General features: G+C 45.3%; 2 long non-coding RNA genes across 17 annotated transcripts; one reads left to right on the top strand and one right to left on the bottom strand.

Annotated features, from left to right (window-relative positions):
- Positions 1-51,677: 51,677 nt before the first annotated feature.
- LOC123188552 (uncharacterized) lies at positions 51,678-59,132 on the bottom strand. The gene is made up of 2 exons (XR_006494803.1): positions 59,035-59,132; positions 51,678-51,921 (listed from the first exon to the last, which is right to left on the bottom strand). It is a non-coding gene; the product is annotated as an uncharacterized lncRNA (long non-coding RNA).
- LOC123188551 (uncharacterized) lies at positions 54,011-60,776 on the top strand. Of its 16 annotated transcripts, none has more exons than XR_006494801.1 (11): positions 54,011-54,716; positions 54,807-54,873; positions 54,969-55,133; positions 55,424-55,633; positions 55,782-55,822; positions 55,914-56,039; positions 56,727-57,546; positions 57,945-58,199; positions 58,394-59,630; positions 60,214-60,346; positions 60,454-60,776. It is a non-coding gene; the product is annotated as an uncharacterized lncRNA (long non-coding RNA). The 16 variants fall into 16 exon arrangements; XR_006494793.1 differs by having other exon boundaries at positions 55,914-56,075; XR_006494799.1 differs by lacking the exon at positions 55,782-55,822 and having other exon boundaries at positions 54,012-54,716; positions 55,914-56,075; positions 56,727-57,347; positions 57,435-57,546.
- The last annotated feature ends 11,313 nt before the right edge of the window (positions 60,777-72,089 follow it).

Below are 72,089 nucleotides of genomic sequence, written 5' to 3'. Positions count from 1 at the left end.
TACTTTCTCCTTTCTTGACGATCTCATCTGAGTCTTCTCTACTTCGTTCCCCTTGATTTAGGCCCCCGCTCACTCTTGAGAAGTCGGCCGCCGCCTCCATCATGGGGTCGGTGGAGACCTCCACCACCACCCGGTGGATCGATCTGGCCGCCGACCTCCGGGAGGCGACGGAGCGGAATGTGCGGGAGGCGCGCAAGGATGCCGCCCGCCTGGAGAAGGCGGAGGCGGACAGGGTGGAGGCCGCCTCCCTGAGGAAGCTGGCGGAGGCCGAGGCCGCTGATGCGGTGAAGAAGCGGGCTGAGGAAGCCGCGCGCCGTTAGTCGGCGATGTTCGTCCTCCCCCTGAACTCTGCGCCGCCGCCACCGGAGTTCGTGGCGCAGACTGGGGAAACCGGCAGCGAGCACCCTACCATGGAGAGGGAGGGCGGCGACGCCGCCATTCCGGATGTGATCGTGCCCTCGCCACCACCTTCTGAGGAGGCGCGAGATAAGCAGCAGGCCGACCCAACGGTGCCGCCGGCCGGAAATGAGATGGTGACGGGCCCGACTCCCGAGGCCCACACACCCTTCCGCCGACGGCCTGCGAAGGCGGCCTCGGCGCCACGCCCACTGGAGGTCGGCGCCGCGAGCTCCTCCATCCTGGACACCGAGGCGACCAACGCCGCGCCCGCTGGATGGGCGCGGGGAGGCGGGAAGACCCACCTGAACAAGGCGGTCCTGGAGGTCCAAGCCAAACTCCTGGAGTCACGAGGCCATCCGGGTATACCTCTTGCTCCTTTATTTTCAATTTTTGTATTGCTTCGTGGGGGCGCGCCAGCGCAGCCACTGGGTGTAGTCCCCGAGTTCAGGGCCGGCTGCTGAGCAGGCGGCCCAGAACTCTAACTAGCAAGCTCCGAGTACTAACATATTTGCTGCAGGACTATCATAACCTCCGCGCGGCCGCCTTCAACTCCAGAGTCCAGGAGCTGGATCAACGCGCCGCCGACTTGTCGGAGAGCCGGAGTAAGTCCTCTTCTTTCTGTGGGGGCGCGCTGGCGCACCTGCGGGCTATATTCCCCAAGATCCGGGCCGACTGCTGAGCAGTCGGGCTGGATCTTCCTGGCGCTACATCTTTCTTTGCTGATTGTTGTCGTTTCCTTCTTTTTCTGATTTTGCAGAGGCCAACGCCATCCTTCAGCGGCAACTTGGCGAAGCCAACGCCGCGCTGCATGCCAAAGAGGCGGACTGCAGCAAGCTGGCCGAAGAACGTGACCAGCTGGCCATGCAGCTCGCGGAGCAGGCAGAGCTTCTCCAAAAGGCCCAGAAGGAGGCGGAGGACAAGGAGGCGGGTCTTCTCATCGAGTTCGATATTGAATGTTCCGCCTGGACCGACAAGGCGGCAATGTTGACGGCCGTCTTTGGTGAAATCGAGAATATGATTGACGGTAGGCGTCCTTCTTTACTTTTCTTTTAAGTCGCCGGCCTCTAGCCAAGCTGGCCTCCTTCTCTTTTTGTTTTTATTCTTTTGCTTAGTGCTGGCAGACTTCTTTCTAGGCCACTCTGGTGCTGCCAACCAGGCTATCGAGGCCGACCGTGAAGAATGAAGGGCGGAAGGCGAGAGGATCGTCGCCAATGCCCCTCGCACCCTTCGCGAGCAGCTTCTCAGCATCCAGGCCCGTCTTCGGCCAACTCATCGGATGATGCGCCGCCTTCAGTGTGTCGGCGCCAGGGCAATCGCCGCCTTGTGGCCCGACAGGCCAGCCCCACGCACCCCCAGCCGGACTGCCGACTAGCTGGAGGTGGCGGCTGGCCGCCTTGAGGCATGGAAGGGCTCCTCGGCCTGGGCCGGAGCACGCTGGGCCTTGGAGTTCATCAAGGCATGGTACCCTGGGCTAGATCTAGCCCAGTTGACCACGTTCCGACAGGAGGCCCAGGAGGAGTTGGTGGCAGTGGAGGGAGAACTCATCAAGCGGGCGGCGGCCATCGCCGAGTACACCGACACCAGATTCTTCATCCCGGAGTCGGCTGAGGACGGCACCGAGGCGCCGCCAGAGTGCTTTGGGCTGAACCCGGAGGATGGCGAGGACTCGGCTGAGGTGATCGACTCTAGTGACGAGGGAGAATACGAGGAGGAGGAGGAGGAAGACGAAGAGGAGGCGCCAGAGGTCGGAGCGGATGGCCAGCCCCAACTCGGCCGCGCCTCCAGCAACGAGCCGCACTCGAATGAGCCGGCTGCCGCTGGAGGGACCAAGCAGGGACCAACCAGCCGACTGCTCGACCAGTCGGCGCCACCGACTCCACCACTCCGCCGAACCCGTCCGCCGATCCCTAGGCTTTTCATTTCTCCTTGTTTATTAGTCTCAACGAACTTTGTTAGCTTCACACAATTCCGCCCGTGGGGTGTATTTGGAACTTATGTTGGATGTCGACCAAGGGCCTTTGATGTGTAAATATTTTATCTGAGTTCTACCTTTCCTTGCCTTCTACTCTTTTGGCCTTTTTCCTTTGCCACCTTCCCTTGGTTGCCGTCTTGCCAGCTGAACAGCCGCTCTGCGGACTGTGGCTGGGTCAAGTACTTAGCCATATTTAGGAAGGCAAGTACTTGGACGGCTAGAGTTTTCTTGGCAAGTTAAGTAGAAGCCGGTCGGCCGGTTGCTCGGTAACCGGTTGGTGAGGCGAGAAGCCGGCTTGGACTATGTAAATGCCTTCAGTCCTTAGCCATTTTTCATGCAGGCGCCCTTTTCGCCTTGACTCCTACCGACCGAACAGCTATTCTGTAGGCTGCGGCCTCTGGCAGGAGAAAGCTAGGGTGCCAACACACTACTTGTCCGGCTGCAGGAAGCATCTCATAGTATAAGGCGGCAAGTCCCCGGGTCGACTGGTCGAACCCGGTGCCATACAGATTAATGAAATGACATAAATGATAGACGTAATACTTGTTTTATAGATAAAGAAGGGCAGTCCCCGAGCTCTACTCAGGGAACCCGGAGTCTTTGTACTTAATACAAAAGTCAGCGTGGTACATACTGCTTTTAAACTGTAAAACCTTCGAAGGAGATTCTCATTCCACGGACGCTCCGTCTCCCTGCCGGAGTCGTCTCTTTTGCATGCTCGAGGATTCTAATCGTCAATGAGGTAGTAGGAGTCGTTAACCAACACCTTGCTGATGATGAAGGGGCCTTCCCAAGGTGCCGAGAGCTTGTGCTGGCCGGCTATTCGCTGGATCATCCGGAGCACAAGGTCTCCTTCTTGGAAGGATCTTGGCTTGACTTTTCGGTTGTAGTATCGGCGCAGGCTCTGCTGGTAGATGGTGGACCGGCTGAGTACCAACAGTCGGCCCTCTTCCAGCAGATCGACGCCGTCTTGTCGTGCTTCTTCTGCCTCCTCTTCTGAGTACATGGTGACTCGAGGGGAGTCGAATTCTATGTCTGTCGAGATGACGGCTTCGGCACCATAGACGAGAAAGAAAGGCGTAAAGCCGGTTGACTTTTTCGGAGTTGTGTGCAAGCTCCAGAGGACGGCCGGAAGCTCGTCGAACCAACAGCCGGCAGACCGCTCTAGCGGATCGACCAGTCTAGGCTTGATGCCGGATAAAATGAGGCCGTTTGCTCGCTCCACCTGGCCATTTGACTACGGATGGGCAACGGACGCTAGGTCCAGTCGGATGCCCTGCGTCGTGCAGAAACGGGCCAAGGCACCTTTGGCGAAGTTTGTGCCATTGTCGGTGATGATGCTATGTGGTATGCCGTACAGGATGGTGATGTCGGAGATGAAAGTCACAGTAGTCGGACCATTCTACTTCTTGATTGGTTTTGCTTCTATCCACTTGGTGAACTTGTCCACCGCGACCAGCAGATGAGTCAAGCCACCTCTTGCTGTCTTGAATGGTCCCACCATATCCAGGCCCCAGATGGCAAAGCGCCAGGCGATGGGAATAGTCTTGAGTGCAGAAGCCGGCTGGTGAGGCTTTGAACAAAACTTCTGGCACCCTTTGCATTTCTGGACCAAGTCCTTGGCATCTTCAAAAACTATGGCGGAAAGCCTTGGCCACCAGAGCCCTTGAGGCCGCGTGGTGACCACACTCGCCCTGATGGATATCTTTGAGGATTGTCTGGCCTTGCTCAGGCTCGACGCAGCACTGGTAAACACTAGTGATACTGCGCCTTACAAGCTCTCTGTTGACTATGGTATATGCTGCCGCCCGGCGTTGCACTTGCCGGGCCGAGATCTCGTCCATTGGCAACTCTTTTTTCACCAAAAAACTGAGGATGGGCTGGGCCCATGAAGGTGCTGCAATTTCTTTGACTGCCAGGACTGCCACTTGTACGAGGGAGGCTGGGCTGGGAGGTGGTGGGTTGGAGTCGGCCGCCGCTTGCTGAGTTGATGAAGTCCCCGGGCCGACTGCTGCAGTCCCCGGGTTGTCCGCCAAAGTTCCCGTGACGGCTGGTGGGGCTCTCAAGTTGGTTCCGACTGCTTCAGGAGGAGCCAGCACAAATATGGAATCTGACTCTGGTGATGGCTTGACGGACGGCTTGAGGAGTCGTTGCAAGGCAACGTCGGTTGGTATTGCTTGCCGGGTGGAGCCGATTAGTGCCAAGGCGTCGGCTTGCTCATTGTCATTTCTTGGCACATGAAGGAACTCGCACCCTTCGAAGTATCCACTGAGTTGCTGTACGAGAAAGCGGTAGCTGGCCATATTTGCATCCTTGGCGTCCCAGTCGCCTGATGACTGCTGGACCACCAAATCGGAGTCTCCGTAACACAGGATCTGGCGAATGCCGAGTTCCTTGGCAAGCCGGAGCCCGTGAATTTGTGCTTCGTATTCAGCAACATTGTTGGAGGCGGCAAAGTGAATTTGCAGCGCATATCTGAGCTTGTCGCCCTTGGGGGAGGTGAGAATGACGCCGGCTCCCAAACCGGTGCGCATTTTTGAACCATGAAAATGCATCCGCCAATGGGTGGAATCTGGCGCTGGCGGCAAGTACTGGGTCTCGGCCCAGTCGATGAGGAAGTCGGCCAGTGCTTGTGACTTGATGGCGGTGCGAGGCTGGTATTAGATGGTGTAGGGGGCCAAATCTATGGCCCACTTGGCCACTCGGCCCAAGGCATCTCGACTTCCAATAATCTCAGCAAGCGGAGCTGTGCAGACCATAGTGATTGGGTGCTCTTGGAAGTATGGCTTCATTCTCTTGGCAGCAAAGTGCACACCATAACACATCTTCTGACAGTGGGGGTAGTTCTGCTTGGAGGCGGACAGTACTTCACTTAGGTAATACATCGGGCCTCTGGATTGGTAGGGATTTCCCTTCTTCTTTCTGTTCCATCACTATGACTGTGCTAACCACCCGACTGGTAGCGGCAATGTAGAGGAGCATTGGTTCCTTAGGAGTCGGGGCCGCCAAGACAGGCGGGTTGGTCTTCTTCCGCCTTGTCATTCCACTCGAAAAAGGTGGTCTTCTTCATGAGCTGGTACAGGGGAACAGCCTTCTCGCCCAGCCAACTAATGAAACGGCTAATAGACGCCAAGCAGCCGGTAAATTTTTTCACATCCAGCAGTCGGGTGGGTACTTCCATCCTTTCGATGGCCTTGATCTTCACGGGGTTGCACTCTATGCCGCGCTCTGAGACCAGAAAGCCAAGAAGCTGGCCGACTGGTACCCCAAAGACACACTTCTTCGGGTTGAGCTTGATCTCAAATCGGCGCAAGTTCTCTCGAGTCTCCCTGAGATCCTCCAGTAGCGTCCCACGCTTGTCTGTCTTCACCACCACATCGTCCACATAGACATGAGCGTTTCTGCCGAGTTGTTTGAGGAGACACTTCTGCATGCAACACTAAAAGGTGGCGCCAGCATTACTCAAGACGAACGTCATGGTCAGGTAGCAGAAGGCTCCAAATGGCGTGATGAATGCGGTCTTCATCCTGTCGGCCGGGACCAACTTGATCTGGTGATACCCGGAGTATGCATCCAAAAAAACTCAACAACTCGCATCTGGCTACAGAGTCGATCACTTGGTCGATTCTGGGCAGAGCAAATGGATCTTTGGGGCATGCTTTGTTGAGGCTGGGATAATCAATGCACATGCACCACTCCTTGTTCTTGTTCAGCACTAGGACTAGATTGGCTAACCATTTTGGAAAGAACACCTCCATGATGAAGCCGGCTACCAGGAGCCGGGCTATCTCTTCTCCAACAACTCTTCTTTTCGCTTCTGATAGGCGGCGCAAGGCTGCCGGACTGGCTTGGCATCAGATCGGACGTGTAACTTGTGCTCGGTGAAATCCATCGGTACACCTGGCATGTCTTTGGGGGACCATGCGAAGATGTCTCGATTCTCACGGAGGAAATTAACGAGCTCGCCTTCCTATTTGCTGCCAAGGTTTGCGCCAATGACAGCATACCTCTCCGGGTGCTCCGGGTCCAAAGGTATCTTCTTTGTTTCTTTAGCCGGCTTAAATGAGCCCTCGGCTTCCGACTCCTTGGGGTCAGGTGACATTTTCGGCTGCTTGCCTGCCATTGCCACAACCCGGTCAAGGAGCCGTTTCTCTGCTACGATCACGAGGGACTCGGCTAACTGGATGCTCTCTGCCACGCAGGCGGACGACTTCTTGTAGTCTCCTGCTACGGTCAGGATTCCCTTAGAGCTTGGCATCTTCATCTTTAGGTAAGCATAGTGGGGGACCACCATGAACTTGGCCAAGGCAGGCCAGCCAAGCAGTGCGTGATAAGGGCTCTCAAGGTCCACCACCTCAAACCAGACTGGCTCTCATCCGAAATGAGTTTTGTCCCTGAAGAGGACATCTATCTGAGTCTTGCCGATTGGTGAGCAGGAAAGCCCAGGAACTATGCCATGGAAGACGGTCCGACTGGGCTGAAGGTGTCTCTACTTGATTCCCAATTTCTCCATGGTATCCTTGTACACAATGTTGATGCTGCTGCCGCCATCTATTAGGACTCAGGAAAAACTGGCAGCCCGCCTCTCTGTGGTAAACATGGCGTCCAGCACCAAGGCATAGGAGCCGGGGCTTGGCATCACTTCCGGGTGGTCAGCTCTGCTCTAGCTAATGCGTTTCTCTGACCAATGCATGAACTCGGGGGTCTCTGATGCTACTCCATTCACTTCCAACCACTGTTGCCACCTGTTGCGCTTATTGTCGGCCATGCTGGTGAACACGACATAGGCCCCATGCTCCTCGGGATAATCATCTTGCACGGCGCCGACTGGCCGAGCCGCCGGCTGCGGCGGGGGAGGAGGCGGCGGGCCGACAGGGGGAGCGGGCTGGAGTCTGTTACCCTTGGCAATCCTGGTGAGCCAATGGCACTTTCCAGTGGTTTGATTGGATGGCTTCGCACCGCTGTGGAACTTGCAGGGGGCATCAAGAGTCTGCTCGTACGAGAAGGCGGGCAGCCAGTTCGGCTTGCCGCCCTTCTGTCGCTTGGGATGAGGCTGCCCTTCTGGTTGTCGATCTTCAACTACCGCCAACTGTCGGCTTGTGGAAGCCGGCTGCGCGGCCTTGTGCTTGCTATCGTTCGGCTGCTGTCACCGACTGGCGTCGCTAGCCGGGGTCCGAGGGGCTTGGGGAGCCACCTTGCCCGCCGCGTTGACTTGAATTTCCGCCTTCATGGAGGAGTCGGCTATGGCATACTTGTCTGCTATGATTAGCAGCTCATCAAGGGTCGCTGGCTCATTGCAGAGGAGCCGGTACTTGAGGAGGGTGCCCTCTCGGCACCCGGCAGTGAAGTACTCGATGTCCTGCACCTCGTGCACGCCCTCGCAAGAGTTGCGCAGCTCGGCCCAGCGTGTGAGATAGTCGCGGGTCGACTCATTGGGGCCTTGGACGCACAGGGAGAGCTGGCGAGGCTTGGGCGGCCGCTTGTATGTGCTGGTGAAGTTGCGGATGAATGCTTCAGTAAAGTCAACCCAGCTGTTGACGCTGCGGGGCTTCAGGCTGTTCAGCCATGTCTGGGCCATGCCCTGGAGCATGAGGGGGACGTACTTCATGGGAACGCGCTTGTTGCCGTTGGCGATGCTGACGGCTATGGAGTAGTCGACCAGCCAGTCCTCCGGCTTCACAGAGCCGGTGTACTTGGGGGTATCTCTTGGGAGAGTGAACCCTTTGTGAAAGGGCTCATCTCAGATGCGAGGGCCAAAACAAGGCGGACCCAGCTCGTCTTTGATAACCCACAAGTATAGGGGGTCGCAACAGTTTTCGATAAGTAAGAGTGTCGAACCCAACGAGGAGCTAAAGGTAGAACAAATATTCCCTCAAGTTCTATCGACCACCGATACAACTCTACGCACGCTTGACATTCGCTTTACCTAGAACAAGTATGAAACTAGAAGTACTTTGTAGGTGTTGTTGGATAGGTTTGCAAGATAATAAAGAGCAAGTAAATAAAAGGTAGGGGCTGTTTAGATAAAGAAACAATAAAGTAAATATAGCGAGTGTGGAAAAGTGGTGGTAGGAGTTGCGAAATTGTCCCTTAAGCAATTGACTACTTTACTAGACCGATAGCAAGTATTATGTGGGAGAGGCCACTGCTAGCATGTCATCCCTTACTTGGAATTCTATGCACTTATGATTGGAACTATTAGCAAGCATCCGCAACTACTAATGTTCATTAAGGTAAAACCCAACCATAGCATTAAGATATATTGGTCCCCCTTCAATCCCGTATGCATCAATTTCTATGCTAGGTTGAAGCTTCTGTCACTCTTGCCCTCCAATACATAGTCCTATCAACATACAACTAACCCTATGGTGTGATCCACACGCGCGCTCATATGATGGGCACCAAAGGACAGCAACATAACCACAAGCAAATTAAATCAATCATAGCAATTCATCAACCACCGATAGGACAACGAAAATCTACTCAGACATCATAGGATGGCAACACATCATTGGATAATAATATGAAGCATAAAGCACCATGTTCAAGTAGAGGGTACAGCGGGTTGCGGGAGAGTGGACCGCTGTAGATAGAGGGGGAAAGGTGATGCAGATGTTGGTGAAGATGGCAAAGGTGTTGGTGAAGATCGCGGTGATGATGATGATGGCCACGGCGGTGTTCTGGCGCCACAGGAGGAGAGGGGGAGAGGGGCCCCCTTCTTCCTCTTCTTCCTTGACCTCCTACCTAGATGTGAGAAGGGTTTCCCCTTTGGTCCTTGGCCTCCATGGCATGGGAGGGGCGAGAGCCCCTCTGAGATTGGATCTATCTCTCTGTTTCTCTCTGGTTCTGCGTTCTGTTCTGGATCTGTTTCACCGTTTCCTATATATACGGAGATCCGTAACTCCGATTGGTCTGAAACCTTCGCCGTGATTTTTTCCGAATATTAGCTTTCTTGCGGGAAAGAAGAGCGTAAACGCCTTATGGTGGGCTCACGAGGGTAGGCGGCGCCCCCTAAGGGGGGCGCCCCCCTGCCTCGTGACCACCTCGGGCACTGGTTCACGTTGATTTTCCTTCCAAATTTTCCAAAAATAAGCTCCGTCCGTTTTTATCCCGTTTGGACTCTGTTTGATATGGATATTCTGCGAAACCAAAAACATGCAACAGACAGGAACTGGCACTGGGCACTGGATCAATATGTTAGTTACAAAAATAATATAAAAAGTTGCCAAAAAGTATATGAAAGTTGAATAGTATTGGCATGGAACAATCAAAAATTATAGATACGACGGAGATGTATCAGCATCCCCAAGCTTAATTCCTGCTCGTCCTCGAGTAGGTAAATGATAAAAAAGATAATTTTTGATGTGGAATGCTACCTAGCATAATCTTGATCATATGTCTAATCATGGCATGAATATTAAGACACGAGTGATTCAAAGCAATAATCTATCCTTTGACATAAAGACAATGATATTTCAAGCATACCAACCAAGCAATTATGTCTTTTCAAAATAACATGGCCAAAGAAAGTTATCCCTACAAAATCATATAGTTTGGCTATGCTCCATCTTCACCACACAAAATATTCACATCATGCACAACCCCGATGACAAGCCAAGAAATTGTTTCATACTTTTGACGTTCTCAAACCTTTTCAACTTTCACGCAATACATGAGCGTGAGCCATGGACATAGCACTATAGGTGGAATAGAATGGTTGTTGTGGAGAAGACAAAAAGGAGAAGATAGTCTCACATCAACTAGGCATATCAACGGGCTATGGAGATGCCCATCAATAGATATCAATGTGAGTGAGTAGGGATTGCCATGCAACGAATGCACTAGAGCTATAAGTGTATGAAAGCTCCAACTGAAACTAAGTGGGTGTGCATCCAACTTGATTGCTCATGAAGACCTCGGGAATTTGAGGAAGCCCATCATCGAAATATACAAGCCAAGTTCTATAATGAAAATTCCCACTAGTATATGAAAGTGATAACTCAAGAGACTCTCTATATGAAGAACATGGTGCTACTTTGAAGCGCAAGTGTGGTAAAAGGATAGTAACATTTCCCCTTCTCTCTTTTTCTCTCATTTTTTGTTTTGTTTTTTTGGGCCTTCTCCTTTTTTGGCCTTTCTATTTTTTTATATATTTTCTTATTTTTTATTTTTTCGTCCGGAGTCTCATCCCGACTTGTGGGGGAATCATAGTCTCCATCATCCTTTCCTCACTAGGGCAATGTCCTAATAATGATGATCATCACACTTTTATTTACTTACAACTCAATATTACAACTCGATATCTAGAACAAATATATGACTCTATATGAATGCCTCCGGCGGTGTACCGGGATGTGCAATGATCTAGCATAGCAATGACATCAAAAAAACGGACAAGCCATCAAAACATCATGCTAGCTATCTTACGATCATGCAAGGCAATATGACAATGAATGCTCAAGTCATGTATATGATGATGATGGAAGTTGCATGGAAATATATCTCAGAATGGCTATGGAAATGCCATAATAGGTAGGTATGGTGGCTGTTTTGAGGAAGGTATATGGTGGGTTTATGGTACCGGCGAAAGTTGTGCGGTACTAGAGAGGCTAGCAATGGTGGAAGGGTGAGAGTGCGTATAATCCATGGACTCAACATTAGTCATAAAGAACTCACATACTTATTGCAAAAATTTATTAGTCATCGAAACAAAGTACTATGCGCATGCTCCTAGGGGGGTATATTGGTAGGAAAAGACCATCGCTCGTCCCCGACCGCCACTCATAAGGAAGACAATCAATAAATAAATCATGCTCCGACTTCATCACATAACGGTTCACCATACGTGCATGCTACGGGAATCACAAACTTCAACACAAGTATTTCTACAATCCACAACTACTCACTAGCATGTCTCTAATATCACCATCTTTATATCGCAAAACTATTGGAAGGAATCAAACATATCATATTCAGCGATCTACAAGTTTTATGTAGGATTTTATGACTAACCATGTGAATGACCAGTTCCTGTCATCTCTCTAAATAGATATAAGTGAAGCAAGAGAGTTTAATTCTTTCTAGAAAAGATATGCCCATGCTCTAACAAATATAAGTGAAGCAAAAGAGCATTCTGCAAATGGCGGTTGTCTAAGTAAAGAGAAACAGTCAATCCAAACTTCAAATGATATAAGTGAAGCACATGAAGCATTCTATAAAGCCATACTCAAAAGATATAAGTGAAGTGCAAAGAGCATTATATAAATCAACCAAGGAATATCTCATACATGCATGGTGCATAAAAGAAAAATAAAAACCTAAATGCAAAAGACGCTCCAAGACTTGCATATATCGCATGAACGAAACGAATCCGAAAACATACCGACATATGTTGAAGAAAGAGGAGATGTCTCCCCAGCATCCCCAAGCTTAGACGCATGAGTCTCCTTGAATATTTACTTGGGTTGCCTCGGGCATCCCCAATCTTGAGCTCTTGCCTCTCTTCCTTCTTCTCACATCGAGACCTTCTCAATCATCGAACACTTCATCCACACAAAACTTCAACAGAAAACTCGGTAAGATCCGTTAGTATAATAAAGCAAATCACTACTCTAAGTACTGTTTAAAACCAATTCATATTTTGTTTTTGCATTGTGTCTACTGTAATATAATTTTTTCGTGGCTTAATCCACTAATATAAATTGATAGTTTCATCAAAACAAGCAAACTATGCATCAAAAACAGAATCTGTCTAAAACAGAACAGTCTGTAACAATCTGAACATTCACCATATTACTTATACTTGAAAAATTCTGCCAAAATTAGGAAAAATAAAAAATTTGTATAGGAAGACAGTGCAAAAAGAATTAGAACCATTTAATTTTCCTGCTAAAAATGTAAAATCGCGCACTACAGCCAAAGTTTCTGTCCTGCACCGTACAAACCATCAAGCAAATGTAAACATCCTAAAGGCAAACCTTGGAACATTATTTTTATAATAAAATGGAATTATACAAGGGGATAATTATTTTTGTTGAAAAGTTTCTGTAATCAAGATTCACAAAGTTGTTGTGAGCATGAACAAAGTTCAAGGAGCTCTCCCACTTCAACAGTGCTTGTCTTTCTCACTTTCACTTTCCTTTTTGAAAAGTTTTGGGTTCCCCTCTTTATTTTTGTTGTTTTTAAACTATATGAAAGCACTCAACAGAAATAAATGACTCTCTAAAACTTCCTGGTTGTCTCGCTGGCAGCGCTTTCTTTAAAGCCATTAAGCTAGGCATATAGTGCTCAAGTAGTGAATCCACCCGGATCCCAAGGTATATCAAAGCCAATTTTAATTAACAATGATTTGTAATTTAGTAGTGAGCACAAATCAACATATATCAAGCAATGACGAAGTCTAACTCTCTTCCTATGCATCGGCATGTCATAAAAGAACAATTCATGCACACCTAGTAAAGGCCAATGAATAGTATAAATAGTTTCTTACAATTTTATCATATTGGAAACATAGAGAGGTGGAGATATAGTTCCTCTCTCATAATAATTGCAAGTAGGAGCAGCAAGCACATGCATATTATATCTATCAAAATCATCATGTGCAACGGTAAAAGGCAACCCATCAATGTAATCCTTAATAAGTGCAAACTTCTCCGATATAGTATAATCGGGAGAATTCAAAAAGATAATAGGACTATCATGCCTGGGTGCAATAGCAACAATTTCATGTTTAACATAAGGAACTATAGCAAGTTCATCTCCATAAGCATAATTCATATTGGCATCTTGGCCATAAGCATAGCAAGCATCATCAAAAAGGGATATTTCAAAAGAATCGATGGGATCATAGCAATTATCATAGTATTCATCCTTCGGTAAGCATGAAGGGGAATTAAACAATGTATGAGTTGAAGAGTTACTCTCATTAGAAGGTGGGCACGGGTGATCAATCCGCTCTTCCTCCTTTTGTTCTTCACTCTCCTCCTCATCTTTTTCATCCAATGAGCTCACAGTGTCATCCAAAATATTATTCTCTTCTTGGACAGCGGAGTATTCCTCAATATATTTTTAACATAGGTATTAGAAGCATAATTATCATAGCAATATTTAAGTATAGCAAAATTTTAAGATTTGTGAAAAGTAGCATCATACTTTTCAACCAAAGAAGCAATTTCATAAGCACCCTCAAACGCAACAAATTCTTCAATTTGTTGAACATCATAGTAACTATAAACACCTTTAGCATAAGAATATAAGATTCCATTATCAATAAACTCACATTGGTAGGCAAGGTGTTTCTTAGGGTTTTCAGAACAACAAGTAAAATCATATAATTCACATAAATTCCAAACATAGCATTGCAAACGTTGAATTTGACTCCATAATAATTTCCCTTTTTCAGATATATGGTGTCGCACATAACAAGCATGCTCATCTTAACATTTTCCCTCAACTAAGCTAGTTGGGGTTTCAGCACGAGCACATAGGGATCGAAGATGATCCAAGCAATAAGCTTCAATAGTGTGATAGATTTTGATTGGTTCTTCAACCATTGGTTCAGTAGGTACAACTAAATTTTTTGGTATTTTGCGTTTCCTACCCATAACTGAAGATAGGAAACAACTAAGAATAGCAAATAAAAATTACTTAGTGATAAAGCAAACAAGCACACACGAGAATATTCACCCCACGCTATTGCTCCCCGGCAACGGCACCAGAAAAAGGTCTTGATAACCCACAAGTATAGGGGATCGCAACAGTTTTTGATAAGTAAGAGTGTCGAACCCAACGAGGAGCTAAAGGTAGAACAAATATTCCCTCAAGTTCTATCGACCACCGATACAACTCTACGCATGCTTGACGTTCGCTTTACCTAGAACAAGTATGAACTAGAAGTACTTTGTAGGTGTTGTTGGATAGGTTTGCAAGATAATAAAGAGCAAATAAATAAAAGGTAGGGGCTCTTTAGATAAAGAAACAATAAAGTAAATATAGCGAGTCTAGAAAAGTGGTGGTAGGAGTTGTGAAATTGTCCCTTAAGCAATTGACCGATAGCAAGTACTATGTGGGAGAGGCCACTGCTAGCATGTCATCCCTTACTTGGAATTCTATGCACTTATGATTGGAACTATTAGCAAGCATCCGCAACTACTAATGTTCATTAAGGTAAAACCCAACCATAGCATTAAGATATATTGGTCCCCCTTCAATCCTGTATGCATCAATTTCTATGCTAGGTTGAAGCTTCTGTCACTCTTGCCCTCCAATACATAGTCCTATCAACGTACAACTAACCCTATGGTGTGATCCACGCGCGCGCTCATATGATGGGCACCAAAGGACAGCAACATAACCACAAGCAAATTAAATCAATCATAGCAATTCATCAACCACCGATAGGACAACGAAAATCTACTCAGACATCATAGGATGGCAACACATCATTGGATAATAATATGAAGCATAAAGCACCATGTTCAAGTAGAGGGTACAGCGGGTTGCGGGAGAGTGGACCGCTGTAGATAGAGGGGGGGAAGGTGATGGAGATGTTGGTGAAGATGGCGGAGGTGTTGGTGAAGATCGCGGTGATGATGATGATGATGATGGCCACGGCGGTGTTCCGGCGCCACCGGAGGAGAGGGGGAGAGGGGCCCCCTTCTTCCTCTTCTTACTTGACCTCCTCCCTAGATGGGAGAAGGGTTTCCCCTCTGGTCCTTGGCCTCCATGGCATGGGAGGGGCGAGAGCCCCTCCGAGATTGGATCTATCTCTCTGTTTCTCTCTGGTTCTGCGTTCTATTCTGGCTCTGTTTCACCGTTTCGTATATATATGGAGATCCGTAACTCCGATTGGCCTGAAACCTTCAACGTGATTTTTTCCGAATATTAGCTTTCTTGCGGCAAAAGAAGAGCGTCAACCGCCTTACGGTGGGCTCACGAGGGTAGGGGCGCGCCCTAAGGAGAGGGGCCCTGCCTCGTGACCACCTCGGGCACTGGTTCGCGTTGATTTTTCTTCCAAATTTTCCATATTTTCCAAAAATAAGCTTCGTACGTTTTTATACCGTTTGGACTCCGTTTGATATGGATATTCTGCGAAACCAAAAACATGCAACAGACAGGAACTGGCACTGGGCACTGGATCAATATGTTAGTCCCAAAAATAATATAAAAAGTTGCCAAAAAGTATATGAAATTGGAATAGTATTGGCATGGAACAATCAAAAATTATAGATATGACGGAGACGTATCAGTCTTCCTCTTCTAGCGCCAGGGACCGATTAAGGCGGTCAATCCGGTGGCAGGCATCGTTTTCTCCGATTCCTTCTCGGCGGCCAAGGCGATCGCCGAGTGATGGGTGGTCAACAGGCGGCGGGGAGATGCGCCTCCCCCTACAGGGAGGAGGTGGCGGGCAGTCGTCTCGCCGTCGCACTGCCCTTGGGCGGCCGTCTTGGTCATGCTCGATGGTGATGTGAGTCCGGGTGCGGCTGGCAGCCGGCTCCTTGTCTCTTATATCATGGACGCCACCAGTCGGCGTCCGGGATGTCGTGCCTTGGTCTCGGCAAGGTGGTGGGTCGTCTCGCCGGTTGGGCGCTTCAGTGCGGCACCCGGCATCTTGCTGCTTAGCAGCCGCGTCAAGGAGCTGCTGAACTTGCTCCGTCATGTGGCGACGCTCGTCGCCCTCGAGCTTGTCTAGCTCGTCTGCTGCCGCCTGGGCAGCTCGTATGTTCTCTACAGGCGTGGCATAGACGGGACGGTCTGTCCCGAACATGCTAGCGATGGCCGCGCCATGCTGCCTGATCAAGCCAACGCGGCTAGGCCCACCAGGAGCCGGAGTGCCGCCTACAACACGGTCCATCTCCCGCTGGTAGGCCTCCGAAAGGCGTCTCATGCTGGCCAGACGGCTGGCTCTCTCGACGAGCTGGACGCGGCGCGCTTCCAGCATCTCAGCGTCGGCATCTTCCGGGATTGGCGCAGCCAAGTCTTGCATTGCCATCTGCAACGGGTCCTTACCGCCCCCGCTAGAGTGCTCGTCGTGGCTGATCACGAGCACCTCCATGACGGTGCTGCCACCGCTGTCCGCGCAAGGAAGCGGCTCATCATAGACCACCAAATTGGAGGGGGACGTGTCGAGCGAAGCCGTGTCGGAGTCGACCAACATCGGGTCAGTGGAGCCAACCGACTCCAAGTCAGCAGCAGGCTCGCTGGCGACATGGAGCTGATCGAGGAGGCCCACAAGGCGGCCTTCGGGGCCATTGGTGCCCGCGTCGGACGCGGGCTCATCGGAGAGGCGAATCTCGCCAACAAGATCGGTGAGGCAGCTTGCTGTGCAGGCGATCTCCGCACCGTGCAGTGCCTCGGCACAGACGCCGTCCGGCGTGCCGGGCTAGCTGTGCTCGCTAGGAAGGAACAGGGTTCCTGTCCAGAACAGGTCTCCGGGAGACGGTGCACCTCGCCCCACGGTGGGCGCCAAATGTCGGGGGTTGGGTGCGACATATGCCAAAGGATGGCTTATCATGGTGGGAGCGAGTAGAACGTCACCGGTGCCTGGAAGCGGGATGAGGCATAGACACAAACGCCGGCGTACTTTACCCAGGTCCGAGGCTCTCCTAGGAGATAACACCCTTAGTCCTGCTCTGCGGGGTCTCCGCATGATCACTAATGTGTAATGATACAATGGTGCTCCTCTAGCTGTTTGCTAGAGGTGGAAGAAGGCGGGCTCGCTCTCTCCTCCTCTAGGTACGAGTCTAGTCCTGACAGGGCTGAAACCTTTGCATGGGTGCCCTGGGGGGTTATATAAGCCTACCCCCAGGGGTATAATGGTAATCTGGCCGGGCGTAGGGCCCGGTTGTCATTCTCTCTAGTCGCCGGCCTCTTTGCTGACAGTTGGGGCCCGCCGCCTGGTGGGCCCCGCTGTCTAGTCTGGTACGGAGCCGACAAGCCGCTCCCGCCGCTTGCGGGTCTTGCCGGCTGCTGATCACTGTAGCCATAACGCTAATGACGCGGGCTTGGTCGGGGAAGCGTGGCTACAGTTCCGCCGCCTGGTGGGCAATCACTGTTGCCACTCCATGTCTCATCTGGTTGATGGCGTATGGGGCCCGAGGGAGGGATTGGCCTCTTGCTGGTAGCTGGCTACTCCGAGGTCCGGCTGCCCCAGCCTCCTCCGTCTTCAGGGCTTTGGCTGCCAAGTAGGGCCCACCGTCTGCAAGCCGTACCTGACAGGCCTTCGTGGGAACAGGACTTCGCCTGTCAGGTGTGACGTATGGGGGGAGAGGCAACAGTGTTGTGTCATACGAAGATCTCCGCCTGTACGGGGCACTGTGGCCACGCCCGTCGCTGGATTCAAGGGGAAGGCCTGCAGTGTAGCCGTACCCCGTCTTGTTTCTTTGATGAGGGCGTAGACTTTGAGGGTGCGACGGGCCGACTGCTAAGAGCCGGCCTCTCTGGAGGCCGCTCTCTAGGAGTGGGCCCATCGGGATGCCGCCCTCCGAAATTCGGCAACCTTCGACCAGTCGGTCGCTTGGCCAACCGGCCGCCAGAAGGCGGAGTCTTTATCTTGACGTCTTTGAGGGGCACAACCGGCCCCTTGTCTTGAAAGGCTCGGAGGCTCGGCTTAGGCTACCCGTGGCCCATTACTCCGACAGTTCTCCTAATGGTTCCATAACCTTGGTTTCATATCTGAGTGAAATACCTACCGCCGCTGTGCTGCATCATCCCTTCCTCTTTGGGTAAATACCGACATAGCTTCAAGCGACATCAAAAGGAATTTCTGGCGCCGTTGTTGGGGAGGATCTTCAACATATACTAGGTTCCTAATCACAAATCTCATCTCCTAGCAATTTACATTATTCCCATTTGCCTCTCGTTTTCCTCTCCCCCACTTCACAAAAAAATTCCATTTTATTCGCCCCTTCTTTTCCGCTCAACGTTTTCTTGCCGGATTAGTTTTTGAGTGCAATCTTGTTGTGTAGTCATCATGACTCAAGAGAACACCAAGTTGTGTGATTTCTAAAATACCAACAACAATGATTTTATCAGCACTCCGCTTGCTCCTCCCACCACTAGAGCGGAGTCTTGTGATATTAATACTGCTTTGTTGAATCTTGTTATGAACAATCAATTTTCAGGTAATACTAATGAGGATGCCGCGTCCCATCTTAATTCCTTCATGGAATTATGTGATATGCAATAGAAAAATGATGTGAACAATGATGTTGTGAAGATGAAATTATTTTTTTTTCCTTGCGTGATTCTGCAAAAAATTGGTTCTCTTCTTCGGGTCGCAATAGTATCGATTATTGGTATAAGTGCAAAGATGCTTTTATCACTAAGTATTTTCTACCCACAAAAATTAATTCCCTTAGAACCCAGATCATGATTTTCAAGCAACTTGAACATGAGCATATTGCACAATCTTGTGAAAGGATGAAAATGATGCTAAGGAATTACCCAATTCATGGGTTAAATCTTTGGATGACCATACAAAAAATTTATGCGGGATTGAATTTTGTTTCTTGTAATCTTTTAGATTCCTCCGCGGGTGGTACTTTTATGGAAATTACTTTGGGTGAAGCCGCCGAATTGCTTGATAATATCATGGAAATTTATTCACAATGGCATACCGAAAGAGCTCCTGCTAGTAAAAATGTTAATTAGGTCGAAGAAATTTCTTCTTTGAGTGAAAAAGTTGATGCTCTTATGAAATTGGTTGCTAGTAAAAGTGCTACTATTAATTTTAATGATATGCCTTTGCCTACTTTGATTGAGAAAACTAGTGATGCCATAGAATTGAATTTTATCTCTCAAAATAATTTTAACAACAATGCTTATAGAGGTAATTTTAATCCTAGGCCTTTTCCTAGTAATTCCTCTAATAATTATGGTAATTCATATGGAAATCCTTCTTATTATAATAATAGGAACACCTCTCCTCTTGAGAATAATATTAAAGAATGTATCAACACGCAAAAAGTTTTCAACACTACCATAGAAGAAAAGTTTAATAAGATTGATGATTTGTCTGGAAGTGTTGATAGAATTTATCATGATGTGGAAAGTCTCAATATGAAATTTTTTGTGCCTATGGTAGAAGAATAAATTAAATCTCTTTATGTTTCCATGTATGAAAGTAAGAAAAGAACCGCTATGCTTAGAGCTAAAAGAGAATTTGTAGAAAAAGCGTTTTCTACTGATTACTTTCGCAAAAGTGATGAAGATCTTAAAATGATTGGTGTTTCTTCTATTGATTCCTTGTTTAGTAAAGTTAAGATTGATGAAAAAGGGACTGGAGATGAGTCAAGTTTAGTTAGAAGGCGTCCGGATGATTCGGAGGGTGAAAATTCTTGTTGAGAAAATTGATAAAAGTGGGTTTGAAGAGGTCAAAACTTTAGCTAGTGATGTGCCCACTTTTTGGATTACAAAGACTTTAATTATGATAGTTGCTCTTTCATTGATTGTATTTCTTTGTTGCAACCCATGATAAATTCACCCCATGCTTATGAACAAAATAAAGCTTTTACTAAACATATTGTTGATGCTATGATGAAAGCTTTAGAAGAAAAGTTGGAATTGGAAGTTTCAATTCCTAGAAAATTGCATGATGAATGGGAACCTACTATGAAAGTCAAGATTAAAAATTATGAGTGTTTTTCTTTCTGTGACTTTGGTTCTAGTGTTTCTACAATTCTGAAATCTTTATTTGATGTGCTTGGTCTTACCGATATTGAATCATGTTCTTTAAATTTGCACTTGGTGGATTCTACTATTAGAAAGCCTATGGGAAGAATTAATGATGTTCTTATTCTTGCAAATAGGAATTATGTGCCCATAGATTTTATTGTTCTTGATATTGATTGCAATCTGTCTTGTCTAATTATTATTGGTAGACCGTTTTTATGCACTATCAGTGCCGTGATTGATATGAAAGAAGGCAATATCAAGTACCAATTTCCTTTGAGGAAGGGTATGGAACACTTCCCTTGAACAAGAATTAGGCCACCATATGAATCGATCATGAGGGCATCCTATGGATCTCGAAACAAAGATGACAAAACTTAGGTTCTTGTTTTATGCCTAGCTAAGGGCGTAAAACTATAGCGCTTGTTGGGAGGCACCAAATGAATAAAATTTATTTTTGCTTTTTTGCTTCCTATTCTTGAGTGTTTACACAATTATGCTACTGTTATGATTGTGTTTTTTATATTTTAATTACTGTTTGTGCCAAGTAAAGCCTTTAGGATCTTCTTGGATGATAGTTGTTTGATCTTGCTGAAAAAACAGAAACTTTTGCACTCGCAAAAATAATTCTAATTTTTAACCAGAGAGCGATAAAATACCTATTATTTTTGCAGTACATCAATATAGAAATTGCTCAGGTCATCCTAATTTTTCAGAGTTTTTGGAGTTATAGAAGTATTCGAAATACCCATATTGCTACAGACTGTTCTGTTTTGACTGATTCTGTTTTCTTTGCGTTGTGTGCTTCTTTTGATGACTCTATGTTTTTCTTTGATGAGTTTTTGCCATAGAAAATTTGCAATACAGTAGATACAATGCAAGAACAAAATATGAATTGGTTTACTACATCACTTATAGTATTGATTCGTTTTCTTACACTAACGGATCTCACGAAAGCTTTTCTTGAGTTTTGTGTGATTGAAGTTTTCAAGTTTTAGGTTATCTTACGATGGATGAAGGAATAAGGAGTAAGAAGATCCTAAGCTTGGGTATGCCCCGCCATCCCATGCTATTATCCAAAGGAGAGCAAGCAACTAAGCTCGGGGATGCCTCGAGTGGCATCCCCTCTTTCTTCTAACGACCATCGGTATTTTACTCGAAGATATATTTTTATTCGTCACATACTATGTGTTTTGCTTGGAGCGTCGTGTATGATATGAGTCATTTCTTGTTTTACTTTGTGTTTTTAGTCTTGATTCCTTGCTGGACACACCTGTTTGAGAGAGCCAAAATTATGTCATGACTTGTTAGAATTGCTCTCTATGCTTCACTTAAATTTTTATGAGCTATGGAATTGCTCTATAGCTTCACTTATTTCTTTTTTAGCACGGTGTGCTTTAGTATTTTTGAAGATATGCTCTCTTGCTTCACTTAGATTTATTTGAGAGTTAGTAAATTTTGTAAGAAATTCTCTCTTGCTTCACTTAAATTAATTTGAGAGAAAGAAATTTTATGGTCATGATCTTCACTTATATTTGTTTGAGCTTATGAAAAGCAACATATGAAAATTAGTTCCCAAGTGATAGATATCCAAGAAGGATATAATAAAAACTTTCATGAAGATCATTGGACAAAATAAACTTGATTCTCAGTAATTATGCTTTAGTAAGAATATTGGTGTTAAGGTTTGTGGTTCCCTATGCAAGCACGAAAGTCAATAATTATGAAATGAAATTATATCCTACTTGTGGTGCATTATTCGGTGTTAATTATGCTTAATGCCTGCTTATGAGATTATTCATTTCTTGGTTGGTCGCTTCTCATTCTTTTGCTAGCTTTCATTTTGCACTAAGTATGATCACTTGTGCATCCAAAAACCTTTAAACTAGTTTTGCCACATGAGTCCACTATATCTACCAACATGCGGTATTCTTTTGCCGTGCTAAGCAAATTTGTATGTGCCATCTCTAATTTTCAAAATAAACTTCTCTTTTCTGTGTTTGTTTCGCTCACGGAGCGGCGAGGGGTGGCTAATATTTTCCATGCTAGATGTGCTATTCTCATGATGAGTGTTTATTCGCTTGTCATTGCACGAGAGTACGGCAAAGGTATTAGGGATGCCCAGTACCAAAATGAAAAATGAATTTACTTTATGTTGTCAAATAATAAATTCCCTGGAAAGTGTTAGTACGGAAGGCACCTGTGGATACGGTTAGCCATGCAAAGTGAAAGTATGGTGGAAAAAGGAAAACAAGCTTTATTTTCTGTTTGGGAACCTCCTATGATATATCTAGCATGGAAAGCTTCATTTTCCCAAAAAAAATTATCTCTTAATTTTTTTTCTTTGAGCTCTGACACCTCTACAAATCCCTACTTCCCTCTGTGAACAGCCTTTCATTTAGTTTATGCAATTTTTATTTTTGAATTTGAGTCTCCATCTTCTCTTATAAAAGCACCAACTAGGGGCACTATGTTCGTACTTGAGCATTGGGTGTAGTTAATATGCGAGTGTGTTTCATGACTGGATCAATGATTAAGCATCATGGGATAGGGATAGCTTTCTTTAGCATTGATATTTTGAAAGATATGGTTGCTTGTTGATATGCTTGAGTATTTAAGTTATATGTCAAAACTAGACTATTGCTTTGAACAATATAAAACTCCAAATGTACATGCTATAAAGAAAAGAAATATGATATGACATGATAGCAAGCATTCCACATCAAAAATTCTGTTTTTATCACTTACCTACTCTAGGACAAGTAGGAGTTAAGCTTGGGGATGCTAATACGTCTCCAACGTATCTATAATTTTTTTTGTTCCATGATGTTCTATTATCAATCTTGGATGTTTTATAATCATTTTATATCATTTTTTGGTACTAACCTATTGTCATAGTGCCAAGTGCCAGTTGTTGTTTTTTGCATGTTTTTTACGTTGCAGAAAATCAATACCAAATGGAGTCCAAATGCAACGAATCTTTATGAAGATTTCTTATGGACAAGAAGACACCTAATGGGCCAAGGCTGCACCTGGGGTGCTCCGAGGAGAGCACAACCCATCAGGGCGAGCCAGGAGGCCCAGGCGCGCCCTGGTGGGTTGTGCCCACCTCGGGTGTCCCCCGGACCGCCTCTTTTCTCTATAAACACCCAATATTCTAGAAACCCTAGGGGAGTCGACGAAAATCAATTCCAGCCGCCGTAGAGTCCAGAACTGTCACATCCCTAGTTCTAGTATGCACTAGGCTAGCCCTTCTTGTGTACATCATGTTCAAATTTCTCAGAAACTTGAAATGGGGATGTTGAAACCCTAGCACTAAATGAATTCAACTATGTTCAAATAAACAATATTTCCAATGAACCCAAAATGCCCTTTGAAAATGTTCATGATTTTTGATAAAGGTGAAAACCTCTACCAAAAATGATGCCAGTATTTTTAGGCCATTCTGGATTTTTGAATAACCCATATTGTATTTGAATTAGGGCATTTAAATACTATTAATAATTTTAAATGCTCCAACAATTCTGAAAATAGTTAAGGGCCTATGTAATAATTCATTTACTATGTAATATATTAGGGAACCACCTATTACCCTAGCCATGTGTTGTATCCCCAGTGTGATAATTCTGGCCATTATTCTCAAAAGCATCCCGTGATGCCATTTAGTTAGTAGGCATTCTATTTCTGGGTTTTCGAGCCCAAGATTCACTCTACTTACCTCTTGTTCATAGTGTTGCTCGTACCTTTAGGGTATTAGTAACCTTTGCGATAGTCCTTGAGGTTCGTGGTATTTCCTTCTTCCAAATACCATGAACTACTTATGGCAGAAGTTCCTCATTGAACCGAACGATCACAACCAGAGTGCTCTTGATGAGTTCTCAATTCTATATTGTGAATCTGCTAGTTCAACCTTTCTGCATGGGTTATCCGGAAGAAATGTTGAGCTTTGCTCGACATACTAAGCTACGCATCCACAACTCAGAAAGATATATGTCCCTTTGAGTTATCCCCTCTTAGCTGTTAACTGACCTTCGTCTGCCAATTGTTGGTCAAGGTAGTTGTCCATTCATGTTATCGATGCCTATTACTCATGTGGTCCGTCAAGCCATTCTATTTTAGAATGATTAGGAGAAACAAACTCCAGTACCTCATCCATATCCAGGATTGGGTCAAAGTAGTTGTGTTCCGCAGATTAAGAATGCCAGTCTAGCTTCTAGTTTGTTCCATCCTGGAGTATTACCCCCTTATGTCAGGAATATTATAGGAATTGCACAACCTTTTATGGATTCTTGCCGTAGTGATACTTCTCGCCATCATTATTCATTCCTCGGTTCTGTGATGTTGTAACTGGAATGCCGACAAGTGAATTGTGGTGTGTGAAATCAATACTCCGAGCAACTCGTTGCTTTGTAGTAAATGGATAATACTCTCATTCTTAGCGTGCTGGTTGTTGAATCATCATCCTAAGATTGATCGTGCTACCTAGTCCATATTTCAGGTGCACTCTTCGATCAATGAGTTATGATTGTGTCAATCCCTCGCTCTTTTGATCATATCGTCTTGCCTTGAAAAACAAGATTGTTCTTGAGCTTAGTAACATATCGGTGGTTCGTGATTTTCCAGATATCTTCACAGAAGTATCACCAGGTTGTTCCCTGGCCGTTATGTTGAGCTCATGATCAAGTTGGTTTTCCTCTAAACCATCCCTTCTCCAAGATTCTATGTTGGATACCCTGAACTAGGTGGTTGAGATAAACAACAACTTGGAGAGATGGAAGATAAAAGTTTGTCCGACTTAGTTCGTCTCTAAGGGATATCTTCTGTGTGAGTGTGTTGAAGAAAGATGATATCTTCATCGATTGATCCTTGTGATTAGTTGTTAGATCTATCGTCTTGCCCAAACCTTGATTTGAGCATGGGTTGTCGTCAAATCAAATCAGAACCAACGATATTCGTAATGTTGTCTTACTCGTGGTTGTTTCCTCGAGCATACACCATCACATCCTTTGGTTTGGCCCATGCTATCACCTTGTTTACTTAGTCGTGGAATTCCATTTTATGTAAATCTCGATAAATTGTTGTTGATCCCTCGACAACATCCTTATTTTCTCCATGATTTTGTTGGACATCAAGCTAGTGTTGGAAACTTGTGTAAGCATTTTCTTCGTGTCCCTCTCATGAAGCATATGTTTGGATGAAAGTAGTGACTTCCTCTAAGTTCACGTGCATTTGATGCAAGTTGCCATCATGAATTAGAGAAAGTTTATTTTGCTTCCTCTGGAACCATCCCAAGTCAATCATGCATACGTGCGAAGTATTCTATGGATTGGAGACTTGCAACTTTCATTCCATATGTATCCCCAGCCCACCAAGCCACTAACTGATTTGTTCAAGGAGAAGAAATTCCTTCATAAGAGCTAATCATTTGACTTATGCAAGGAATTCTTATCCGCGATGATGGTTCCCCACCTGAACTCGATAGTGTTTCGTTGTAAGACTACTACGTGGTCATGCTTGTCTGGGACAGCGTGTTCACATGTTTGTAGCAGAACCGGCTCGTGTTTTGGAGCTTACCACCGTAGTCCATTTCCCGAGAATCCTACAACGTCATCTCGTCGACTTGTGTTGCAAACTTTCATTTTTCTCTCTAGACTTGATAAGTCTGGAATATCCTGGCACCAACCAGATCTGAATCTCAGGTAGATATGATGGTTGGAACTTTTTCCAGGATCTATGATGTAGGTCCCGTCAAGGTTGATGTTCTGGCCGACATACCCAGCCGAAAGATCTACCATTGTAGTATATTTGACCATCTTTCCATGAGGATTTCGTGCGAGTTATTCTAGAAGTTGTTCCTTAGGGATCCTTATGCTCTCAGTTTCCTCGATGATTCTATAACCATTCAAACGTTGGAAACACTCTTGATTGTTCGGTTTTCCCCCAGTTACCACGATCATTCCCAGCATTTGCATTTTATTCCTAGCTTGCACCTCAGTAATTGTTGTGCAGGATCATATTCAAAAGTGGGCTTACCATGGGTCCCATCCATCTCCGATGATAAGCAAAATCATCCATTATGTTGACTTCAACAAGGTAGTCCACATCGTCCACCCTAGCCCGAGTATGTCATTCTTTCGAACTCCTTCAAACAATCCATTAAGAATTGCCTCAGGCTGGTATGAAGAGTTTCAATGATCTATGGATCAAAAGTAATTATTTTTTCCACTTAAGGGAATAATTCTACGAGTCACCTCCCCTAAGGTGCCCATTATGGAATCATGTCAATTATTTAATCGCTATATTGAGATCATGCACCACCCTGTTCGGTGTGGGATTTTTGCCTACCTAGTAGAACCTTGTCATCTACCTTTTCATCACTCCTAATCTGTGTTTCATGTCTCAGCTCAAGAGATGGTCTAATGTCTCACTCCATGAGTTGATCTTGAGTGCTCGTTCTTCGAGGAAATCGTTTCCTGTAGAGTTTCCTTCTCTCATTATCGTGTTGGATGAAGATCTCGAAAGCAAAGACGTCAAAGACGTCAAGGTCAATAGGAAGCAATGAATCAACATCCTCGAGAAGGACATCCGGATCGTCAAGATTGTGTTAGCTTGTGTCGCTCTGTCTTCTTACCTCACGACTTGAATCTTGGGACGAGATTCTTGTTTACTAGGGGTGAGTTGTCACATCCCTAGTTCTATTATGCATTAGGCTAGCCCTTCTTGTGTGCATCATGTTTAAGTTTCTCAGAAACTTGAAATGGGGATGTTGAAACCCTAGCACTAAATGAATTCAACTAGGTTCAAATAAACAATATTTTCAATGAACCCAAAATGCCCTTTGAAAATGTTCATGATTTTTGATAAAGGTGAAAACCTCTACCAAAAATGATGCCAGTATTTTTAGGCCATTCTGGATTTTTGAATAACCCATATTGTATTTGAATTGGGGAATTTAAATACTATTAATATTTTTAAATGCTCCAACAATTGTGAAAATAGTTAAGGGCCTATGTAATAATTCATTTAATGCCCACAATTATTTCTTCAGGATTTATTAAAATGATTTGGACTATAAACTAAATCAAAACAAGATAACAAAAATAGAAAAGCAGAACAAATTATTATTAGAGAGAGAGAGAGAGAGGGAACTGACCTGGCGCCCACTGGTCCGGCCCAGCACGGCCCGGTCCATCTGGCCGTGCTAGTCGTCCCCTTCCTTGGGACAGAAGGACGCCGGGCGTGTGCCCCTTGCGCACGGCCACGCGCCTCGGCCATCTCCTGCTTCCCGCTGCCTACCCGGCGTCGCTCTAGACGCCCTCGACGTCGACACGCACCCCCCGACCCCTCTCACTCTTCCCCGAGGCCCTCTTGCCCTCTGCTCCCTCTCTCTCGCCCGAACCCGAGCGCCACCGTCGCCGCCGCTCATTGCTGCTGAACCCACCGCCGATGCCTTGCCTCCCCGATCAGTCCAGCACCTCTGCCAGCTCGCACCACGCCTCTCCATCGAAGAAAGCTAACGCGGAGGCCCTGTGGAGCTGCCATCGTCGCCATCTTCCTCGTATCCGTCCGGTGATCGCCGTCATCGATTCACCACATGCAGGATGTCCCTGAGCCCGCTGAGCTTGTCTACGTGGCCGCTGTGAGCTCGCCGTCTTTTCCCCCTCGTTATCTTCGTCGTTTGCAACCTCCAGTGTCCGTAACCGCCGTGGCCGAGCTTCCCCTACCGCCGGCCATGTCGCCGTCATCATTGCAGCCACTATAGCTCGAGCCTGAGCGCGTCACCGTGCTCAGCATGTCTGTAGGAGCATGGAGCACCCCACCGCTCGACCCTCCATGCACCACAACGCCGATTCCGAGCTTGACCGAACCACGGTCGCCGCAAACCTCGTCGCCGGCGTTGATTCCGGCGATGCCTGCGCCCAACTCCGCCTCCTCTTGATGTGGGCGAGCAAGGGCTATGCCCTGGTGCCCTCAGCGCGCTAACCCGACGCCTCTAGCGCAAATCCGGCGTGCCCGCCCGTGTTCTGTGGTCGCCGCTGGCTGAACTCCGGTGAGGTTGACGTGGGCCCATCATTAGCAGCTAATGACATCGCTAATTAACCCTAGAGCCACTTACAGATGGGCCCCACTTCCTAATTAACCATGGTTTAGTTTTGTTTAGACTAAACTAACCCCCCAGGGCCTATAGGTCAGTTTGACCTAGCCACGTCATGTGTTGACCGACCCCACACGTCAGCATTGACTTGCTGACGTGGCTGTTGACCTGACCCCACCCGTCGGTGACCCAGACAACACTGTGTGACTGACTAGTGGACCCCACTGGTCAGGTTTGCCCTGGTGAGCCGCAGTTGACTTGCTGACGTCACAGTGACGCAATGCTGATGCAGTTAATAATTTTCTGGATTAAAAATAATCCAGGAAATTCTAGAAATTGTTTAAACTTCTAAAAATCATAGAAAATCAACCGTAACTTCAAATGAAATAATTTATATATGAAAAATGACCAGAAAAATTCAAGGAACACATATGTACCATTTCCATGCATGTTTGAACAATGTTTGTCCTCTATTTGGGACAAAACAAATAAAGGGCATTTAAATAATCATATATGGAGTTGGAATTTGAATCATGTATCCAAACCAACTTCATTTAAATCATAGCTAGGTGCATTAGCTCAAATCACAGCATATCGCCATGTCATGATCATGCATCATATTATGGTATTGCATTGATTGTGTTCTTTCTCAGTTGCCAGTGTTTGTCCCCTCTCGGTAGACGTGTACCAACGACGAGAACGATGACACCGATGAAGTGTGTTCCTCTTCAGGAGTGTCAGGCAAGCAAAAACCCCTTGTTCATTCCGATACAATCCCACTCTCTCGCTCCTGCTCTCTATTACAGCATTAGGACAACAACGATTCAACTATTACATGTTGTGGTAGTTGAACCCCTTTCCTCTGCATGACCTGTCATTGCCATAGTAAATAGATGAAACCCACTAGCATGAGTAGGAATTGTTTGAGCCCTGATGTGCCTACTCATTCATGCTTGTTGTCATGCCTGCTACTGCTTAGAGTTGAGTCAGGTCTGATTCATCGGGAATGAATTGGAATGTGGTGAACATGTCCTACCGTCGACAGCTAAGTGTGTGAACACGATTTGGTAAAGGTAGCGGTGAGAGGCCATGTAGGAGTACATGGTGGGTTGTCTCATTGTAGTCATTCTAAGGAACTGGGTTATGTGTTTGTGATCCATGAAAAGTTACTACCACACATTGGGTTCCGGTAACTCGGCCCCTCTCGGCTCATTAATCAAATCGATCTCTGTCCAGGAGTTGCAACTAGTTTCTGGTGTTTGTAGGTAGTGTTAGTAGTCTACCAAGTGGCACCCAGTACAGGTGGGCTTGGGACAGACTAGGCACAGTGGCATGGTGTACCAAGTGGCACCCGGATGGTGGTCTTGGGAACCCTGCACACATCGTTTGGGGCCGTGAGCGACACCCCGGCCGGATCTCCTTGCGGATGGAACCTGAATAGGCGATAAACCTGGATGTGGGACTTGTGTGGTTATTCAGGTCGTGGTCGACTCCCTCGCCAGGCTTCCTCTTGAAGGTTGCCGAGGTACACAACGTGTACATGGTGGTAAGTGGTGAGAGCGTGTGTGAAGAAGTACACCCCTACAGGGTTATCTTTATCTATTCGTATAGCCGGATTCCTTGGATATGGAAACTTGGACCCCTTGCATCGTTCATAGACAAGTGAAAGTGGATACTCTAAAATGCGCAAGATAAGCGTGAGTGCTATGGATGGCGTTCTCGTAGGGAGGCAGGAGCGGATCCATAGTGGTGTATCGATATAGTAAATATGTGGACTCGTGTGCGCCACCTCAAAGAGTTATTTGCGGTAGTAGTTTAGGTTAGCCACTGAGTCAAAGCTGGCTTGCTGCAGTTAAACTCCACCACCCCCTTTGTTGCTACCAATGCTTATGTAGTCAGTTCTGATGTAAGTCTTGTTGGGTACATTTGTACTCACGTTTGCTTAATTTATGTTTTGCAGAGAGACTTCAGTCTTGCTAGTAGTTCCACATGGACTTCGATGTTTAGCTTGATACCTCAGCTACGATCTTGTGCCCTCGGCAGGATCTGGTAGATAGTCAGACTTCTCAGCCTTTTCATTTGTAGAAGTCTGTACTCAGACATGTTAAGCTTCCGCATGTGCTTTGACATGTATGCTCTGAATTTGGGTCATGAGACCCATGTTTGTATTATCTGGCTCTTCGGAGCCTAATGAATAAATACTTTGAGTCGTAGAGTTTTGTTGTGATGCCATGTTGTATTTACACATATCGAGCATATTGTGTGTGTGATTGAAATGCTTGGTATGTGTGGGATCCGACAACCTAGTTGTTTATCCTTGGTAGCCTCTCTTATGGGGAAATGTAGCCTTGTGCTTCCATGAGCCATAGTAGTCCGCTACATCCCGGTTCATCAGAGTCCTGCTAGCCCAACACTATTGCTCCGTAACACTTAGACTGACCAGCATGTGATTCACATTGTTCCTGTGTCTGTCCCTTCGGGGAAATGTCACGCGGTGACATCCGGAGTCCTACTAGCCTGCTACAGCCCGGGTTCCCGGAGTCCTGTTAGCCGAGTTACTACAGCCCGGATTCACACGCTGCTGACCGACATCCTCGATGTTGATTCATGTATGCCTGTCCCCGTAAGTTAGTGCCACTTTGGGTTCACGACTAGTCATGTCGGCCCGGGTTCTCTGTCATATGGATGCTAGCGACACTATCATATACGTGAGCCAAAAGGCGCAAATGATCCCGGGCCATGTTAAGGCGACACTCGTGGGGATACCATGCCTGAGGACGCAAAGTGATATGTGGTGTTACAGGCTAGGTCGGTGTGACTTGGAATCGGGGTCCTGACAAGAACCACCAGATCCAATCTAGACACCATCAGGGAGGGGTTCACCACTTCCATTGGTGCCTCTCCGATGATGCGTGAGTAGTTCTTTGTGGACCTTTGGGTTGGTAGTTAGTAGCTAGATGGCTTCCTCTCTCTCATTTGATTCTAACTACAATGGTCTCTTGGAGATCCATATAATGTATCTCTTTTTTGCAGTGTGTTTGTTGGCATCGGATGAACTTTGAGTTTATGATCAGATCTATCTTTTTATATCTATGAAAGTTGTTTTAGTTTCTTTGATCTCTTATATGCATGATTTCTTATAGCCTCATATTTCTTCTCTGATATTTGAGTTTTGTTTGGCCAACATGATCTATTTATCTTGCCATGGGAAGAGGTGCTTTGTAGTGGGTTCGATATTACAGTGCTTGATGCCAGTGACAGGAGGGGAACCATGTATGTATCGTTGCTACTAAGGATAAAACAATGGGGTATATCACTACATAGATAGATCTTGTCTACATCATGTCATCGTTCTTATTGCATTACTCAGTTTCTCCATGAACTTAATACACTAGATGCATGCTGGATAGTGGTCGATGTGTGGACTAATAGTAGTAGATGCAGGCAGGAGTCGGTCTACTAATCTTGGACGTGATGCCTATGTAAAGATCATTGCCTAGATATCGTCATGAGTATTTGAAGCTCTATCAATTTCCCAACAATAATTTGTTTACCCACCATTTGCTATTTTTCTCGAGAGAAGCCACTAGTGAAACCTACGGCCCCCGGGTCTCTTTCTCATATTATTTGCCTTCGCGATCTATTTTATTTACCTTTTATTTTCAGATATACTAAACCAAACATAAAAAAATATGTTGCTACAATTTATTTTATTTGGCGTTCGATCTATCAATATTTACAATTTTATCTCACATATGTTTGCCAATTTGTGGCACCGTTACCCGAAAGGGATTGACAACCCCTTTTACACGTCGGGTTGCGAGTAGTTGTTATTTGTTTGCAGGTGTTGTTTACGTTGTGTTGCTTGGTTCTCCTACTGGTTCAATAACCATGGTTTCATATCTGAGGGAAATACCTACCACCATTGTGCTGCATCATCCCTTCTCTTTGGGGAAATGCTGATGTAGCTTCAAGCGACATCACGCCTCGTCTTTCTGCTCTTCTCCTCCCTCCCCGACAACATCATCACCAGTCTCTTTGGGTGATAGCCGGGGAGGGATGTTCCCTTGGTGCCTTCGCCTCCCTCCAACGGTCTTCCAGCTAAGATTTGGTGGATGACTCCACCGGTGCTCAAGCCGGGCCTTCTTGCTAGTCCCAGATGTGGTGACCAGGGCACCGCTGCACTGCTCTCCGTGCCCCTCCTTCGTAGCCTTGCCACTCTTGATCTTGTCTGGCCTTGCCCGGTAGGCCGTGGCGGGACTGGGATGGGATCCTGCTTGGGTGCCTCCTCAGTTCCCTCCTCTTCCCACCGCAATACCTGGCGGAGGGAAAACCAAAGGAGGAGATTACGGGCCGCTTATCTTTTTCAATCTTAAATCTATAGGCACTTGCCAAATTTTAGTTCAAATAATGTAATCTCTTGAGTCCATGTTTGTGTCCTATAAGGTTTGTACTTGTTTGATCTGCATATTAATGAAAAAATGAACCTTGCCAGGGACTCATGCATGTATATATCCATGCATAGGTGGAATGCCTCTATATTTTTCAATAAACGAGTTTCCCCGGGCAGGCTATCATGTCGGTGCCCTCTATTTTGTTACCGGGGGACTGAGCCTACCGAGTACAAATTGTGTAGAGGGACGAGCCCCCCGCCAATTTTTTTTCGGGAAAGGGCCGAGGATATCGAGCCCTCGGACCGAAAACGGCCATGACAAAGGGATTCTATGGAGAGCTTGTTTAGGCAGATGGATGTTCTTAGAATGGAACTGGCAGGCTTCACACTTGGTGACTAGCTCGACCGCATCTTGGAGGGTCGTGTGCCAATACAACCCTTGTCGTAATGCTTTCCCAACTAATGCCTTTGATCCAATGTGGGAGACGCACATGCCTTTGTGCATTTCTGCCAGCAGTTCCTTTCCTTCTTCCCGGTAGATGCACTTCAATTTCACACCGTTGGGCCTTCTTCTGTATAGAGTGTCATCGACAAACTGATACATACTAGACCTCCGGGCTACTCTTTTAGCTTCCTCTTGCTCATCGGGAAGTTCTCCGGTTTGGAGAAAATGAACTATATGCCTTGCCCAAGTTGGAGCCTAGGGCTCGGGAACAAGGACTAGCAACACCTCCTCTTCTCCTGTTTGGCCTGGCAGGAGAGCGCAGCCCGGTAGTTGATGGGGAGTTGTTTCTCGCAGGGTCCCTACCAGGAGCCCCGGGAGGCTCTACCGGGAGAGACTTACCGGAGTCCAACTTCGTCCTCTTTCTGGCCATTGTTGCCGGGGATACGGAGGGCTGAGTAAGATGGAGAACAAAAGTTCCTTGTTCCACATGAAATTTTTGCACAACACATTTTGACAAATGATCAACTATGTTGTTTTCCGCGCGGGGTATGTGCTCTGTTTGTAATCCGTCAAAGTGCTCCTCCAATCTTATCACTTCCTCAACATATGCCTCCATCAATGGACTTTGGTAATCCTTGTTGACTTGTCTCACCACAAGTAGTGAATCTCCTCAAATGATCAGCTTCTTAATTCCCAATTCTATGGCAATCCTGAGCCCAGCATGGAGCCCTTCATACTCTGTTGTATTTTTGGTTGCCTCCTCCCTGGGAAAATGCATTTGGATGACGTACTTCAAATGCTCTCCCGTCGAAGCAACAAGAAGCACGCCATCCCCTGCACCTTATAGGGAGAAGGCACCATCGAAATACATGATTCATTCTTGGGGTGCCTCGTTGCCGGAGGTAACTATTTCCAGTACTTCCTCATCAGGGGTTGCATCCATTCTGCAATAAACTCTGCCAATGCCCTGCTCCAAATTGTTGATATGCACTCAAATTTCAGGCCAAAGCTGGATAACTCCAAAGCCCACTCCACTATTCTGCCGGTAGCCTTAGGGTTCCCGAGTATCCTTTGCAACGGGAAGGGGTGGCAACCATGATCTCATGGGTTTGGAAGTAGTGGAGCAATTTCCTTGAGGCCATGATGAGGCCAAAAATAAATACCTAGATCTAGCCCTCTATAATAGGGAACTAACGAAGTACACTAGGCGCTGCACCACTTTCTTCCTTGATGCGTCCTTGGGGTTGCCCCTACTGTCGTGCTCTTCTCTATCCTGATCCTTATCTGGTCCTGTCGGGCTTTGCTCACTCTCTGTTTCCTCTTCTTCCCATTGTACCACTAGGGCTGCACTAACCACTTGATGAGTTGCTGCTATGTATAGCAGCAATGGCTCTTGCAGTTTAGGGGCAACCGAAGTGGGCACAGAGGACAAGTAGGTCTTCAAATCTTGTAAGGCTGCATCAGCTTCTGGGGTCCACTTCATGGGCCCTTCCTTCTTCAAAATTTTGAAGAACGGCAGGGCGCGCTCGACAGACTTGGAGATGAATCTTCTAAGCGCGACAACGCACCCTGTCAGATGCCTCACATCCTTGACTGTCCTGGGTGCTTGGATCTGCTTGATAGCCTTGATCTTGTTGGAGTTGGCTTCAATCCCGTGATGGGACATGAAAAACCCAAGTAGCTTGCCGGAGGGAACTGCAAACACACACTCTCTGGATTTAGCTTCAAGTTGATCTTGCGCAGATTAATAATTGTCTCCTCCAAATCCTAGATAAGGGTTGATCTGTCCTTGGTCTTGACCACAATATCATCCATATAAGCTTCAATGTTTTTGTGCAACACATCGGGTGATGACTGAGGTCTTCTCTTCATCTTCCTTGGACATGAAGATCCAATGATACCCAGAGTATGCATCCAGAAAGGAGAGAAAATCAAAACCTAAAGTAGAGTCCGCAATCTGGTCGATGCGCGGCAAGGGAAATGGGTCCTTCGGGAAAGCTTTGTTGAGATCTATGAAATCAATTCAAAGCCTCCATTTCCCGTTAGCCTTGCGCACGACCACCGAGTTTGCTAATCATGTCGGATGCAGTACTCCTCTGACCAGATTAGCTGCCTCAAGCCTCTTAATTTCTTCGGCAATGAACTGCTTGATACGTCTCCAAAGTATCTATAATTTTTTATTGTTCCATGCTATTATATTATCTGCTTTGGATGTTTTATATGTATTAATATGCTATTTTATATTATTTACGGGACTAACCTATTAACCTAGAGCCTAGTGCCAGTTCCTGTTTTTCCCTGTTTTTGAGTTTCATAGAAAAGGAATACCAAATAGAGTCCAAATGGAATAAAACTTTCGCGGTGATTTTTCTTGGACCAGAAGACATCCAGAGGACTTGGAGTACAAGTAAGAGAAGCTACGAGGCAGCCATAAGGACGGAGGGCGCGCCCAGGGGGTAGGGCACCCCCACCCTTGTGAACCCCTCGTGCACTTCCTAACCTAATTCTTGTGCCTATATATACTCATATATCCCCAAACCAATAGAGGCATCCACGAACACACTTCTCCACCACCGCAACCTTCTCTACCCGTGAGATCCCATCTAGGGTCCTTTTCCGACACCCTGCCGGAGGGGGATTCGATCATGGAGGGCTTCTACATCAACTCTATTGCCCTTTCGATGAAGCGTGAGTAGTTTACCCCAGACCTACGGGTCCATAGCTAGTAGCTAGATGGCTTCTTCTCGCTCTTTAATTCTCAATATCATGTTCTCCTCGATGTTCTTGCAGATCTATTTGATGTAATAGTTTTTTGCGGTGTGTTTACCGAGATCCGATGAAGTGTGGATTTATGATCGACTTATCTATGAATATTATTTGAATCTTCTCTGAATTCTTATATGCATGATTTGATATCTTTGTAATTCTCTTCGAACTATCGGTTTGGTTTGGCCAATTAGATTGGTTTTTCTTGCAATGGGAGAAGTGCTTAGCTTTGGGTTCAATCTTGCGGTGTCCTTTCCCGGGGACAGTAGGGCAGGAAGGCACGTATTGTATTGTTGCCGTCGAAGATAATAATATGGGGTTTTCATCATGTTGTTTGAGTTAATTCCTCTACATCATGTCTTCTTGATTAATGCGTTACTCTGTTCTTTATGAACTTAATACTCTAGATGCATGCTGGATAGCGGTCGATGTGTGGAGTAATAGTAGTAGATGCAGAATCATTTCGGTCTACTTGACACAGACGTGATTCATATATTCATGATCATTGCCTTAGATATCGTCATAACTTTGTGCTTTTCTATCAATTGCTCGGCAGTAATTTGTTCACCCGCCGTAATATTTTGTATCTTGAGAGAAGCCTTTAGTGAAACCTATGGCCCCCGGGTCTATTTTCCATCATACAAGTTTCCGATCTACAATATTAGTTTCCTATTTACTATTTTTGCAATCTTTTACTTTCTGATCTATAAACCAAAAATACCAAAAATATTTACTTGACAGTTTATCTATCTCTATTAGATCTCACCTTTACAAGTAACCGTGAAGGGATTGACAACACCTTTATCACTTTAGGTGCAAGTTGTTTGATTGTTTGTGCAGATATCCGGTGACTTGTGCGCTATCTCTTACTGGATTGATACATTGGTTCTCAAACTGAGGCAAATACTTATCTCTACTTTGCTGCATCACCCTTTCCTCTTCAAGGGAAAAACCAACGCAAGCTCAAGAAGTAGCAGGAAGAATTTCTGGTGTCGTTGCGGGGGAGATCTACGCCAAGTCAAGACATACCAAGTACCCATCATAAACTCTCATCTCTTGCATTACATTATTCTCCATTCGCCTCTCGTTTTCCTCTCCCCCACTTCTAAAACAATTTTCAAAAAGATTTGCCTTTTCTTTGCCCCTCTTCCTTTCGTCTTCTTTGTTTGCTTCTTGTGTGCTTGTGTGTTGGATTGCTTGCTTTGTCGCGATGGCTCAACCAAAAAACATTGATCCTCACCTTAGGAAGTTGGAAGAAATTGAAAATAATGTTAGGAGCTTCATGTCTTTGCAATTTGAGCATAATAATTTCTTTAGAAACGATCTTAAGGAGCAGAAATTTGTTATGGAATACATGAATAAAGAGATCAATGATATGTCTAAGGAATTTTATGGTTTGAACTCTTAGTTTTCTCATCTTGAAAATTTAGTAGGCCAAATTTCTGATAAACAAGCTACCTTAGTAAACAAGATGGCCACTAAACCAGAATCTCTAAATAAAGTTGAAGATCTTAAAGTGATTGATGTGACTCATATTGAATCTTTGTTTTCCAATATAAATCTTGATAAATATGGGATTGGAGATAAGTCAACTTTAGTTAAAAGGAGTCCCAATGATTCAGAGTTTTTAGATCTTGATGCAAAAATTGATAAAAGTGGGATGGGAGAGGTCAAAACTTTAAATAGCAATGAACCCACTCTTTTGGATTTCAATGAATTTGATTATGATGATTATTCTTTAATAGATTGTATTTCCTTGTTGCAATCCATGTTGAATTCTCCTCATGCTTATAATCAAAACAAAGATTTTACTAAACATATTGTTGATACTATGATGCAATCTTTTGAAGAAAACATTGAATTGGAAGTTTCTATCCCTAGAAAACTTTATGAAGAGTTGGAACCAACTATTAAGATCAAGATTAAAGATTATGACTGCCATACTTTGTGTGATTTGGGTGCTAGTGTTTCCACGATTCCAAAAACTTTGTGTGAAGTGTTAGGTTTCTATGAATTTGAAGATTGTTCATTAAATTTGCATCTTGAGGATTCCACTATTAAGAAACCTATGGGAAGGATTAATGATGTTCTTATTGTTGCAAATAGGAATTATGTGCCCGTAGATTTCATTGTTCTTGATATAGATTGCAACGTACATGTCCTATTATTCTTGGTAGACCTTTCCTTAGAACGATTGGTGCAATTATTGATATGAAAGAAGGAAACATTAGATTCCAATTTCCGTTAAGGAAGGGCATTCATGCGGAGCATCCTACGATCATCCCCATGTCCACATCGACCACTCCCCATGACCCAAGGATACATAAGATGAGACCTCGACTATACGCCATTGGACGCAAGGTGAACTTGCTCCTCTCCGAACCATCACTTTCCACATATGAGACATGGCTACTACCTCAAACATATGTTCTATGCATGAGCAGGAACCAAGAGGAAGACCATGGACAAGACGGCGAGTACACCAAGTACGAGGAACAAGAGAACGGGCTGACAGGAAGTCACAACAACCGGACGACTGGTCCTTACCGGTCGTCCGACGCTTGGAGATCCCATGTGCCAGATCGACTACAAGCCAAGTCTACAGTGACCGGACGACCAACCGAGACCGGACGTCCGACACCCTCTAGCGACCGGACGACCGACCTCCACCGGACATCCGACAACTTCCGTCCAGAGCCAAAATGCCGGATGTCTGACAAGTACTGGACGACTGGACCCTCGCGAGCCACCTGACGATGGGTACCCGTCGGACGACCGACGCCTGTCTGTGCGTAGAGTATCGGGCTGAGGCTCATCTACCCCCAGTTTTTTAAGTAAAGTGATGAGATAAAATCAATAATTCAAACTCAAGATGCCCATAACCGGGGACACAACTAATCATGATTAGTTTGTACACTCTGTAGAGGTTTGCGCACTTTTTCCCACAAGACTCAATCTCCTCCATTGAATTTCTCGCACTACATGTTGTTTGAGAACCAGATGATCGAGACACAGTCTTTCCGAAGCATTAACTCTTTACTCTGGGTAGATAGTACCACCTACTTTCCCCCTACATCTGCTAGCCTACCACTGAACGAGGTCACACAACATACTAAACTATGCTAGAGCCCATAATGGCTTGTGGCTGCACACAGAAGTTGAATAATCTTATGATCCCTTTGAGCCTGGGTGGCATTCCATAGGCTGATCACACGGGTACTCTGGGATCCCCTTGGGCAAGCACTGGGTTCTCCAGGTGCCCGGGCAAACCATTGGGTGCTCCAGGGTGCCCCAACCATTCCACCCAGATGTGTATTAAAGTAGCCACCTTAAGTTTCCCTTAGTTAAATATAATTCTCACATCTTTCATGAATCTCACAAACCAAATCCACGTCTATGAGCATAACGTAGTAACACCCAGGGTTCAATGTAAGACAATAGGTTCCTAGCTCATCAACTACTTCCCAAATAACCACATGTTATCACATCCTACTCATGCAATGTTTAAGGGTTTAAACTAATGCATAAAAACTGGGTAATGAAGGGATATGATCAAAGTGTGAACTTCCCTTGTACTATTGATGAAGATGATTCACACTCATAACTCCTAATAATTCTACTCGTCACACTCCATTCAATCTATCGTGAGCAAGCAATTGCATACATAAGCACTCATGCAAAAGATTCGAAGAAAAGCTCTTGGAAAACTTTGAAATCAAGCAAACATCTCTTGCAACAGAAAATAGTTTCTAATAGTACCAAAATTGGGTGGATTTGGTCTTATAAGAAAGTTTAGGTCAAGAGTTTCAATTAGCAAAAAGAATCAATTAAAACCGAGTTATAAAACTCGAGTTATCAACAAAAGAAGTTTGAATTCAAATCTATTTGAAAACAAATTTTAAACTTTCAAAAACATGTTTAAGTTGTTTTACTGGATAGAGGGGATCATAACGAAGAAGTGGGCATGGGTTTCGTTGGATTTGGACAAGCGAGTGAAAAGTTGTAGTCATTTGAACATCAGGGCTAAACTGTAAATAAAATTAATTCCTATAAAGTCCCTGGCTATGATTCAGCACTAACGGACGAACGTCCACTACAAAAACCTAAATGATGAACACATTCATTATGAAAGCTAACATAGCGAACGTTTACTAATTAGTGAAAACGTTTTGTGGAGAAAAAACAACACGGTCTGGATCGTTGGATCCAAATCCGACGGCGAGGGAGGCGGCGGTTACCGCGATGATCGTCGGAGTTCAGGAAGACGGCAACGGCGGCTCCGGACGGGGATGGGGTTGTGGCATCGGTGCTCGGCGATGCCAGTGGAGTAGACGGGGAGGGGTGGCTCGGCGAGGCGCGTCTAGAGGTGGGGTCGGCGGCGGCCGAGAACGAGGCGGGCGGCGGCAGCGGGAGCTTTTGAAGTGGCGGCGATGGCTTAGATGCCGGAGAGAGAGGGAGGGTGCCGGGCGGTGGCTTTATAGAAGGGCGCGGCCTCGGGAGGCGTGTGGAAGGGGAAGGGGCAAAGGCGGCGGGGCGTAGTGTCCGTGAAGGACACGGCGCGGCGGCGCCGGACTCCGAGCGGAGCTCGGGGACGACCGGGCGAGCGACGTGGGCCGGCTGGGCCGTAGCCTGGCGAGCTGGGCTGGCCCGGTCCGATCGATCTGAAGAGTTTTTTAAACAATTTTTTTACAGACAATAAAATAATACAAACCAATTAAAATAAAAAAATATACTATAGGCATATAATATATCAAAATTTTCAGCAAAATATTTTCTACCACGTGAACATTTTTCTAGCATCAAATAAAATCCACAAAAATTCAAATAAAGCAAACAGTGCTAATAACTATTTAACACCTAATAAAAATCATTTAAAAATATACCAAAATGATTTCAAATTTATTTCTCTCCAATTTTCTAATGTAGGGGTTCATTTTACCCTAATTTCCATATATTTTATTTTTGAAGAAAAATAATTTGAATAAAACCCAAATAACTCCAAATTGAAAATAATTTCAAAGGGACTTTAAATTTGACTATTTTAAACTTCCAACTCATATCTCATATGTTTTGAAGAAATCATTTTATCTTCACTCATGAAAATCATTGAGTTGCATAAAGTTTCTGAATTTGAAATATTACCAAATGAAATTTAAATCCTTTCAAAATCCTTTGTCATTTAACTAAATGGAAGAAGCCATATCATCTTCTCTCTAGGGTTTTTTATTTGAAAAGAATTTGAATTCATGGAGATCAGAAATGCAAAAATGAAAGTTCGAGAAAGTCCTTTTATTCCCACTCATTTAACTTTCCAAAAGTTTCAAGTTCCACTCAATTTCACACAAACAACCACACCACAATTAAACAAACAATAAAAACTATTTATTTAATATAACATTCCAAAAATTAGAATTTTTGGGATGTTACAAACCTACAACCCTTTAAATGAATCTCCACTAGTAGAAAAAGTGTCAAATGTGAAGCAAATTAGTGCCGGTTTGAATCTGAGCCGACACTAATGTGTCCATTAGTGCCGGTTCCAACGGCTAGCCGGGCCGCTCTCATTAGTACCGATTCGTGGCGAACCTTTAGCACCGGTTCATGCCACGAAACGGTACTTAAGAGAGTGGTGGCAGGATGTTGTCAGTCTAGGGCCCCTCCAGCACCTTTAGTACCGGTTCGTGTCATGAACAGGTACTAAAGTCCGTCCTACATAAACCCTTCATCCACCCGAGCTCGCTCTGTTCTTCCCCTTTCCCCTCTCCTCTCTGTTCTTCCCTCTTTCTCTCGAGCTCATCACACATTTTGCCCAAAATTTGTCAAGATTTGAAGGCCCCCATCCATTCAAATGATCACAAAGGCTAGCAACTTTGTCCTTTCATCTCTCATTGCTAGATTAGATCTTGCAATGCTTTATATAGTGATTAATTTGTGAGTTTAGTAATTTGGGAGGAATTATATGTGCTAGTATTTTTTATATGCAATTTGAGGTCAAAAATAACACTTAGTTTGCATATGTAGGTGTGGTTTACTTAGTGCCTTCTAAATCTTCGTCGTAAACACCGTCGATGGCCCGCACCATCCCGTCGCCGGCACCACCTTGTGGTGAGGCTCTTGTTCATGAATGTTATATATATAATTGATGTTTGTGTGATTTGGATATATAGTTACTCGTATAATTATCTTACCCGTACATTGTTTGTTATACATAGTTCTATGGTTTTGATATCCGTCCCCATCGGCCCTCGTCCTTGTTATGATTCAGATGTGGTATATTCTCTTTTAAAACTATTTGTTGCATTTCGTGATTATGAAAAATTATGCCCATCAAGTTGACATAGATATTATTATGTAGGAGGTATGTGAACCGAAATTCCAACCGACCCTATTGTCAAGAGGTTAAATTTAGTTGAAAGAGAAAACGAGTATTTGAAAGAAAAATTGAAAAGAATTGAGGGGGAGAAGATGGAATTGGAGTTGCATGTTGCCGATATCATCGATGATCACAAGATCAAGATGGAGAAACTGCGCTTGAAGATTACAAAGATTAGAAAATATGCCCTTGATAGTGAGGCTTGGTATCATTATGATGTTGGATCAATTGTTATCTTAGTTGTGATCTTGATCGCATTTGTTGTTGCATTTAAATGCTTTAGCTAGAGAGTTATTTCTTTGTTGCATTTAAGTGTTGTATGAACTTTATATATGTATGAACTTTATGTATGAACATTTATTAATTTGGTCTTTTTGGTGTTGTGTAATGAAGATGAGCCGACAATGGATGTATGATGACCGATGCTCTCCCGAGTTCATTAATGGCGTGCATACTTTTCTGCTTGCGGCTAAGGCAAACAAGTGGGCGGATGGTTTTATGCCTTGTCCATGTGCTGGCTGTAAGAATGATCACAATTACTCTAAGTCAAGAACCATTCACGTCCACCTGTTTGAGTTTGGTTTCATGCCCCACTATAATGTTTGGACCAAGCATGGAGAAAGAGGGGTTATGCTGGAAGACAATGAAGAAGAAGAGGATGACAACATCTATCCTGGCCATGGGTTCCCTGAATACGATGATACAACAATGGGGGAAGATGCTGAGCCGGCAATGCGGGAAGAAGCTGAAGAAGAGGCATCAGATGAGCCCGCTGATGATCTAGGTCGGGCCATTGCCGATGCAAAGAGAAAATGTGCATGTGATTTGGAGAAGAAGAAGTTGCAGCGCATGTTAGAGGATCACAAGAAATTGTTGTACCCGAATTGCGAAGCTGACAAGAAAAAGTTGGGCACCACACTGGAATTGCTGCAATGGAAGGCAGAGAATGGTGTATCTGACAAGGGATTTGGAAAGTTGCTGGTAATGATAAACATTATGCTTCCAAAGGACAACGAATTGCCCGAGAGTACGTACGAAGCAAAGAAGGTTGTATGCCCTCCAGGGTTAGAGGTGCAGAAGATACATGCATACCCTAATGACCGCACCCTCTACCGCGGTGAGTACGAGGATTTGAACTCTTGCCCGGTATGCAGTGCATTGCGCTATAAGATTAGCCGCGATGACCCTGATGATGTCGAGGGCGAGCGCCCCAGGAAGAACATTCCTACCAAGGTGATGTGGTATGCTCCTATAATACCACGGTTGAAATGTTTGTTCCAAAACAAAGAGCATGCCAAGGCGATGCGATGGCACAGAGAAGACCGTAAGAAAGATGGAAAGTTGAGAGTACCCGCTGACGGGTCGTAGTGGAGAAAAATCGAGAGAAAGTATAGGAAGGAATTTGCAGGTGACGCAAGGAACGTATGGTTTGGTCTAAGCGCAGATGCATTAATCCTTTTGGGGAGCAGAGCAGCAACCATAGCACCTGGCCTGTGACTCTATGTTTGTATAACCTTCCTCCTTGGTTGTGCATGAAGCAGAAGTTCATTATGATGATAAGATACCGGGGAGGGTGATGATAAGATATTTGATGTCGACGACCGAATTGATGAAGTCATGAACTATGATTATGATTATGATGACGTAGACAATGTTGATCTTGAAATAACAAAGACCGGCGAGGTATATTTATATAAGCAGGCATCTGGTGATCATCACATGTTTTTTGATTTGAAGATATATTAACGAATCGATCTTTCTTCTTTCAGCCCTCCCGATCAAGCAAATCTACTTCTATAGACAGCAGGACAAAGCGAGGCCCGAGAAATATGTTGAGGGACGGTGTAAAGTACAACATCGATGCCATCAAAACTAATGGCGAACTAATCACGCCTAAGAACATTGCGAACAAGTTCGTTCGTCAGTGCAGAGTTCTTGTGAAGGACCAACTCCCGATCTCCATTCAAGAATGGAACGAGCCGAAAAATAAATATCCAGATGTTACTTGGGTCGACGACAAAGCAAAAAAACGCTTTGGGAATCTCTCATGGAACATTTCACCCTACCAGATCATTTCACTGATGCAAATGTGCAGAAAGTCAAGGACGATGCTCTTAGGGAGATGTCAATTGCATTCAACACCCACAAGAAAACTATATGGGCCAAGTACGTCGAAGGAGGAAGGAAGACACCAAAATTCAAGGGAACACTAGAGAAGCAAAGAGAACACTGGCCCAGTTTCGTCAAATTCAAGGAATCAAAATTATCTAAGGAATAGTCGAGAAAAAACAAGGTCAATGCCGCAAAAAAGACGCAGGTCCATAGGCTGGGGCCAGGTGGCTACACAGTGACAATGCCTAAGTGGGATAAGTCTCAGGAAGAGATGCTGGATGCAGGGGTCGATCCAGTTACTAGGAGCTGGCCCCCAGGTGCAGAACTTGGTTCTATGCACATGGGGGGTGTTGGACCCGAAGACAAGCCTGGTTTCAAAGAAGGCAAGTCTAAAAGGAGCCGAAGATAAGTTACTTCAAGCAATAGAAGATGCTCGAACAGGCGTGTTCACGCCAAACAGAGAGAACGACGAGCTTACGCGTGCCCTGGGAAATCCTGAACACCCGGGAAGAACATGAGGCAAGGTCGTTGTTCCGTGGTATGAGGGCTTTTCGGACTGGAACGTCGACTACAGAACCCATGCAAGAAGGAAGATGGAGGAGGAGAAGAAGAGGAAGAGGGAGGAGGAGCAGAGGAAGTAGGAATCAAAACGCCTTCAAGGCCTAGAATCAGCACACTCAGACTTGGCACTCAAATTCCAGCGGCAGCAGCAGCAGATCGACTCACTTAGCCTGGAAAGGGGGTCTCAGCAGCGGTAGCAGCTAGCGGATGATCCAACATTGGATAGCACCGTCCCATCCATGCCGAGAAGCAGCATTGGTTACACCCTGGGCGATTCACTACTGGATAGATACCCTGTGGATGACATCATGGAGAGAACTAACTGTGAGGTAGACTTCAAAATGAAGAACATATCCATGAAGGTGGCGCACGCCATTGCTTATACAAATTCCCCCGATGCGACCTTCCATTGCAACCCGATTCTAGCCGGCTATGCTCGTGTCCAGGTTGATAAAGTGGTGGACCAATATTCGGGCCTAGAGCTTGACATTCCTGGAGGTGACGAGGAGCACACACTGGGAGAGGCCAAACATCGTATCATCCTATGTAGAAAAGGATTGCATCATCTTTCCAAGGTCACCGACACCGCGTTAGCCGACTCCTCCTCGAAGTCCGCCACCGTGTCAGCAGACTCCCGCTCCTCCAAGTCCGCCACCGCGTCAGGCCACTCCTCCTCCAAGTCCAGCAAAGCGTCATGCCACTCCTCCTCCTCCAAGTCCGGCAAAGCACCAGGCCACTCCTCCTGCTTTAAGTCTGGCACAACGTCAGCAAACTCCTCCTCGAAGTCCGCCACCGCGTCAGCAGACTCCCGCTCCTCCAAGTCCACCAACGCGTCAGGCCACTCCTCCTCCAAGTCAGGCAGAGCGTCAGGCCACTCCTCCTGCTCCAACTCAGCCACATTAGCCGTCTCCGCCGCCTCAACAATCTCAGAAGAGAGCCGCCGCAGCTATGGTGCGTAGCGCTACGAGTCGAGGTAGTACAGGAGGTACAGGCGGAGCCAAGCGATATAAATATGGTCCAAGCCTCTGTCCTCTTCCTGAGAGGCCTTACGACATGACCGAGGAGCAAAACGCAGCCATAGTGCAGGCCCAAGTGGACACCCATTTTAGACCAAAACCGGTACTGCTGCCAAGGGAGAAAGTGCTTGAGGAAAAGATTGACCACTTCATTCATATGGCTAGACCACCAGCTCCCAAGCCTGTTGACTCAGACTATGAGCACCAAATCAGGAAGGCACATCGAGTACGACTTCAGAAGGAGGCAAGCTCGATCTCGAGCCAAGCAGCTGGCAAAAAATGCGGGAAAACCGTTCCCCAGCTAGGAGAACAGACGGCGCATTCGATCCCCCCGCTTGTTGTGCCAACAACACATGAGAGTACCGCCGCCCTATATAGATGTGGGGAAACCGTTCCCCAGCTGGCCAATCTAGTAATAACCGAGGAGCATATAATGTAGGCTCAAATGCTCAATATCACTGTTGGACAACTCCTCGAGATCGAGCCCATGTCTTAACTTAGAGAGGAGGAAATAAAACAGAAATATTTCCGCGGCCAACCTTTGGTCGAGCTCAAGGAGGTCAAGAACCTCCCAACGAGAATGTATGAATAGCATGATTGGTACATGAAAATTACCAAGAGTTCCAATCGAGAGTCCCTCATGGTGAGGGTCAAGGAAGAGCATTACTTCCATAAGCTAGCTCTGTTCGTTGAGTATTCAGAACTATTTCAGTTATTCAATCAAGATGCACTTGACAAATCTCTCGTTAGTTGCTATTGTTTGTAAGTGATTTCTTTCTATAATTTAAGTCTCAAGATAGATTTAGTGCTGATTGATCGATCATTACCTGTAATTATCCTCACTATATTCTTTTTGTGGTATTATGCAGGACGAAGATGTATGAAATGAAAAAAGCTAGACGCTATGGCATTGGGTTCATTGACCCAAATACCATTAAGGAACATACATGGACATATGATTATTGTAAACAAGATGTAGAGAATAAAATGCTAGAGTTCTTGAAGCGCCTCAATAGTAATGAAGATATACTACTTCCTTACAACTTCAAGTGAGTCACATTGTCTTGTAGTACAAATTCTGTTTTTGCTTACTAGCTAGCTAGATGTTAATAATTAAGTGTATAGGGTATAGGGTAGTTGATTAGTGTTATGCACATGCCCGCTTAATTAAGACATGCAAACGTGTGCGCATGTAGTTACCATTGGGTCTTGTTAGACATTAAAGTTGAAGCAGGAAAAGTTGAAGTACTGGACTCACTACTTAAGAAAGAAAGTGACTTCACCATCGTGAAGGGGATACTCGACAGGTAATTTCAATCATTATTAACTATATCTCAGCCTATTTAGTTCATCATTTCCTGATATCAACTATATTTAACAAACCCTTTATTATTATTATTTTGCCGGCGGGCAGGGCTTGGGCAAAGTTCGTCAAGGTGACTCCGGGCAAATGGCAAAAAAAGTTGTTGTGGTATCGACCCAAGGTCAGTAATTAAGTAGTACTAACTAGCTACCATCTCTTTGATTCTTGTTTCAATACCATTAATTAATTATCATGCTTGATTAATTATTATCTAATTAAATTCTATTCTCGTAAAGGCCCTGAAGCAGGTGTCGGTGTCAAAACCGGTGGTCTCGGGTAGGGGGTCCCGAACTGCGCATCTAAGGTCGATGGTAACAGGAGACAAGGGACACGATGTTTACCCATGTTCGGGCCCTCTCTATGGAGGTAATACCCTACGTCCTGCTTGATTAATATTGATGAATATGAGTATTACAAGAGTTGATCTACCTTGAGATCGTAATGGCTAAACCCTAGAGGTCTAGCTTGTATGGCTATGATAATGAGTCTCCTATCTGGACTAAGTCCTCCGGTTTATATAGACACCGGGAGGATCTAGGGTTACACAAGGTTGGTTACAAAGAAGGGAATCTACATATTCGGTCGCCAAGCTTGCCTTCCACTCCAAGGAGAGTCCTATCTGGACACGGGTGCAGTCTTTAGTGTTCGTATCTTCATAGCCCATAAGTCCGGCCCATGGCTAATAGGCCTGACGCCCAAGGACCCCTTAGTCTAGGACTCCCTCAGTAGCCCCTGAACCTGGCTTCAATGACAAGGTATCCAGCGCGTAGTGCTGTCTTCGGCATTGCAAGGCGGGTTCCTCCTTCCAAACTCCAAAATAGTCTTCGGACGAATTGATCGTGTCCAGACCTGTAACACACACCACACACAACCGTAGAGAGAATATAGTAATACACGAGTCTAATCCGCTGACAACTTTTACAACATGACATCACATCCATCCGGTCATAATTTCGAACCCTTTTTTTGCCTGCCACTCCACATTTCGAGACGCGGTTGCCATTGGCACGTCTTGTCAAAGAAGAGATCGCGTCCCCTTATCGCGGGATTCCAATCAATACGGGCCTGGGTAACCCAACCGTGTCGTTTGCACAGCCCTCGGGAGCAGGCGAATTTTGAGGCGAGTGGGGTGGCGTTCAATATTCACTGCCCTTATAAGAAGATAAGATTCCTCCTTCTTCCCCCACGCCTTCTTCCTGCCTATCCACTCTTGAGCTCCAGCACCCAAGTTCTAGCTTCCCCCGTCGGAGAAAACACTCCAACCGTGTCCGAATCAGGAGCTGGTGGCAAGTGGATGGCTTCTTCTGTCAAGAAGAAAGACATCAAGGAGCTTCGAGAGGCTGGAAACCTAACCAAGGAGATCATTCACCGTCTCCCGGCCAAAGGACAGATCGTCCCTACCCCAGAGCCCCATGAGAGGGTTGTACTTCTCGCACACTTTGTCCGTGGGCTGGTATTCCCTCTCCACCCATTTGTGCGCAGATTGATGTTTTACTACATGCTAGACTTCCATGATCTAGCCCCCAATTTTGTCCTCAACATCTCAGCATTCATAATCGTTTGCAAGGCTTTCCTTCGTATCCCGCCTCACTTCGGCCTATAGCTGAAGACGTTCAATGTAAAGCCGAAGGTGGTGAGAGGCCAACAAGCAGAGTGCGGAGGCGCCATGGTGGGCAAGATGCCCAACGTTACATGACTCGGAGGCTCCTTCGTGGAGACAGTGAAGGGGTGGCAGTCGGGGTGGTTCTACATCACCGAGCTGCGTGACACCAACTAGGCGGCGGCCCCCGAATTCTGATCCAGAACTCCGCTGCGGCTTACCTCCTGGCAAGAGAAGGGCCTCGCCTGGGGCTGTTCGAGCGAGCTAATTGGGCTCCAAACGTGCGTTCAGAACATGCTAACCAAGAGGATCAAACTCGTCAACGTGATCCAGGTTATGCTCATTCGCCGGATCCTTTCGTGCCAGCACCGGACTAGCTATTTGTGGGAGTTCGATCCGGCCAAGCACCAGACGCTACGAGAGCTCTTCGGCACAATGCACGAAGATATCTAGAAAGTGCTCCTCAAGGCCGGCGAGACACCACTGCCCACGACCGAAGATCACGGGCTCAGCTTAAAGCGCTAGTCCAATTCGGTAAGTTCTTTTATGTATTCAAGGTATAGCCTTTACTGGCATATTTTGGGAAGGAGTCTAAGCCTTCCTATCAATTTTCAGGCCTGGATCGACATAGCGGAGCGGATTAATTGTCCCACTCCACTTCCCGTAGACGAGGAAACCCCACTCCTAATGAAGATGCTATTCCCGGCGCCTTATGATGTGCCGGAGAAGAAGGCCAAGAAGACGACAAAAGGGAGCAGGAGTGGTCTTCGCTGAAAGGGCGCTTCGGACATGCCGTCCGAAGACGAGACTGACTCTTCAGTCGCCGAAGACGACGGCGAGGAGGAAGAAGAAAGCGACTTCCCCCAGGAGGGGGGAAATAAGAAAAGAGAGGCCTCCACGAATCTGGAGGTGAAGGCGCCCAAGAGGGGGAGGGGCTCCCTTGCGGATAACTCCGCATGGGATGTAGAAAGTAGTCAGGAGCGAATGCCCCAGACCAAGCCTCGGGCTGCCTCGTAAGTACCAAAACCATATGCACCTCCCAATCACTGGTCTTTCTAGTTTATAATATTAATATGTTTAAACTATGCCACTACAGTTCAGCCCGCGACAGATCCCCGCGATCCTCGATAGAGGATTCGCTAGACTCAAAGGAGATGGCTAGCATGTCTCTGCCGCCCGCTCATTCTACCTCACCCAAGGGTGATGACGAGGTGGCGTCCGAAAGGACCTTCCCAGACCAGGGGGAGATTCCAGAAATCGTTAAGGTGGCGCCGCATGATGACTCCTCGGCTACCAGACACATGGGGGAAAAAGCCCCCATGGGGACTGGCAGTGGGGGCCAAGTTCTCTTCGGCCCTCAGCCGGATACCATTTCGGAGACCTATATGGCTCTGGAGTCCAGTGAACGGCCTTCCCCAAAAGGAGCAGGTGTGCCTGTTCCACCGATGACCTCTGTCCATCCAGAGGAATTGGACAATCTGCTGGAGGCACTGCGAGGCACCGCCATTTTGGATGAGCACCGTGTCCTTATGGGTACGGTGATCGAAAAGGTTCAGTCCGCCAAAAGTAGACTGACCGAGGCCTGCACTAGCCTTTTAACAGGCTTTGATGTAACAATTGTAGAAAAAATATCACAATGTGGATAGTAGCCCCTGATGCTCTGTTCGGTGTCCGGAAAGGAAAAGCCGAACAGGGGATCAAAATAATTTTCACATGAGTCTAACATAATATGCCTTTGTGAACAAGCAGGCGTCGCTGCTGGCTGCTGCCGCTCACACTGCGGAGGTCTCCGGCCTGAAGCAGAACCTGGAGCGGACCGAGAAAGAGCTTGGCCTCGTGAAGAAGCAGCTGGAGAACAGCAAAGGTATGCATTAACCTGCTTGTATATTTAGGAAGGATGAATGGTTTGTGATGACTAAAGTGCCATGAACTTTATTAGGGGCCACGACCAAGGTGGTGGCCCGCAAGAAGGCATTAAAGAAGGCCGAGGACAAAGCGGCCAAGGAACGCACCACGCGCGAGAAGCACGAGGCCCGGGTTGGCGAGGTTCAACAAGAGCTCTAGGATGCCGTCATGAAGTGTGAGTCCTTGGAGCGTGATTACAAGTCGCAAGCGTCCGAACTTGCGAAGGCCCTCAAGAGTGCGCAGGAGGCTCAAGCCGAAGCCCAGAGCGCCCCGAATTTGGAGTTCTCCAGGGGCTTTTATGGATTTGCCGCGTAGCATATCGAATGCTGCCGAGTTCTATCGAGCCGAAGAAGGGAGTTCTATGGAGAAGCTGTTCTGGTCTCAATATCTTGGACCAGAACATCCGTTGTCCTTCAGCGACCAGCTGAAACAGCTGGTCGAGCTGCACAAGGCGGCCGAGCTGGCCATGAAGGAGCTTATAGTCTGACTATGGCCTGCAGTGCCGATGCCCAGCAGCTACTTCAGACTTGTGAAGCAGCTTGTTGATGCCTGCCCACGTCTTGAGGTGATAAAGCGGTCGGTCTGTATCGAAGGTGCACGGATGGCCTTTGCCCGCGTCAAGACGCATTGGGCGAAGATGGATGCCAAGAAGCTAATGACCGAGGGGCCACCTAAGGGCAAGGAGCACCGTTCGACCCGAGTTGTATTTTGATGGTGTCCTGGAGGGATCCCGCATTGTTGTGGATCATTGTGCAAAAGACATTATCTTTGAGTGAATGTACTCAAGCTCCCTCTACCTTGTAAAACAAAGTGTTTATACCATATAATGCTTGTTATGTTTTTAAATTTTTACTTCCGATGCGGTCGTGTTGTATTGTAACACCCACAATGCTGCTATATCTCCCACGTGTCGGGGCACGACTTAGAGGCATAGCCACATGGTAGGCATGTCGCAAGAGGGGTAATCTTTACACATCCCATGTACTGAATACGAAAGGGATAAATAGTTGGCTTACAATCACCACTTCACACAATACATAAATATATCATACATCATCCAAAGTACAATCAAAGGTCCGACTACAGAACCAAAATAAAGGAAGACAACCCCAAATGCTAGATCCATGATCGCCCCAACTGGGCTCCTCTATTGATCATCCGGAAAAGAAACATAGCAACGGCCAGAATCCTTGTCGAACTCCGACTTGAGTTCGGTAGACTCCCCTGCTCTGGCATCGTCGGCACCTGCATCTGTTTGGAAGTATCTGTGAGTCATAGGGACTCAGCAATCTCACACCCTCGTGATCAAGACTATTTAAGCTTAAAGATAGGAAAGGGTAGTGAGGTGGAGCTGCAGCAAGCACTAGCATATATGGTGGCTAACTTACGCAAAAGAGAGCGAGAAGAGAAACAAAGCACGGTCGAGAAGCTAATAGTGATCAAGAAGTGATCCTGAAGCTACTTATGTTGAAGCATAACACGAGACTGTGTTCTCTTCTTGGACTCTGCCGAAAAGAGACCATCATGGTTACACACACGGTTGATTCATTTTAATTAAGTTAAGTGTCAAGTTCTCTACAACTGGACATTAACAAATTCCCATCTGCCCATAACCATAGGCACAGCTTTCGAAAGTTCAAAACCCTGCAGGGGTGTCCCAACTTAGCCCATCACAAGCTCTTATGGTCAACGAAGGATATTCCTTCTCGCGGGAAGACCCGATCAGTCTCGGAATCCCGGTTACAAGACATTTCGACAATGGTAAAACAAGACCAACAAAGCTACCCGACGTGCCGACAAATCCCGATAGGAGTCACACGTATCTCATTCTCAGGGTAACACCGGAGGAGACATGCTACGAGTAAAACCAACCCTCAAGTTTCCCCGAGGTGGCCCCGCAGGCGGCTCGGTTCGGACCAACACTCAGAGGAGCACTGGCCGGGGGGGGGGGGGGTAAAATAAAGATGACCCTTGAGTCTGCAGAACCCAAGGGAAGGTATATTGTGCTAGGTAGGCAAATGGTAAAACCAAGGTTGGGCCTTGCTGGAGGAGTTTTATTCAAAGCGAACTGTCAATGGGTCCCATAACACCCAACCGTGTCAGGAACGCAAAATCAAGGAAGATAACACCTGTATGACGGAAACTAGGGCAGCAAGAGTGGAACAATACACCAGGCATAAGGCCAAGCCTTCCATCCTTTACCAAGTATATAGATGCATTAAAGTAAACAAGATATAATAATGATATCCCAACAATAATCATGTTCCAAAATGGAACAAACTTCATCTTCACCTGCAACTTGCAACGCTATAAGAGGGCTGAGCAAAAGCGGTAACATAGCCAAACAACGGTTTGCTAGGAAAGGTGGGTTAGAGGCTTGACATGGCAATATGGGAGGCATGATAAGGCAAGTGGTAGGTATCGCGGAATAGCAATAGAGTGAACAACTAGCAAGCAAAGATAAAAGTGATTTCGAGGGAATGGTCATCTTGCCTGCAAAGTTCTCAGAGTTGACGAAAGATTGATCTTAGTTAGCGTACTCAACAGGTTCCTCAATCACGTACTTGTCTCTCAGCTCTACCCAAAGCAAGAACACAAGCAAAGGACCAACAATCAATCACAGTGCAATGCACAAGCAACATGACGCAAAACATGGCATGATAAGCGAGATGTGATATGCAATGCATATGCGTGCTCCGGAAGGAAAAGGATGAACAAGGTATCAAATTGGCAAACCAAGTGTGCCGCTGGAAAGATGAGATGATTTCGGTCGAAATAGATATAAAAATCACCGGAATTGGATGCACGGTTTGCAAATGGCGATCAAAACAAGAATGACACAATTCTGCGATTAACATCACGATGCCATCTAGAATGCAACAACAAACTAAGCTGCCGCACACCAACATATCAACAAGACACATGGAAGTGATCGACTCAAGATGCTTGACAAAACATTAACACTGAACTACGGCTAAAACACACTAGAACAGATTCAAACAAACATGGCAAAAGTGCAAAACATATCTGCTTCACAGACTTAGTGAAAATACTAACATGTCAGGAATAACATCAGCTAGCAATATTTAGAGCAAGCAAACAGTATGTTACAAGAACATTGAACATATAAACCCTGCTAGGCTACCCGCCTAACGAGGGCAACTGAGCGCGCTAGCGATCCAGGGCCAAACGATCTTTTTACTAGCGCTCGTTTTTGGCCGCTGGCAGCTGGTCAACCGTTGGTATTTTGCTACGTTTGTCGCTGCTTCCCGAGCGGATGGCGGGTGGACCTGGTTACCTGCTGCATCAAAAGAACGATGTAGGTTGCCTCATTTCGGTGGGCGAAAAGAGGGAAACAAAGCAATGGAAATATCTTCCTCGCCAGCCCTCTATCTCATGGAAAAGATCTCTCTCTTCCCCGTCTCTTCCCACCCCTCTCCTCTTCCCCATGCCGCCACCACTTCCCCCATCCTGACGCCTCGTCTCTTCCACCTCCGCCTCCATCACCTCCTCCTCCCCTGCCTCCGCACCCGACCACGCGCTGTGGACGAGGAGGCAACAGCTCGGGAGGCAGGCAAGAGGAAAACGGGAGGGATCCCCTCCCGAGCCCCGCGCCTCTCCTCTTTCCCACTGCGCCGCCAACCCCTTTCCCTCCCATCTTGAGCTGCTGTAGCTCCTCCCTCAACCCGCGGCGCGCCTTCTTCTCCGACCGTTGTTGCCCGCACTGCTACCGCCACGGCCTGCTACTGCTCCTCCTCCTCCAGCTCCTCGCCCCAGCGACGCTTCCTCCCCTCCTCTCATGCAAGGCGTATTGGGGCGTGGAGGCGGCGGGGCAGCAGCCAGTCGTTGCCCTGCAGGGGCAGCAACAGGTCGGCTTTCCTGTTGTGGCGGCGACACGTCTAGAGGAACCGGTCGCCCTTCTCCTGGATGAGCGACGGAGCCGAAAAGCCGGAACTGACCATTGAGGAGCTGGGGCAGCCGTGCCACATAGGAAGGTCGAGGTGGACCAGGAGAAGCTGCACGAGGCTCCATCGCCTCCTGCTCAAGTAGGTGCACACACTCTTCTCCTCTTTCTGATTTTGCCTCCTTCCAGTGCACTGCTGTGCCTGTTAGAGCTTCTATCATTGTTTGTGCAGATTTGGTTTCTCTATGACTACATGGTGTTTGATGAAAATCCAAGAAGGACGGGGAGGATTGATCTATGTAAGCCATCTAATTTAATTCTTCAAATAATTAGTTCCGGCCAATCATAACAAGACGAGTAGCTTTGCTTACGTTCTCTTTGATCCTTTCTGAAGGCGGATAAGAGAAGAAAACTGAAACATGTTCACTAGAGTGTCCTGGGGTGGCCTGCGAGCTACGAGGATGGGGCTGCGAGACTGGATTGGCAGCCGACAGCGAGAGAGGAAGGGTGGTTGTTCCTGTGATGAGGTGGTGATGATTGCCATAGTGGAATTTTGTAGGTAAAATCCGAGATGTCTCTTGTTGTGTGATTTGTGTGATGAATTTATGTGGTAGATAGATAGATTTTTTTGAAAGTCTGACATGCCTACAACTGTTGGGAAATGAACTTGTTTGCTCTGTTTAATTTAATGGCATATTAAACCTGATGCAGCTTGTAGCCGGTGATGTTTTTTTAGTAACTGTAATTGTTTATTTCGATGCCATGTCATTCATCTAAATTATTTGAGAGTTGCAAATGATGTTTCCATCTTGCAACACTATTGAAAAGGGAGCGCCTTGTGTGTTTTAGGTACGACGGCGGCGAGTTTTGAGGGCCTCCGGTTTGGTGGCAGCATGAGCCTCGTGGAGTTGTCTCAGACAACATCACATCTATTTGTTTTTGTTTCCCCACTTAGACTACTGCTTTGATTCTGAAGTGTGGAGATGGATGTGACTTACCATGGAGGAAGTGGGTACAATATCCATTTGAAAGATGCAACAGGCTCAAAATGAGTTTCCGGTAAGCTTTCATATTTCCCTGTTTCATCCCTCTCTCTAACTATGACTATGCAAGCATTGGTTAATTACACCCCTCTAAATCGGGTGTTCCTGTCGTTTTTCTCATTTGGTATGCTCTTGTCCTCTCCTTGACCACCACTCATATTTAGGTGCAAGTGTAGCTGCAAGCCAGATTGGTTCTTACAGCAATGTAGTGATTTGTACCCTGCAAAGTTCCTCTCTTGGTTCACTGACACGATCAACCTATGTGCACGTAGATGATGTTTTGTTTCCCTTCCCAGAATCTCTGTTATGTATTGGTGTTGATGTTTTCTTCACTTGGAGATGCAAAAACCGCCCGAGACAGTTCAGGCCGACGATTCTCCCTCGCTCGAGGATTCCAGTAACTATGAGTTCTAGGTGAAGATGTATGTTTCCTACAAACATTTTCAGTTTGACGAGAGGTACTTTACAACTTACAAGTATTGCAGCTTATTCAGCTGAAATTTCCAGAAAACAACCGGGAAGGCTACAAATTATCAGCTTGCCCCTGTCTTTGCAGTATAAATAAAAACTACATTCTGTCATCTTCAGTTTGCTGAGCCTGTCTATTTTTTTCTTTCTTTGTTTTTTCTTAGGAGTAGAGTATGACCTGCTTTCGTTTATTATAATGTAAATTGGAGGGCTACCTCTTTTTCAATAAAACATAACTGCTGTTGCGAAGAGGGTAACAGACAGCTGGGGTTTAGTTCTATATGATTCATTACTTCACTGCATGGTCTCGATCATGAACCCGCAGTGTGTCTACCAGCAAACCATATAGAACTGTGGACGAACTTGATTCTCATGTTTAGCTTTTAATTTTACACATGACTAAACTGAAGGAATTGTGGGCGAGCAATTAATTATGTATTTGGACATGTCAAGAAATGTGCAAAGTATATGTTTATTACTTTTTCCCCTTTCCCCATTCCCTACTTTTTGATAACATTCAAAATATGTGCTATCGCTCATTGGTAATTTCCTTTTAGGTGGATAGATGTTGTTGTTTTGTGTTAGTTATATTTTCCACGAATAATCCAAGATATTTCTGAATTTATGTTGTCATTTTGCAGCTTTGCCATTCAGCTTGAAAAAGTATGTTCCGTCTAGGACAGAGAACCATGAGTATCACCACTGTTGGAGGAAAAAGCTAGAGCAATTATGTTTCTACTTTCATGCATTATGGTTGTCTATTCTGGGAAGGATAGAGTAAGTTTCCCTTTTATACAAAGGCACTACTCAGGGTCTTAATAAGCTCAGGATTCTCAGGCCATGGTCTTTGCTCTTTCAGGTTTACATATTTCGTATGCCTAAATAGTGAAAGTAGTTTATTTTCATTTAACTGTTTATATGCTATTCTCTCATTGTCTGTGTTGGCTAAGAAATACTAATGTAAATATTCTTCGATTTGAAAAGTTGTCATCTCTTATTTTTTTCGTTTTACCGCTGTCTTGTGCTACAGTTTGTTAGGCAAATTTAGCTTTCAACTCAACAATTTGCTTGCTTTCTAAAGCATGTACTACTATTGAAGTTCAGTATATCAAGTAATAATAGTGTGTTAAAATGAATAATACACATTGAGCTATATATATTTGCTGCAATTCGGGCCTGTTGTTGTAATGTGGTATATCTCCTCCCTTGTAATATGTAAGGTTGAAGTGACAGTTTAATATTCTTCCGCTCAGCAGCACCAAGTACGTGTTTGCAGCCTTTCTGTGCTACATGTGAGTTCAGTTTACTGCTAACTGTAGTTGTTTATGGATTAGTGTATTTTGTTGTAGGTTAAATGGAGTTAGTAAGACCATATTTGATGCTGATCATAAGATACCAACGGGCTCCATGTAATCCCAAGTGCATTGCACAACAATTGTCATTTTGCAAGATCTTCTAGAGGTACTTCATTTTTGCTGATGAAAATGACTACTGACAAAATTTTAATATGATAATTTTGCTGATTTGATACATTATCTTTCAAGTTAATTCAGAGATTTGATGATACGGTTTAGAGTACCAGCGGTGTTATGTTCCACAGTCTACACTCTTTCCTTGAAGCAATTTTAGAAATATTTGAAACTATGAGCGACCAATTTTGAATTATATGGAATGGATTCCTGAAGAAAATCTAATTATTGATGTTTTTTATGGTGGTACTATGTTGCTGGTTTGATTAATGATAAATGCTTGATGAAATGACCGAAATGTTTTTTTTTGTCGGGCGACTTAATTTATTATTGTTCTCTTTATCCCTTGAAAAGTGTTGTGTAACAATACAAATTTGCTTTCGTTCGCAGGGCTATATGTCCTACGCTCCTCTTGATGACATATATGAGGACTCGCAACCCTGAGCCTGGAAGACAACCGTTGAGGCGGTGGTCATGGGGCAACGATAGTCGATAGCTACTATCAGAACATAAACGTATGGCCCTCCTTGTTGCATTGAAGGATTATCGTCTATTGGATTTGCAGAACCAGTTAATGACAAGATGATGGCAGTAGCAATGGAGGGTCGTGGTTTCTGAATGCTGAGACTTCCAGTTTTTAGGATGGTAAACTCCAAATTTGGAAATGATATTGTCCAATGTATTCACGCAATTAGATATCATTTTAGATTATCTTCCCTTGGAACTTCTGCCATGTAAAGCATGGTTGCCTTTGATTTACCGTTGTGCTATGAACATAATGTATTGGCATCCTCTTCTCACAAACCATGCTGACACTTAGCTTCTGTTTTCTGATGTAGGGTTATTTAGTATGAACAAATATGCCAACATTCATTAGTCGTACTATTTCTTGAGGTGATGCCACTGCTACAGGTATGACATTATCATTGGACCTTCAACTATATTTATATTATGTATATGCTTCCAGAGAGTACTTTTTTCTGTACTATATACTAAATGAAAAAAAAATTCTTTTATGCTAAAACATGACATGGCTAATTAGTAATTGCACTACATTCCTGATAACTTTTAAACTTTTGGAAGACATGACAGTGTTGAACCTTGATTAGGTACATACATAAAGTACTACCCTTTAACGATTTGAAAAGGCATGTCCTGTGATACAACTCGCCTTGCTAACTGTGCTACAAAGTGTCTAAACCTTGCATTTTATATCAGGATGGTAAAATTTCAACAATACATCATCGTTCAAACTAAACTGAACTTGATAGAGTTTCACTGGATGCAAAACCACCGTTGATAATTTAGCTAATCGCTCATGAAGTTGGTGGTTACTCTACACTGCAGAGTACTGTAAAATAGGAAAACACTAATAAATGTTGTAGTTGTATATTGACTATAAGTGAACCAGTTCTAATTGCTAATTAAAATACAAATGAAGGAACACTTGCGTGATCATACTGCAATTAATTTAACGTACCTTAGATTTGAAAGACTGCTTGTTTTCCCCCTTCTATTGCCAAGTTCATGGTTTCCTCGTTGTCATATTGTTCACAAAGAATTTTTTCTCCGAGGTTCCTAAACCCAATAGTTGAATGCCCCCCAGTCAAATTTGGGAATGGATGCTTTAATGTAGAAGCCCATCTAATTAAAGGAAATGAGGACAGGGCAACCATAGCTTACTTGGCAGAAACCTGCTCCGGGTTCGTATAAGCTGAATACTGGCGCAAGTTACTTTGATGATGGAACAGGTTCAGTTGCTGCAGTGCTTAGAAACTCTCGAGGGGAAGCTATTGCGGGAGCTTCCGAGCTAATTGACCATGTTCTTAATGCCCAAACTTCTGAAACTTTGGCGCTGTTGCGAGGTTTGAAGCTTCTTTCAGAGATTGGGTGCACCAAGGTGACAGTCGAATCAGATTGTCTAGAACTGATTGAAGCACGTAGTGGAAAAATTGAGATTTTGGGTCCCAATGTAGCAATACTTGCAGACTTTTTTCATATTGCTCATGAAATTCCTGGAATTTGTTTCAAGCATTGTCCAAGTGAAGCTAATGGATTGGCACATTTTCTGGCTAGGTACTCTTATGATGTTAACTCAAGTTTTGTTTGGGCAGATGTTGCTCCCAGTTTTTTACTTTCTCATGTACTCGACGATGTAACACTGCCACAATCTAAATAAAGTGCCATGAGGCTTTCCTTCAAAAAACAAACTTGCCATATTTTTTCTACATTGTAGGCATATGTTTCCGTCTTCAACACCGTGAAAGACAGCTTTACCTAATCATCCACTGTCTCTGAGTAGCGAGTATGGATGATCATCTAGGAAATTTATCTCCACTGCGGTTATATATTGCATGCCACTTTGAATTTCACTATATATTCCGTACCATCCTTTCGACTAGCAAGGTCCAAGTTTATGTAACCTGGACAATTAATATTGTGCCTATGTAATTTCATTTTTGCTGTCAAGTTGTTCTATGTAAACTATGGGGTGACAATATACATTTGCATTTAAATATGAGAAGCCTTGATATGCAAATAAATTTTGCATTGCCTGTTTGCCGTTTGATATGCAAATAAATTCTTTAGACCACTCTAACTTGCATGGTACCAATACTTAGTTTAATAATGTTGCAGCAAATTCCATTTGATTTCACAGAGGGTAGGCCCATTGGATCTGTTGATGCTACTGTGTTTCGACTTGAGATCAGATACTTTTGTTTCAGCGTAAAGGTCGACAAGTGCCACCGCCACTCCCTATGTTGTTTCTATTCTAACGCGATCTACTTGAGGTGAGGTCACCCCATTATTTACAATGCGCTCAATCATCTACTACTGTTACCATGGTGTTCTTGCTGCATATGCGCTGATAGTCTTCCTACATTTTCTTGGCTTGCAGACCAGGAGACAAACGTCTTTCACTCCTATGGGGTCCAACTCCTAATGATTGATGATGTACAATGTGTCTAATTCCAGTTCAAACGTCTTTCACTTGATTGGCTTGACCCCTTATTTTGTCTTGCATATTTTTAGATGATATTAGTAGTCACTCGAGCATCAATTTTTTCTATGTTCACTTCAAGTTCTTTTCCTTTCAAAATTAATCTTCCTTTGTGCTAAATGTTCTTTCTTACTGAACTATCACTCCAATTGTAAGTTGTCTGTTTCGCATAAAGGTTGGATATATGGTGATATGGTAAATTAAGAAAACAATTTATAATCTGTGATGTGATCATTGCATTTTAATTTAGTATATCTGATCACCTCAAGTAGGGAAGTACTCAATGCACCTCTCTGGCAAGTGCATGCATCAGGGTACCATTTTTTACTCAACCGATTTAAACACAGGGCATGAGACTGCCATACACAGATTTATTGCATTGTGTGAGGGGAAGGAGAAATGTGGCAGCTCATATTTTAAAGTGATGGCCGAGCAGATAATGCAGCCATTATTTGGGCAAGTATTTTTAAGACAGGAATTGCGTGCAGTTTAATGACTGTATATGGTTGGTGAATCACTGTCAGTATACTAGATCATGGTAATGTAGGTGACTAATATTAGTAAAGTTTAAATCGATTACCCCTGGGACGAAGATCTCCATCTCCTTATAGTGGGCGTGGTGGTTCAGTAGTGAGGGCCTGGGGCAGCTCTCTTTCACCATGTATGTTGAATGCATTTCATCTGAAGCACATAAGTGCCATCTTCCTCCACGGTGCGCCCTCCACAACAAATGATGCACATAAGTGGCATCCCTATAAAACCAGCGCCTAATCCAACGACATCATTGCTCAAGAAACACGGTACTGAACCCAGCCCACGACAACAAACAACAAATCTAATATCGGAGGAAACAATACAAACCAGACCGCACACACGGCGGAGCAGCAGGCCTAGCAGACGGATGACCAGAACAGCAGCGGTCGCAGGGCGGAGCAGCATGCCTAGCAGACGGATGACCAGAACAGTAGTGGCGCATATCGCGTGGATGGCGAAGCAGTGCCCAAGCAGCAGCCGTGGAAGTAGCACCGAGAGCCGGAACAACGCGACTCCAGCAGAGCAAGGATCCTCCAACCAGAGCAAGGAACCGAGGCGTACCTAGCATCCCCAAATCGTCAATCTCCACTGCTGGAGCTCCGCCGAGTCGCTAAGCCATTGAGAAAACAAGCTCACAAGGAAACCCATACACACACGACACGCGACTTGGACCAGCGGCCAGCTGGAGAATAAAGCTTGCTGAGAGGATGCGCGTGCACCCTGCATGCATCGATGTGTCTTCTGGGTCCTGGCAGGCACAAGGCGACAGGCACACTGCAGCGCTGCGTGCCTACGCATGGTCACGGGCGGACGTGCCTTTTTCTAGACCATGGTTGTAGCAAATTTTTTATGGGATCGTAGTATGGTTAGTAATATTTTTATGTTTTATGTCTGCATATAAAATTTGGTCAAAGTTATTTTTTTTACTTCGACTAAATTTATCAAAAATATATTAAAATTCACACTATAAAATCAATATTATTAGATGCATCATGAAATTAATTTTAGTACTATATAGCTTTAGTATTGTAGATATTGATATTTTTTCTGACAAAGTTAGTCAGACTTTATAAAGTTTGAGTTTGGTCAAATGTTATATGCAGATGAAAAAAACAGAGAGCGTACATCCAACAATAGATTGTAAGGAGTTGCCATGTTATTTAGAGTCAACCTAATAGCCGACACGTGCAATAGTAAATTTTATTAATAGTTGGCCCATCATACAACCTCACAAAGTATCTTGGGGCTTGTGCTGCAGCTGGCTACTACTACCTTCGTCCTGGTTTATAGGTCCCCTTTGTAATTTGTGCCAAATTTTGAACAACTTGCTTCTCTTCTCTCTCCTCCAACTAAACAAATATATAATATATTAGTCCTTATAGCCTGCTTATGTCACCTTATTGTACATACTCTTAAGCAACATGCGGTTGTGCCTAATCAGGGAGCTATGTCGGCGTGCCAAATGGGCGGCCATGCTAGCTCGTTCAGCGAGGGGCCGTGCCCGAGCCACGAAGGTCAGCACGCGTTCCGGCCTGCACGGCCCAAGTACCATGCCTGACCGAGCCGTGCCGTGTCTGGCCTTTTTAACCCAGGCCGACCGACCCATTTGCCCAGGTTTGCACACACCAAAACCCACACACACCTGCCATGCGAAGCGTTGTGGCCCACAACCCGTCCACCCTTGAATAGCAGCCGCCACCAAGCAAATGGATCTCGGAGCGCTCCAAGCCATCTATTTTCAGGAAGCGTGACCACCCAGTCAAAATTGTACCCCATAATTGAACGAGGGAGTTCCTGCTCCTAGGAGCTTTTTCTACCAAAAAATCAGATCTATTATTAAAGTTCACCAGAAGTACAAAGCATCTCAAATATAATAAAAATTACATTGAGATTCCGACACCATCAAACGACATCCAATGCGCCGTTGTCGCGACTCCTTTACCGGAGCTGACTTGACATTGTCTATGATAACCGGAAAGTCTTCATGCATGTGCCTCTAAGGACCAGCACCCTGGAACCGCCACTAACGTATGTTCATTTTGAGTTAATAGATTTTGTATATGAATCAGTGTGATATGAAAAACCCATCACCCAAAGGTTCTTCCTATTGGTTTCGAGATTAGTAATTTGGTCATTGTAATATTTTTCCGGTTTATCGGTTTTGTCCTTTCATTCCCTCCTGCATGAAAGAAATGGAACTTCTTGCAGCCAATGGAAATTTCAGAGAATTTTGCTTCTCTATAATCAGTTAGTCGATAAATGGATGAACACGCAAGGCAAGAACCGTTGGCCGGGAGGCAACCCTCTCAAGTGCATGGAAGGTTCTTCCGGCAAGGTACTCCAAGACCTCAACTACGACAAATTACAATTGGTTCGGCAAAAATGTAAGACTCTGGAGCATCAATAGAAAGAAAAAGACGGAATAATGGACTGTTTTAGAAATAGTTGGTGCAGTACCCTCGGTGGAGATCGCATGGCAGCGAAGAAACTTTACCATATAACAGATACCAACTTCACAGTAGGACCAACATCCAAAGACAGCAACCTTAATCATACTTTGTCACAAATAAGATACGTTGCTGCCCGTCTTAGTGACACAACTACACATTCAGAGTATGATCTCCAACAGACAAACAAGTATTACTGGAACCTCGACGATAGACAAACAAGTATTATTGGAGCCTCGGCGATGATATCGACGGAATCTCTGCTTTAGGAAATGACAAATCGCCGATGACACACACTACGAAGAGTTGCTTAGACGACAAAGTCATTTTCGACACTGATGGCGCATGCACCGATGGCTCTACCTGATGATCATCGCTTCATAACTGTAACAATCTATATGATGCATCTTTGGCTATGTACTTTGCTCATTGTAAATAATCTATCATAGACTTCTTAGACTACTATGTATCAGCAGTAGGTTCTCTTAGAACGCTATATGTAAGCACTAAGTTTCTATTTGCTCATGCTCATCGTAAACTTCTTAGAACCCTATGTATAAGCACTGTAAATTTCTATTTGGCTATGCTAATTAGCGTTCAAAATGTTTTTATATCTTTCATCTTCATTTATCGTGATACCACTATCACATACACATCGTTTGATAACTCGGCTGGCCGATGCTTTTTGCACCATCGGCGCAACGAGTCATCTAGGGTATTTGCTTATTGTCCACTGGGTGTATTTGCTTGATCAATAGACTGTTGTATTTGCTAAAAACAGGTGTGATTGTTTCCGTCACAACTTACATTTAAAATCAGTTATTTTCCGTACCTACCATTGATCCATTAAAATCTGGAAAACCTATGTTTTCCTTTTTCTATTGCCAGTGTTATATACTTATTCAGTGCCTACTATCCTCTGTACATGTTGATCCCTATTTTCATAACCTAATATTTATATTTAAAAAAAATAATGGTTGTACCTTATCTTTTAAAAGAGAATGAGTGTACCCTATATTTGCTTCCCATAACCTGATCTCATAAATACTTCAACATCAAGAGTGAGAAAATGAATACATGTTGATCCCCTGTTTTCATAACCTGATATTTACATTCAAAGAAATGAGTAATTTTACCTTATGTTTAAATAAAAGAATGATTGTACCTTATATTTTCCTCAATAACCCGATCTCATAAATGTTGTAACATCAAGAATGAGAATCCACACATGTTAATCCCCTATTTTCTTGGTGCCTGACAAATAGTAAAACATGTATACTCTATAGTTTAGGCAAGCTCAGGCCCCTGCTATTCTCCAAGAAATAGCTAAGCCAACACATATCATTCAGTTACTATGAACATTGTGTATCTCGCTCGAATTTGATACATACACATATACAATCATAAACTGCACTAACTCACCATATCTTCTTCACTGTCATCAGTCAGCCGCAATGGAAAAAGTCAAGATCCCAACAAAGGACCTTCTGGACACCATGATACAGTAGGTTGGCTTCCATACGCAGTGTACTCAACATAGAAGGCAAGGGTGGTTGTTCTTGACGCAACCATTCATTATCCATGAAAGCACCAACTGGACAACCGACTTCCAAGGAAATCAATATCCATCTACGTGTTTGGTAAACTCAATGATGCTGAAGATCGACCAACAACTGAAGCTCTCAAGTAATCTAAGTGAAGTGAAGAAACTTTACCGCATAATAGATACAAACTTCACAGCAAGATCAACACCCAAAGCCAACAATTTGAAACATATTTTGTCACGGATAAGATATGTTGTTGATCGTTTTAATGATATAAGTTTAAAATCATAAGCCATTATACAGAAAACAAACAAGTATTATTGGAGCCTGAACGATAATATCGAAGGAATTTCTGCTCTGAGCAATGCAGGCCATGAAGAACAACAACTATGAAGACTTGCATCAAAGAAATTGTCCTAAACAGGCAGAGATACATTTGTCTAACGTAGCTCTGCTATCTACATGCATTGATCATAACATTGTAAATAATCGTTCGTAAGCTTCTTAGAAAACATGTATCATCAGCACCATCTATCTATCATCAATCCGTACTAATTTTCATATGTTTTCTTCCGTGTCTGCATATTTTGATGCACACTCTTTCAATAGCTGGCTTGCTCCCGGCCTTTGCGCCATGGGCGCAACGAGTCATCTAGTATCATAGCAAACAAAGGAATGGCATGAATCAACTAAATTCATAGAACAAAAGTCCCTTACTGAACATAAGCCAAAAGTCACAAAAGATATGATGGCACCCATGTAAACATAGCAAGAATTGTTAACAGATTCAGACTTAGCAAAAAACAGAGCATGGCATAAACAGCATTATGAAGGCATCTTTGTGAGCTCAAATCACTCACCACAAAGCCTTTCATGACACAACAAGCATACCTACAGCAAGATGACATGTTCATGAAGTTAACAATGGAAAGAACAAGTCGACAGCATGCATGGATCAACAACAACCATGGCAAAATTGATTAACATGTAAACAATCTGCCAGGAACATTTTATAACAAAAGTAGAGCAAGATTAAGACATGCTAGGGCACACCATAAATGCAAACAGGGGCATGGATGGATAGAACACAACAATATGTCCAAATCATCCTAACTGAAGCAACTCAAAACAAGCATGGAACTCACTGTAGCATCATGTTAACATGGCATAAAAATAACAGCAGGCACAAAACATGGCAAAATCCTAAGTCCCTGAAATCAGCAATATCACGAAGGCTACTTTGCATGCTTGTGCTAGTCACCACATTTATCACAAAATACATGTCAGGAACCCCTGTAAAGATGGAATGGCATAGATCAAAACACATGTAGAGCTCATGCCCATATGATGCACACAACAAATATGAGAAAAATGACAAAACATCATAATCTCCCAAGTAACAAGAGCAAACATTTTATAGCACTCTTTCATCAACGATTTGGGCATCAAGATGGACTCAAATAAGCATGTCACAATGGAATAAAATGAAGAACATCTCATAATTAACATTTTGATATATCGTGCGCATGAAACGGAGCTATGGTCATGGAGTTATGGCATGAAGAACAGGGGCATAAAATTATCAGGAAAAAGGACTTAGAGAGAAAACAGAGTCAACCCTTTTGGATCTAGGGTTCTGGCGTGCAATCCGAGGTTGGCCGGTGCGAGCTCTCGCCGGATATCGAGGTGGAATTCGCCGGAGAGCGCTGGGCCTCGCCGGATCCGATGGCCGGAGAAGAGGCAAGAGGTGGAGGAGACGCGGCCCCAGGATGCGCGGTCCCGCGGCGGTGGCGGCGACACGGTGAGCTGGGTGGCGAGGTGGAGTGGCTGGTCGGCGGCGCTTGCTCGACGGAGGACGGCGACGACGCGTAGTCGGGCGGCGCGGAGAAAGCCGTGTGGCGGGGCGCGGTCAACGGGCAGCGGGGGCCGGAGGCGGGCACGGCGGGATTCAGTGGGGAAGTGGGCGTGGCGCCACATGGTGCTCTCTGATTGGTGCAGGGCGGCGGCGCGATCTGTCCGGCCGGACCAGACGTGTCCGGCGGCAGAGAGGGAGCGGGGCTAGGGTTTCGGGACCCGGATTTGAGGAGGGGTGCACATATTTATACCTAGAAGAAGGTAGGAGTGCCCACATGGAGTGTAGTTTTCGACCACGCGATCGTGATCCGATGGCGCAGGACATGGAAGAGGTTTGGATGGGTTATTGGGCCGTTTTGGTGGGGTGTTGGGTTGCAACACACACGAGGCCTTTGTGGTTCCCCGGTTAACCATTGGAGCATCAAACGGACTCCAAATGACGCGAAATTTGACAGGCGGTCTACCGGTGGAGTACCAAGACACTTGGCAAATCTCGGTCCATTCCGAGAATGTTTAACACCCGCTCACGAAAAGAGACAAGAGGGGTGCGCCGGTGCACGTATGAGTGTCGGATTGCGAAATAGACAACGGGGACAATGCTCGGATGCATGAGACGAACACGTATGCAAAAGAGATGCACAAGATGACCTGATATGAAATGCATGACATGAACAAAATGCAAAACGAAGACAAAACCCAACCACGAAGGGAAACTGATAACTTAATGCCGAAAATGGCAGAGTCGGAGTTACAAATATGGCAAGTTACATCCGGGGTGTTACAACACTCCACCACTATGAAAGGATCTCGTCCCAAGATCTAGGACTGAAAGAACTCCGGATATTCAGAACGGAGGTGGTCCTCGCGTTCCCAGGTGGCTTCTCGGTCGAAATGGTGTGACCACTTCACTTTCAGGAATTTGATAGACTTGTTGCGAGTCTTGCGCTCAGTTTCTTCAAGAATAGCAACAGGGTGCTCATGATAAGACATGTCTTCTTGGAGATTAATCTCCTCGAAGTTGATGGTGCACTCAGGAGTCTTGAAGCACTTGCGAAGCTGTGACATGTGAAACATGTCGTGCACATTTGCGAAGTTGGACGGAAGCTCAAGTTGATAGGAGAGATCGCCTCTTTTGCCAATGGTCTTGAAAGGACCCACGTATCTAGGGGCAAGCTTCCCTTTGATACCGAAGCGATGAGTACCTTTCATTGGAGAGACGTGGAGGTAGACATGGTCTCCGATCTCGGAAGCCAAGTCACGGTGCTTGCTATCATAGTAACTCTTCTGGCGCGAATTGCGCAACTTTGAGATTTTCACGGATGACTTTACAAATTTCTTCAGCCTCTGTGATCAAGTCATTGCCAAGAAGTTGGCGTTCACCAGTCTCTGACCAATTAAGAGGAGTACGACACTTTGTGCCATAGAGAATCTCGAATGGGGCCTTGCCCGAACTCGCTTGGAAGTTGTTGTTGTAGGAGAACTCGGCATATGGAAGACAATCTCCCCACTTCATACCGAAAGAAATGACACAAGCCAGGAGCATATCTTCAAGGATTTGATTGACTCGCTCGACTTGCCCACTAGTTTGAGGATGGGAGGTTGTGCTGAAATGAATGTTGGTGCCCATGGCCTTCTGAAAGGAGTCCCAGAACTTAGAAGTAAAGATGCTTCCATGATCTGAAGATATCAACTGCAAAATGCCGTGCAAAGAGACAATCCTATAGGTGTATAGCTCTGCCAACTGAGTTGTTGTGATAGATTCTTTGATAGAAAGAACATGAGCCACTTTATTAAGCTTGTCGATGACAACAAAGATAACATCATTTCCACGCTTGGACATGGGAAATCCAGTCACAAAGTCCATCTCAATATGGTCAAACTTCCATTCTGGAATAGCAAGAGGTTGGAGGAGACTAGCTGGTCATTGGTGTTCTGCTTTCACTCTTCTGCAGACATCACATTCATTCATGAATTGAGCAATTTCTCGCTTCATTCGAGTCCACCAAAACGACTGCTTGAGGTCATGGTACATCTTTGTACTTCCGGGATGAATGGATAGAAGGGAATTGTGCGCCTCATTCATAATGACTTTCCTTAGATTGCCTTTAGGAACCACAATTCGGTCCTCGGAGAAAAGAGTATCTTTGTCATCAATGCGGTAGCACTTGTGTTTGGGTTGGTTCTTGGCAATCCCATTTTTCACCTTCTTCACCATGGCATCAAGAAGTTGTGCCTCACGAATTTGATCTTCCAAAGTAGGAGAGACTTGAAGGTTGGCAAGAAATCCTTGAGGAACAACTTGGAGGTTTAGTTTACAGAAAGCTTCACAAAGGTCCGGTTGGAAGGGCTTAAGAATTAAGCTATTGCAGTAAGCCTTCCTACTCAAGGCATCTGCAAGGACATTGGCCTTGCCTAGAGTATATTCAATACTCGGATTGTATTCTTGAATCATTTCAATCGAACGAGTCTACCTGAGGTTGAGGTTGGGTTGAGTGAAGATGTACTTGAGGCTCTTATGATCCGTGAAGATGTCCACTTTCCTTCCCAACAAGAGATGTCTCCACGTTAATATTGCATGGACAACTGCCGCCAACTCGAGGTCATGAGTGGGGTAGTTCTTTTCGTTGGGCTTCAACTAGCGAGAGGTATAAGCCACAACTTTCTTCTCTTGCATTAACAAAGCACCGAGACCTTGCAGGGAGGCATCACAGAAAACTTCGAATGGTTTGGATTCATCAGGAGGAGTCAAGACAGGAGCTGTGACTAACTTCTCTTTGAGGGTGTTGAAAGCAATGTCACATTCAGGCCTCCAGACATACTTGACATGCTTCTGGAGGAGGTTGTAAAGAGGCTTTGCAATCTTAGAGAAATTCTCAATGAATCTTCGACAATAGCTTGCAGGCCCAAGGAAACTTCGGAGCTGCTTGACATTCTGAGGCGGTTCCCAATTCACAATTGCAGACACCTTCTTAGGATTAACAGCTATGCCCTTGGCGGAGATGATATGCCCAAGGTAGAGAACTTCGTCAAGCCAGAACTCACACTTGGAAAACTTCGCATAGAATTGATGCTCTCCGAGTTTGTTGAGTACCAATCTCAAATGCTTGGCATGATTCTCCTTACTCTTGGAAAAGACCAAAATATCATCGAGATACACCAGGACGAAATCATTTGTGTAAGGGTTGAAGATGAAGTTCATCATGCAAGAGAACATTGGAGGAGCATTGACAAGGCCGAAAGACATGATACTATATTCATAAGAACCATAGCTTGTTCTGAATGCTGTCTTGGGTATATATTGTTCACGAATGTGAATCTCATGATAACCCATACGGAGGTCAAGCTTGGAGAATACTTGGGCACCTTTAAGTTGCTCAAAAAGCTCATTGATGTTGGGAAGTGGGAACTTGTTATTTATTGTCTTCTTGTTCAATGGGCGGTAGTCGACGCAGAGTTATTCCATTCCATCCTTCTTCTTGACAAAAAGAACACCACAACCCCATGCAGAAGAACTCGGTCTGATCAGACCCATACACTCTTGTTCATCGAGTTGTTTCTTCAATTCCTTCAATTCCTTTGCTCCAAGCTTGTAAGGACATTTGCAAACAGGTTCCGTGTCAGGCTCAAGATCGATAATGAATTCAACTGGCCGGTGAGGATGCATTCCTGGAAGCTCTTCTGGAAGAAGACGTCTTGATATTCACAAACGACTAGAATCTGAGAGATGGCATTCAACTCGCCCTTCTCATTGAGAGAAAACATCCGAATGGTTTCGTCACGAGCAGCATAGATGATCATTTTCGTAGAAGAGTGTGTCAATTGAATTTCTCTGGCAGCACAATCAAGCAGAGCCTTGTGCTTCGAAAGCCAGTCCATGTCGAGAATTAGATCAATATCTGAGTCACCAAGAACAATTGGGGAAGCCAGAAATCTATAGTCGCCCATTTCGATACCGACATTCAGAACCATCATGGTAGATCTCAAACGCTTAGCGGGAGAAACAACTTGCAATGCTTTAGGTAATGCCTTAGTGTCAAAGTTGTGCTCCGATGCAAATGGGAATGACATGAAAGAATGCGATGCACCAGTATCAAATAAGACTTTAGCATGAATGGAGTTAACTGGAAGGTTACCCATGATCACTTCTGAAGAATCCTCAGCCTGGGCTGCGTTCGTTATGTTGACCTTGGCATGCTTGGGATTATGCTTGACCACTGCATTGCTGGCATATCTCACAGGAGGAGGAGGCGGAAGGCGCCTTTGATTGAAGCATTTGTTTGCATAGTGTCCTTTCTGCTGACAATTGTTGCAAGTAACCTCTGAGAGCGGACGGTGATAAGGAGCACTTGACCTTGGAGTATGAGACTGAGCTTTGTTCTGATAGCCTGGGTTGGGTGGGTGGGAAGATCCATTACCACCTTTACTCTTCTGCTGATAAGGCTGACGGAATAGAGGAGGAGGAGGCAACCAGAACTTCTATTGTTTAGCTGCCAACTAAGATGAATAAGAAGATTGAACTGCATCCCTGACTCTCTTCTTGGAAGCATCATAGTTAATCTGAGCGGCCTCTTGCTTTAGTGCCATGTTGTAGAATTCATCATACTTGGTCAGCTCAAAAAGCATGAGAGCTAATTGCAGATCTTCTCTGAGGCCACCTCCGAATTGATAAATCATGCCCTTTTCATCCGGGATGTCTTGTTTAGCGAAGCGAGCGAGCCTCTGAAACAGGATATTGTATTGATACACAAACATGTTGCCTTGCCTGAGATTGCAGAACTCCTCACGCTTACTCTCAGCAACACTTTGTGGAATGTGATGAGCTTTGAAGTCTCGGCGGAAATCATCCTAGGTAATCACACGACCTCCTCTGGAATCTCTGTATTGTTGATACCACTCAGCAGCTTGGTCTTTGAGTTGAAACAAAGCAAATTTGACAAAGTCCTCAGGCCTGACATTGCTACACTCAAAATGTTTGCAGATATCCACGAGCCAATCGCCGGCGTCTGTGGCCTCGACACAGTTGCTGAAGGACTTCGGCTGGTTTGCGAGGAACTGATTGAGGGTAGCAAATTGAGGTTGATTGATTGTGGAGTCGGCAAGACAGACAAATGCCCTTAGCAGAGAGAACTCATAGGCGACTCCTAGGCGACTCCAC

This window comes from Triticum aestivum, chromosome 2A, assembly GCF_018294505.1.
Source record: "Triticum aestivum cultivar Chinese Spring chromosome 2A, IWGSC CS RefSeq v2.1, whole genome shotgun sequence".
NCBI classification, from domain to species: Eukaryota; Viridiplantae; Streptophyta; class Magnoliopsida; order Poales; family Poaceae; genus Triticum; species Triticum aestivum.
The sequence above is the reverse complement of the archived record's forward strand: the minus strand, read 5'-3'. Positions and strand labels throughout refer to the sequence as shown.